The sequence below is a fragment of the Grampus griseus genome (genome assembly GCF_964374135.1).
Source record: "Grampus griseus genome assembly, chromosome: 17".
Lineage (NCBI taxonomy): Eukaryota > Metazoa > Chordata > Mammalia > Artiodactyla > Delphinidae > Grampus > Grampus griseus.
Genome location: NC_139011.1, coordinates 45,747,683 through 45,819,771, shown reverse-complemented (window position 1 = coordinate 45,819,771; position 72,089 = coordinate 45,747,683). Strand labels below are relative to the sequence as shown.

Sequence of the window (72,089 nt, the reverse complement as noted above, 5' to 3'; positions counted from 1 at the left end):
ATAATTTCAAATAAATTGTATATAATATATTTTGTATAAAATATATACATTATAAAGTATATGTAGAAATTAAAAAATGAGCAGAAAAAAATTAGAAATCAAAATTCTAATAGAAGAAATAGAACTTTCCCAAGGGACTTGGAAGACCCACTCTGGAGACAACTGTTATAACCCACATAAAATCAGAGTTCCAATTTTTTTTTCATATTTTCATTTTTTCATAAATTCTGCACATGGGACTGTATATTTCTTACTTGAAGAAATAAAATATTATGTGGGGAACATTCTTAATTTCAGGCACACTTTCACAGAAAATTAATCAAGTGTTCTTACTATTTTGATTACAAAAGAAAAATTCCAACCACAAGAATCACTGAGGTCACCATGTACTCTTGAATGGATTCAGTGTGTTATGTTGCCACAGGAATTTCAAACTTGTAAAGTTGTATGACGCTCTCGAAGCCTTATGTTTCTTACTGCAAGGAACAGAGAACAGATAGATTTTAGTACTAAAAATTAAACCTAAGGACCTCAATAAGAGAAAAATAAAGAAGGTAAGTGGGAAAAAAAATATGCGGTAAAAAGGACCATCATTTAAGGCCCTCCAGAGGCTTCCTAGTTTAAAATAACTCAGTACTGTCTTTTCTGGACTGAGGACCTGCATTTGAACACACCACTGAAAACCCTGGTGTGGTGGCCAGACCATGGGTTCTTGGGTCAGCCTGGTTTTGATCCAGCTCTGTGTGAAATTAGGCAAGATACTTAACCTTTCTAAGCCTTTGTTTCCTTATCTATAACATGGGTATGAGTGACACCTACCTACTAGGATTGCTGGATGGATTAAATGAAATAATAATGTATGTGAGGTGTTTAACACAGTGCCTGGGCTGTAGTAAGCACTCAATAAATACCAGCATAATTGTTCAAAGAAATAGAAGTATACAGTGAACATAGCATCACCTTTTCTGACAAAAAGCCCAGGGTTAACATAAAATATAAACACTTTTTAAGCTTTTGTTCTTACAGAATTTTGATTTTCTAATTATCACAGTGTACTTTCAAATGTCTGAATCAATGCCATTTCATTTAGATTAAAAACTAGAAATAGCAGGCTATCAAACTTGCTTTCTGCAAAGCAGCAGGTAGAGTGCTGAGGGCCCAGGATGTGGAAGAGATAAACATAATTAAGTGGGAAGGGCAATGATTAAGGCAGTCTTAGCTTATGCTAGGACAGGTCTTGCTAGTAGAAGGGCAAATGAGGTGATAATTTCAGTTCCTAAATACTAGAGCAAGAAGCTGTGAGACGGTTGTTAGGAGAGAAATGAAAAATAGTCTCAAGGAGAAAGAGGGCTGGAAAGTACAACATACACACATGCTTCTTTCCTAAATATTTGCCTGTGTACCTTATCACATGCCACATGCCATGCTAGGCATTTTCACAAACTGTCTTTATCTGCCTATTTTATAGATGAAACCCTAAGGTTCAGAGATTATAAATTGCTTGCCCAAGATTATACAAAGCAAATAGAATTACAGTCAGTGGTGGCATATGTTGTTTGTAGTGATGATTATCGTAATATGGGTCAGGGACATTAGAGAGACCAGGCTCAAAGGAGCTGAGCTATGGAGAAAGAGTCTGCTCCCAGATTTTTAAGCAGCAGTTTTAGGATCTTCCACTTGACTGAAAATAGCCAAATTTGCATTGAAAAGTCATTGAAGTCAAGAGATAAAAACCCTAAGAGACTTCATGTGGGTGATTTGTTGCTACAGAAGCAACTTGCTTGGTACTTGATGGTTACAGGCTGAACAGTTCTTGCTTTTTGTCCAGGAAATGTAAAACTGAAGGAATGCAGATTTGCCAGGCAGGGAAATAACTCATTAAGCTCATAATATGATAAAAAGAAACAGGTTGTGAGAGAAAATTTTTATATAGAGTTTTTTCTGAACAGTCTTATTTAGGCTTATATCATTGTTTAATAATAAAGTTTTACGCCTCGTTGTCATCTATTTTGCTTACTGATTGCACAATTTACAGTCACTTTGGGACAGGGGTCCTGAGGCTGATTACTAAAAAGCTGTGAAAACTTTTATCCTTATCCACAGTTAAAGCACCCAAGCATTTCAGCTACCTTTCAGAAATATTTTCAGATTCTATAGACACTAAAAAACTCTGCTTCTGTGATGCTGTGGAAATAGATTGGGTATCTAAAACCTGCACTGTAGAGACTATTTCTCACCTACTAAGATTGTGCCTATAATTAGTAGATACTATCACCAAGATAGTGGAATTTAGGCTCATCTGTTGGGGCCTATGTAGTACAGGAACCCTAGGAATCAGTGACTAAAAAGTCTGGATTTAGCTTTTGTTATTAAAAAAAAAATCTTAAGCCAGACACAATAGGAGAAATCTTGTCTGATTCCACTTACATGAAGAACCTAGAACAGACAAACTCAGAGAGACAGAAAGTTTGGTAGTTATCAGAGTCTGGGAGGAGAGGAGAGATGGGGAGTTATTGTTTAATGGATACAGAGTTCCAGTTTGGGAAGAAGAAAAAATTCTGGAGATGGATATTTGTAATGGTGGTACAATGATGTGAATGTACTTTATGCCACTTAGCTGCATATGGTTAAAATGGTATGTTTTATGCATATTTTATTTACCATAATAAAAAATTCGTAAGCCACAGCAATAATGCCAATAATACCTACCAATATTGACTAGTGCACTGGACAATGTGCTAAATGCTTTTCATGCACTCTCTTAGTTAACCCTTAAGGTAAGTACCAGAGAGAATGAGACACAAAAGCTTAATTCATATGTCTAGGCTTCACACAAATAGTAAATGGTATAGCAGGCTTTGAACCTGGGCCTATTTACAAAGCCCATGATATACATACAACATTATATATATGGGACTTTAGAGAACTTTTTAAAGTTTATATAAAACTTTTATATTAGATTTATATTTTCATATCATACCAAAGGCAAGATTTATATAAATAAAAACATCAAAGCTCAGTGTTCTAACACTAACAAGTGGCTTTATTCTCAGGTGATGCTTTTTCAACTCTCCTTCATCTACAGAACTTTAAACACACAACAGAGGCAATCTCAGGGAAGAGCATCCATCCTTGTTTCTGAACAGTACAGTGTAATTTTGACAATAAGATGGAGGAGGGGGAGAGTGAATTTATTCTTTCCCCTTCTGTTCCCTACTGTTGTTTCAGATCACAGTGCCACTAGATGGCCTCTTTTTTGATTTCAAGAATGGACTTGTTACTTTTTGATTTTGCCCTCATATCATACTCTGCTCTCAAAACTGTCCCCCCTCTGGCCTGGGTAATCCATCAGGGGCCCAACCTCCCCTAGTTTCACAAAGGTAGGCAAATGACTCCAGCAGAGACAGAATCGTTTTGAAGGAGTGAGTGTTGACTTCCTGCCACTTCAAAAGAACCTGCCTGAAGATGAGGCCGGTACTTAGAAAAACCATAGCTAAGAAATGGAGAAAGTTGTCTTGACGCTACTTTAAAATATCTGGCTTTTATTTATTTATTTATGGCTGCATTGGGTCTTCATTCCTGCTCGCGGGCTTTCTCTAGTTGCAGCAAGCGGGGGCTACTCTTCGTTGCTGTGTGTGGGCTTCTCATTGAAGTGGCTTTTCTTGTGGAGCATGGGCTCTAGGCATGTGGGCTTCAGTAGTTGCAGCACACGGGCTCAGTAGTTGTGGCATACGGGGTTAGTTGTTCTGCGGCTTTTGGGATCTTCCTGGACCAGGGATCAAACCTGTGTCCCCTGCATTGGCAGGTGGATTCTTAACCACTGCACCACCAGGGAAGTCCCAAAACATCTGGCTTTTGTTCCAGATGATTGTGTGCCTGGCACACAATAAGCACTGGATTATATTTTCCTTGAAATAACATATTGTCTGACCAACTTATGAGAACTCCAAGATCTTCATTTCTGAAATGTGACCCTGAACGCAATCTCTTCTCATTCCACTTCTCCCATTCATTCATTCATTCTCTGAATATTTATTATGTATCAGGTGAGACAACACAAACAGAAGTCATAATCTGTGGTGAATGTAGCATCAGAAACATTTAGAGTATTATAGGCGCACAGAGGAAGCACCTCTGCCTCTGTGGGAAGAGTATTCCAGGCTGAGGATGGAAGGTGCAAGCTCTCAGGGGGCTATGCTTGGTGGGTTCAAGGACACCACGGAGGCCAGTGTGGCCTGTCTCCTTTGTTTCCACCTTTCTCCCCCTGTGAAGATGGTTATCCATGCAATGTGCCCTTTAGTTTATCTTTTTCCTTTTTTCCTTGGAGAGAAGATCTCTTTCACTCCTAAGGCTATGAATAGATGACTTCCAACACAAACCGTCAGTCCTAATCTCTCCACACAACTCCAAGCAAGCATTTTCATTTGCTTTCATGAAACCTCCACTTGGATTTCCTCCTCATTCCTTCAGATCTACATGTTCTCCAAAGAATTCATCATCCTCTCCACCCCAAACACACCCAACCAGCTCCTCTTCTTGGTAATACTTTCCTTGACAATGGCCCATTATTACTGAATCAGTGAGGCTTACAACTTTGGAGTCACCTTTCCTTCCCCTTCCCTGGTATCTCACGTGTAATCACATACTTAAACCAGATGGCAAACTGTCCAAATTCCAAGGATGGCCCCCACCAAAGTTCTAAGCCAGAACAAACATGTGTAATTGGGCAATCATTCTCTGGCTATTGCAACCAATAGGAAATTATTTTTTTCCCTTTTTGACTCACCTGCAACATTTATCTTTACCTGAAAACTTTTATGGAGGTAAAATCTGGAAAACCACAAACCACACTTCCAGATGAGCTTCCATGGTTAATGCGTTCTGAACAAATCATTTTAAACACAGTGAAAACACTTGAGTGCAAGTGTTTATGCATCACTACACGTTGACTTAAGACAGTTGGGATTGCCAGTTGGGTTTCCCTGTGCTGTTTCTAACGGTCCCAGGGATTCTAAACTATTCTGTCTTAATTTTATCCTGGCATTGAAGTGATGTGAAGTCTCAAAATTCACTTCAGTGCTGTGCAAGGGCTTCTAAACAGCTCAAGCTTTCCTCATTAAGACAGCACTCCTATTCTCTCCATTATTTTTTAACTTTTTATTTTATATTGGAGTATAGTTCATTAACAATGTTGTGATAGTTTCAGGTGTACAGCAAAGTGATTCAGTTATACATATATCAGTTCTTTTTCAAATCCTTTTCCTATTTAGGTTGTTACATAATATTGAGCAGATTTCCCTGTGTTATACAGTAGACGCTTGTTGGTTATCCATTTTAAATATAGCAATGTGTACATGTCAATCCCACTTTTCCTAACTATCCCTTCCCCCAATCCTTCCCCTCTGGTAACCATAAGTCATTCTCTAAGTCTGGACATATATCCAGAGAAAAACATGGTCTGAAAGGATACATGCATCCCAGTGTTCATTGCACCACTGTTTACAACAGCCAAGACATGGAAGCAACCTAAATGTCCATCGACAGAGGAATGGATAAAGAAAATGTGGTACATAAATACAATGGAATATTACTCAGCCTTAAAAAGAAATGAAACTGAGTTATTTGTAGTAAGGTGGATGGACCTAGAGTCTGTCATACAGAGTGAAGTAAATCAGAGAAAGAGAAATATCGTATGATGCCACTTATGTGCAGAATCTAAAAAGAAATGATACAAATGAACTTATTTACAAAATAGAAACAGACTCTCCATATATTTTTTTTAACTTTCAAGCATCACTTCTTCAGAAAGCATTCCTGGCAGCTGGGCCGGTCAAGGTGACGGTCAGTGGTGGGTCAAGGTGAACAGTGGCTGAGGTGTGGGAAGTGGCATGGAGTCGAGCCTGGGACTGTGGAAGCGTGGGGGGACCACAGTAGAAATCCTCAGGGGCAAGAAAGAAAGCCTGGACCTCGAAGTCCCTGAGCAACTCTTCTCCTTGGATTTGGGGAGCCTGCCCCCCATCTTAAAAAAAAAAAGAAAGGAAGAAAGCATTCCCTTATTTATCAATACTTTATTCACCCTCATGTGCTTTGTGTTACTCCAGCATTCAAGCCAAAATATTTGCCAATTCTGATTGAGAAGTAGGCAGTCCATATGAACAGTAAAAAATAATTTATCAAGAATAATTAAAATTCCATTTTAATGATTTCAAGAAATCATGGTGGTTGTTTGGCTTGATGAAACCCAGCACTGGAGCCTCCCCAGCTCTTTGGTGGGGCTAATGGCGGACTCTGGGAGGGCTCACACCAAGGAGTAGTTCCCAGAGCTTCTGCTGCCAGTGTCCTTGTCCCTGTGGTAAGCCACAGCCAACCCCCACCTCTGCAGGAGACCCTCCAATACTAGCAGCTCAAGCTTTTAAAATCAACATCTTCCCTGAATCCAAAATTATTGCTCAGATTGGTGACTCCATCTCACTGACTTGCAGCACAACAGACTGCGAGTCCCCATCGTTCTCCTGGAGAACTCAGACAGACAGTCTGCTGAACGGGAAGGTGAGAAATGAGGGGACAGAATCCACGCTGACCATGGATCCTGTTAGTCTGGGGAATGAACACTATTACTTGTGCACAGTGATTTGTGAGTCCCAGAAACTGGAAGAAGGAATCCCAGTGGAGATCTACTCTTTCCCTAAGGACCCAGAGATTCATTTGAGTGGCTCCCTGGAAGTTGGGAAGCCAGTCACAGTCACGTGTTTGGTCCCTGCTGTTTACCCATTTGAAAAGCTGGAGATAGAATTACTGAAGGGCAACCGTACAGTGAAGACACAGAACTTTCTGGAGCCTTCAGAAATGAAGTCCCAGGAAACAAAGAGTTTGGAAGTAACCTTCACTCCTGTTTATGAGGATATTGGGAAAGCTCTTGTTTGTCAAGCTACAGTACACATTAATGAAATTGATTCTCAACCCCAAGTACGGGGGACTACAAAAAAACTGCAAGTCTACGTCTCACCCAAGGACACAGTTATATCTGTGAATCCCTCCACAAGCCTGCAAGAAGCTGACTCCATGACAATGACATGTACCAGTGAAGGTCTACCAGCTCCACAGATTTTTCTGGAGCAAGAAATTAGACAATGGGAATCTACAGCTCCTTTCTGAGAATGCAACTCTCACTTTAATTGCTATGAGGATGGAAGATTCTGGAATTTATGTGTGTGAAGGAGTTAACCTGGTTGGGAAAGACAGAAAAGAGGTGAAATTAATTGTTCAAGAGAAAATGTTTACTGTAGAGATCTCTCCTGGATCCCAGATTGCTGCTCAGATTGGCGACTCAGTTGTGTTGACCTGTGATGTCATGTGTTGCGAGTCCCTATCTTTCTCTTGGAGAACCCAGATAGACAGCCCTCTGAATGGGAAGGTGAGGAGCAAGGGGTCCAAGTCCACGTTGATCCTGAGCCCTGTGAGATTTGAGAACGAACATTTTTACCTATGCACCGTGACATGTGGACATAAGAAACTGGAAAAGGTAATCCAGGTGGAGCTCTACTCCTTCCCTAGAGATCCAGAAATTGAGATGAGTGGTCTGTTAGTGAGTGGAAACCTGGTCACTGTAAGCTGCAAGGTTCCTGTTGTGTATCCTTTTGACCGGCTGGAGATTGAATTACTTAAAGGGGAGAGTATTATGAAAAATAAAATCTTTTTGGAAGATGTAAGTAAGAAATCCCTAGAGACCAAGAGATTGGAAATGATCTTCATCCCCACCACTGAAGATACTGGAAAAGTTCTTGTTTGTCTGACTAAGTTACCTATTGATGAAATGGAATTTGAACATAAACAAAGGCAGAGTACACAGGTACTATATGTTAATGTTGCTCCTGGTGATACAACCCTCTTGGTCAGCCCCTCCTCCATCCTGGAGGAAGGTAGGTCTGTGAATATGACATGCTCTAGCGATGGCCTTCCAGCTTCGAAAATCCTGTGGAGCAGGCTGCTAAGTAATGGGGATCTATAGCCTCTTTCTGAGAATATCACTCTCACCTTAACGTCTACAAAAATAGGAGATTCTGGTATTTATGTCTGTGAAGGCATTAAACAGATTGGAATAAGCAGAAAAGAAGTCAAATTAATTATCCAAGTTGCTCCAAAAGATATACAACTTAACAGCTTTTCCTTCTGAGAATGTCAAGGAAGGAGACACTGTCATTATCTCCTGTACATGTGGAAATGTTCCCCAAACTTTGATAATCCTGAAGAAAAAAGCAGAGTCAGGCTACATAGTGCCTAAGTCTACAGATGGTGCATATACCCTCCACAGGGCCCAGTTAGAGGATGCGGGAGTATATGAATGTGAATCTAAAAATGAAGTTGGCTTTCAATTAACAAGCATAACACTCGATGTTAAAGGAAGAGAAAGTAACAAGAACTATTTTTCTCCTGAACTTCTCATGCTCTATTGTGCATCCTCCTTAATAATACCTGCCATTGGAATGATTATTTACTTTGCTAGAAAAGCTAACATGAAAGGGTCATACAGTCTTGTAGAAGCAAGGAAATCAAAAGTGTAGCTAATGTTTGAAATGCTCAGAGACACGATGTTCAAATCCTCAGTACTGCTCATCATTCCATGAGGAAAACAACAAGCTAGGAGTCCAGACTTCCTTGAATGTAGTAAACTCTTGGAAAGAAATGGCTGCCTATGCCCCTTGTTGTGAGCCAGAAGCCAAAGAAAAATTTTGGCCTAAAAAATAGGCACTACCTTTGAGATGTGATAACTGGAGTAGTTTCTTGATGTGTATATGCAATAACATGACTTGTATATATGTAAAATAAAACTATGTCAGAGCAAGATTGCTTGGAATATCAGCACACTATAGTCACATTTCTAAAATTATTAAAATGTTGCTTGGACTGACTGTTATAACTTAATTCCTGTTAATATTGATTGGCAGCTGAACCATGTCATCTTTGTACTATATTATTTCCTTTAACAAAATTTTATTCCTATAAAGTTCATAGACAACAATTCCATGTTTTGTAAAGATGCTAGAGTTTTATATTGTTATAGGCAAATGATAAACCAAGAGGGCACTGGGTTGACTTTCAGGTACTGAACACTTCAATCTATGGTATAATGGTTGATTGGATTTCTCTGGATGGTACTGACATGGTACGGAGACGTTTTATGATATTGTTTTTTCATCAGACTCTTGTGTAACTTTCCCAATGAGGTCTAAAAATGCAACTTCTTTTGATTTTCTTTTGTAAATGTTTAGGTTTTTTTGTATAGTAAAGTGATAATTTCTGGAATTGAAAAAAAAAGAATTCATGGTAACTCTAGTCAGGATAAATGTTGCCAGTTAAGAATTAATATGAAGCATAACAAAATATCAGTGGAGGAAATTATTAGCAAAGCAACATAAAGTAGAATTATATAAGGTATATAAATTATCCCTTGTCAGAAGATTGCTGACTCTGAAAATTTAATGTCAGTTACAAATTAGGAACACAGTTAATATATTTATCTCTAAATGTTTTCCTTGCTCTAGGGCAGCATGCTTGTCAAACTTTTTCACACTATGGCACATGTAGAAAATCATCTTTGTGTAGTGCACTGGTGTAAGTAAATGAAGCTGCTCACAGACATGGGAACAGACCAGGGTTCTGGGCTCCAGGTCCTGTCCATCAATCCCAAGTGCTGAGAGGGCCCATATCTGAACATATTTGTTACCCATTCATGATTGAGAAGTTCTAGTCTTGAAAATGGGAAGGCAGCATAGCATAGTGGTCCTAAACTCAGCTCTGAAATCAAACTGTGTTCTCAAGCCCTTCTTAGCCATGAGAGCTCTCTGACTTTCATTTTCCTCACCTGTAAAGGGGGCTAATCAATTCTACTGCACAGAGTTAGATCATCCCTGAAAGTGATTGGAATTATGTCTGATACACAGTAGGAGCTCAAAAAAAGTTAGCTGTTACCTTGTACTCAAACTTTGGTACTATCCGAATATGAGTAAGCCAGATCATATGGAGTAAAGAGGTACACAAACTTCCCATAAGATGAATGGGTCACTAGAGCTAGTGCTACATTATAACCATCAAAATCTTCATGCTCTGCCCTCGAGAGCCATGTCACATCTAAACTAGATTGTGGCTTACATTTTCCCAAAGAATAATTCTAGATATAGAGTAGAATTCAATGGGCAAACATGATCTAATTTACAGTATTTTAAACACAGAGTCCCATTTCAGAAATGAAACTATTTTCTACATTAAAGAAAATATCATTTAAATTACTTATTGTGACCATTAAGAACCTAAGATAATATGGGTTTTGCATAAGTATTATTATCTGAAAACTTTATAAAATTGAATGTGAATTTCATGAAGTCAAGAAGTAATTTTACTTACCTTGAAAAGAGCCAAAATATGTGAATCAAACTGAATAGTTGTTAATATGAAAGGAGAGTTAATACTTAAATATTAAATAGAATTTAATTCTCAGAAATTCTATCTCATTCATGTAATTAGCATCTCATTTAGCCAATTCTTATGTTCCGTGGCAGAAGGGCAAATTTAATGGGTATTTTTTTCCCGCTAAAACATATAATTAATATCTGAAATCTGTTGAGAGTTATTTTGAGTTCTCTATATTTTCACCTATGGAGAATTTGCTACAAGGAATCTCTGTACAAAATTACACAATAATTTTGTATGGGATAGTATTTTATACTCTCAAGAAGCATAAAAAAGAAGAAAATCCAAGATGAACACATTCACTGTTGTGGCCTCTCCCGTTGCGGAGCACAGGCTCCGGACGCGCAGGCTCAGCAGCCATGGCTCATGGGCCTAGCCGCTCCCCGGCATGTGGGATCTTCCCGGACCGGGGCACGAACCCGTGCCCCCTGCATCGGCAGGCGGACTCTCAACCACTGCGCCGCCAGGGAAGCCCCAAAATGAACACATTTTCAACCTTGATTTATAATGGCGCAGGGGTCAAAAGAAAGATACATTTATTGTTATTATTTCTAGTGACAAGAATAAGTCTGTGTATCTGAAGTAAGGGATTTCACATGCAAATGTGCTCTGGCTCACAGACATTTCAGGGACTACTTTTTATTTGTTTTGGTTTGGTTTTGGTGTGTTAATATTGGGTAGATTGTCTATATACCTTCACAGTTACATGTATAATGATGACAATAAGCTGATCATATATACAACACTTTTGCCTGAAAGCATAAATGCTTTGCTGTAATTTTAATCACCACTTAAATGCAACAAGCCACAGTAATCATAATATGGTAGTTTTAAGTTTAGAAAAATAGTTTCTTTTTAACTGAGTAATGTTAAGATAATTATGTAATTTTCTTTCTCTGATTAATGTATATGTACATATATTTATAAAGTATAGTTTTAAAATTGAAAAACGGTAACAGCACTTTTAGAGTGGAACAAATATCAGAGGAAAAAATGGTAAATAGCTTTTTATTACAAAAGTAGACAGACAGGGCTTCCCTGGTGGCGCAGTGGTTGAGAGTCCGCCTGCCGATGCAGGGAACACGGGTTCGTGCCCCAGTCCGGGAGGGTCCCACATGCCGCGGAGCGGCTAGGCCCGTAAGCCATGGCCGCTGAGCCTGCGCGTCCAGAGCCTGTGCTCCGCAACTGGAGAGGCCACAACAGTGAGAGGCCCGCGTACCGCAAAAAAAAAAAAAAAAAAAAAGTAGACAGACAATATTTAAATGATTAACATAATCTATATAAATTATTACTATGTTTCACTTATATACACTCAGAAATCATTTCGATAAACATAATAGCTTTGATTATTTGCAACCCATTGAGTTAATGTGGATTTCTGGTTCCATAAAGAATGCTTACAGTTTTAAAACACTATATTAGGTGATATTTTCAGGGTAATTGATTTCTTTCCCCTTCATTTCTAAATATCTGTGTCTGTATGTCTAAAATAAATTCCCCCTTTTAAGAAATAAATTTCATTTTTTTGTAGATGCCTCAGATATTTTAGAACTTGGGAAATAACACCGAGTAAAATGTTAATACACCTTACTGTTGTAGCATTTTATTAAATTAGGTATTGATAATCATGATTTCAGAGCTTTTGGACACAGTCAAAAAGAAAAAAAAATTTAAAAAATTATAAATATAGAAATAACTTGGTTATTATTTGTATTAGAGATAATAATACCAATTTTTATTTGTTGCTCTGGTGCTTAGCACTGTAGGACATAGGCGATAAAGTGAAGCATTGAAATAATTATGATGCCAGAACACTTGGTGATGATTTTTAATTGTGAGCAGATGAATTTTTGATGTTACAATAATGCTTATCTGTTATTTGAAAATAACCAGGAAATAAATGTTTGAGTCATGGCTCTGACCTTTACTAGTTCTATGACCTTGGGCAAATTAACGTCTCAGTGCTTGGTTTGCTCATATATACAATGGAGATAATGGCAGCACTTACTTCGTAGCGTTGTGTAAGAATTAGTAAATTAAAACAGAAAAATACTTAGAACCTTGCCTGAGTAATAGGCATTCAATGTTAGTGATTTTAGTTGTTTTTCATGAAAGTGTATATTTCCCTGCTGTGTTACATATGTTGGATGTTTGTGTGTGTGTTTTTTAAGCTTTGGCGGTTTAACAAAATAGTATCACCATCATCTTCATTTATATTTTCTTCATTACTAGATTGAATTCTTTTCAAATTATTTACAGTCTGCGTGAATCTCCAGAGAATTATTCTGAGTGAAATAGAGCCATTACAAAAAGATTACATATTATATGGCTTCATTTATATAACTTTTTTTTAAAACTTTTTAAACTTTTTAATTTGTTTCAAAGTTAAACCCAAGACACACTGACTTCACAGGAAATCCAATGAGAAATGTTTTTCTAGGCTGAACACCTGTTTCCCCTTAGTCTCCCCACAAAAAACATTGCATATTAATTACTTTCATTTTACAATCACTGCTAAATAAACATTTTTAATATAATAATAAGTCAGTAAGGGAACTGAACCAGATTCAGGATTGAAATAATGCAGTTTTCCATGAAGATATCAAAGCCATATTTTTCACCTCAACTTCCAACATTTCACGTAGGTTAAGGACGTCCCTCAAGCACCTCTAAGCCCTCCTTCCCCCAGCTTCTAACTCATGGCATTCTGCATGGCAGGCCTCCTGAGAGTCTAGGGCATAAGAGTTTTGGGGGGTTCAGAAAGCGGGCTGTGGACCCCCTGCCTGAGGCTTTGGTTTGAGCCCTGGATCCGGCCTTACTTGTGTTTCCCCACAAGGATGGCGTCTCAGTCTTTCCTGAAGTTGGGCACCATGAAGAATGCTATGAGTTATATAACATTTTTGAAACACTGCAGGGATCAAACACTGTATGTTTGATCCCTGGTCAGGAAAGATGATCTCACATGGCGTGTGGCACGGCCAAAAAAAGGAAATGACAAAATTATAGTAATGAAGACCAGATTAATGGTTGCCAGGATTAAGTAGGGGGTGGGGACAGGAGAGAAGTGGGTGTTGCTATGAAAAAGGAAAATGAGGGATCCTTGTGGTGATAGAACTGTAGTATATCTTGACTGTAGCAATAGTTGTGATATCCCCAGTTTTGATACTGTACTATACTTACGCAAGATGCTACCACTGGGAGATACTGGGTAAAATTTCTGTGGTATCTATTATTTTCTTATATATATAAAAAAAAGCCCCAAAACTCCCTACACAGAAAACCCCAGGACCAGATGGCTTCACTGGCAAACGTCACCATTTTTTTCCCCTGAGACATGTCTTTAGTTGTAAACAAATCTGTTCTGACTTGCCTATTTTCATTTTCTTTTTAAAATTATTATTGCTAATTAATACTGTTTGTAATTCTTTTAAAGAATTTAAATTAGATTTATTTAAACTAAAATAACAAAACAAAAACAATTCACCCACCCATGGCCTCTTGCAACCACCAGTCTGTTCTCTGTATCTATGAGCATTCTTTTTTAAGATTCCACATATAAGAGAGATCATATGGTATTTGTCTTTCCCTGCCTGACTTATTTCACTTAGCATAATGCTGTCAAGATCCATCCATGTTGTTGCAAATGGCAACGTTGCATTATTTTTATGGCTGAATAATATTCCATTGTAGATATATACCACAATTTCTTTACCTAGTCATCATCAATGGACACTTAGGCTCTTTCCATATCTTGGTTATAGTAAATAATGCTGCAGTGAACATGGACATGTATATATCTTTTTAAGGTAGTGATTTTTTTCCCCTTTGGATAAATACCCAGAAGTGGAATTGCAAGATCATATGCTAGTTTGGTTTTTAATTACTTGAGGGACCTCCATACCATTTCTCATAGTGGTTTCACCAGTTTACATTCCCACCACAGTACACAAGAGTTCCCTTTTCTTCACATCCTTGCCAACACTTGTTATTTCTTATTTTTTTGATAATAGCCATTCTGAAATGTGTGAGGTGGTATCTCATTGTGGTTTTGATTTGCAGTTCCTTGATGATTAATGATGACAAGTATCTTTCATGTACCTTTTGGCCATCTGTATGTCTTTTTTGGAAAAATGTCTATTCAGGTGTTCTTCCCATTTTTTAAATTGGATTGTTTTTTGCTGTTGAGTTGTGTGAGTTCTTTGTATATTTTGGATATTAGCCCCTTATCAGATATATGATTTGCAATTATTTTCTCCCATTCAGTAGTTTTACGTTTCATTTTGTTGATATTTTCCTTTGCTGTGCAGAAACCTTTTAGTTTGGTGTATTCCCAATTGTTTATTTTTGCTTTTTTGCTTTACTTTTGGTGTCAGATACAAAAAAATCATTGCCAAGACCCATGTCAAGGAGCTTACTGACTATGTTTTCTTCTAGGAGTTTTATTGTTTCAGGGCTCATGTTCAAGCCTTTAATCCATTTTGAGTTAATTTTTGTGTATTGTGTAAGATAGCTGTCCAGTTTCATTCTTTTGCATGTGGCTGTCCAATTTTCCCAACACTATCTATTGAAGAGACTTCTCCTTTCCCAATGTGTATTCTTGGTTCTTTTGTTGTAAAGCCTCTATAGTCTGTTCCATTGATCTATGCGTCTGTTTTTATTCCAAAAATTATATTGTTTTAATTACTATAACTTCAAAATATAGTTTGAAATCTGAAAGTGTGATGCTTTCAGCTTTATTCTTTCTCAAAATTGTTTTGGCTCTTTGAGGTTTTTGTGGTTCCATATAAGTTTTAGGATTGTTTGTTCTCTTTCTATGAAAAATACCACTGGAATTTTGATAAGAATTACACTGAATCTGTATATTGTTTTGGATAGTATGGATACTTTAACAAAACTAATTTCTCTAGCCTATGAACATGGAATATCTTTGCATTTATTTGTGTCTTCTTCAATTTCTTTCATTAATGTCTTTTAGTTTTTAATATACAGGTCTTTCACCTCCTTGATTAACTTTGCTCCTAGGTATTTTGTTCTTTTTGATGCAATTGTAAATGGGATTATTAATTTCTCTTTATGATAGCTCATACACTAATAAGCATACACAGCATATTTTTGTATATTGGTTTTGTATCCTGAAACTTTACTGAATTTCTTTATTAGTTCTAATAGTGTTTTGATGGAGTCTTTAGGGTTTTCTGTATATAATATCATGTCATCTGCAAGTTTTTTCTTACTTTCCAATTTGAATTCCTTTTATTTCTTTTTCTTGCCTAATTCCTCTGGCTAGGACTTTCAATGCTATGTTAAATAAAAGTGGTGAGAGTGGACATCTTGTCTTGTTCCTAATCTTAGAGGAAAAGCTTTCAGCTTTTATTATATTGAGGTATGCTTCCTCTATACATGCTTTGTTGAGAGTTTTTATCATACATGGGTGTTGAATTTTGTCAAATTCTTTTTCTGCATCTATTGAGATGATCATATCATTTTTATCCTTCACTTTACTAATGGTGTAAAGTGGTGTATCACGCTGATTGATTTGCAGCTGTTGAACTATTCTTGCATCTGGGGAATAATCCCATTTGATCATGGTGTATGATCCACTTAATGTGTTGTTAAATTTGATTTGCTGATATTTTGTTGAGAAGTTTTGCATCTATATTCATTAGGAATGGCTTGTAATTTTCTTTTTGTGTGTGTGTGTGTGTGTATGGCAAACTCATCTGGTTTTGGCATCAGGTTATACTGGCCTTGTAAAATGTGTTTGGAAGAATTACCCACTATTCTATTTTTTGGAAGAGTTTGAGGAGAATTGGTATTAATTCTTCTTTGAATATTTGGTGAAATTTCACCAGGAAGCCATACGGTTCTTGACTTTTGTTTGTTGGGAAGTTTTTGATTACTGATTCAATCTCCTTATTAGTTACTGGTCAGTTTAGATTTTCTATTTCATCATAATTTGGTTTTGGTAGGTTGTATGTTTCTAGGGATTTATCCATTTTTTTCTAGGTTGTCCAGTTTTTTGGCATATAATTGTTCATATTGGTCTCATGATCCTCTGTACTTCTGTGGTATCAGTTATAATATCTCCTTTTTCAATTTTGATTTTTATTTATTTGAATCTTTTCTTTTATTGTTGTTGACTCTAGCTAAATGTTTGTCAATTTTGTTAACTTTTTTCCAAGAACCATCTCTTAGTTTTACTGGTCTTTACTATTGTCTTTTTAGTCTCTTTCATTTATTTCTGCACTAATCTCTGTTATTTTCTTCCTTCTAACTTTGGGCTTTGTTTGTTCTTCTTTTTCTACTTCCTTAAGCTGTAAAGTTAAGTTGTTTGAGATTTTCCTTGTTTCTTGAGGTAGGTGTTTATCTCTATGAACATCCCTCTTCAATCTGCTTTTACTGCATCCCATAAATTTTTGTATGTTACACTTCCACTTTCATTTGTCTCAAAGTATTTTTTGATTTCTCTTTTGACTTCTTCTTTGACCTATTTGTTATTCCATAGCATGTTTATTCTCCAGTTTTCTTTGTGTAATTAATTTCTCATTTCTACCATTGGTTAGAAAAAATGCTTGATATGATTTCAATCCCCTTATATTTATTAAGACTTGTTTTGTGGCCTAACACACAATGTATCTTAGGAAATGTTCTGTGTACACTTGAGAAGAAGGTGTATCCATTGCTTTTGGATGGTACCTTTTGTAAATATCTGTTAAGCCCAACTGGTCTAACATGTCATTTAAGGCAGATGGTTCCTTATTGATTTTTTTTTTTTGTCTCAGTGATCTATCATTTGGCATAGTGGGGTATTAAAGTCTCCTACTATTATTGTATTGCTGTCTATTTCTCCCTTTGGGTGTGTTAATATTTATATATTGAGATGCTCCTATGTTGGGTGCATAAATATTTTAAATGTTATATCCTCTGGTTGGATTAGCCCCTTTATCATGCCCCTTTTTGTCTATTATTATTTTTGTCTCTTAGTCTTTGTTCTAAAGTCTATTTTGTCTGATATAAGTATAAATACTCCAGCTTTCTTTTGGTTTCCATTTGCAATGAATATCTTTTTCCATCCCTTCACTTTCAGTTTGTGTATATCCTTACAGCTAAAGGGTGTCTCTTGTAGGCAGCTTGTAGATAGGTCTTGTTTTTTTAATCTATTCAGCCACCCTATGTCTTCTGATTGGAGAATTTAGTCCATTTATATTTAAAGTAATTATTGATAGGTATGTGCTTATTGCTATTTTGTTCATTGTTTTCTTGCTGTTTTTGTAGTTCCTCTCTGTTCCTTTCTTCCTCTCTTGCTCTCTTCCTTTGTGATTTAATGAGTTTCTGTAGTGGTATGCTTATATTCCTGTGTCTTTACCTTTTGTGTACTTCCTGTAGGCTTTTAATTTGTGGTTACCATGAGGCTTACATATAACAACTTATATCTATATCAGTCTTTTATAGATATCTATAAAACTCTAAGAAAAATAAAATGAAAATAAATTGGGAAAAATACTTCCTATACAAATATCAAAGGGTTAATCAATTAATCAAAAAATTACCCCATTTTTATGAGATATCAAAATTTCTAAGGTATTGATAAAAGATTTAAGAAAATAAACATTGAATTACTGAAAGTAAAGAAAGAAACTAATTTCTAAACCTTAATGGCTGTACTTGTTACACTGAGCTCTACAATATCCCTCAGTGAATTTATGAAAGTATTCAGAAAGTTTCTATTAAATTCACAAAAAAATTAAATGTTCTTGTTTTCAATAATGCAGAAAAAGAAAGAGCCTCAGGTATAGTATAATTATGAGTATTAAATTATATTCCCTAGCATTTATATCACGTATGAGAAGTGAAAAGTTATTTACAGTCAACATTTTTGGGGGGGCCACATCACACGGCTTGCGGGATCTTAGTTCCCTGACCAGGGATTGAACCCAGGCCCTCAGCAGTAAAAGTGTGGAGTCCTAACCACTGGACCACCAGGGAATTCACTAGAGTCAACATTTTTGAATATTTATTAAATACAGTGAAGTAAGCAAGTCATATTCCATCTACACAAGGTCATATTAATTTTAGTATTCAGTAAGTCAACAAATGTTTGTAATGTATCTACTTGATATCAAGCACTATTCTAGGTGTTGGCAATACAGTGATGAACAAAACAGGGAATAAGACAAGTGCCTCTGAGAGAATGAGGGTGTTGAAATAAAATAATTAAATATACATTAGTACCTATGACTAAGACTCCATGAAACATCTGGTTTATGTATTTCTGCTTCAGCTGAGCCCTAATCAGTGTCCCTGGTCTATTCTAGGAAAGGGAAGAAAAGCAGTTGTGTACAGGCTAGTGATAAGGAAGAGAGACTTTCTCCAGCTGGCCCCTTCTTTTACTCTGTGCAATGGCAAATACCATTCAAGTAACTCAATATGCTACTACTACTGATTTTACTATTAAAATTTTGGAGGGTTAGAGCCAAGAACTCTAGCTATGCTTGTTCATAAACATGAGAAGGACAGAAAACACGAACTGAGGGAAATGTCAGGGCCAAACTCCATTTAGTGAAGTCTTTCACAGGTGAATGGCAGAGCTGAGATAGAACTCTTTCTATTAAATTTACAGATTAAGTAAGATTCTTCAAGTCTTTCAACATCAGCATTCTAAATATCTCTCTTAATACAATTTTGTAAGGGTGTACAAAGTACATACCCTATGGACACTGGACCAGATATCTTCCTTAGAGTCACTATGAATATCTGTGACATCTTCCTAGAAATCCCGCTGCCAAAATGTCATCAGGATCATCCATTTTATCCTGCTTCTAGGAAGAACTGTTTTTTTGTTTGTTTGTTTGTTTGTTTGTTTGTTTTTTGTGGTACGCAGGCCTGTCACTGTTGTGGCCTCTCTCGTTGTGGAGCACAGGCTCCGGACGCGCAGGCTCAGCGGCCATGGCTCACGGGACTAGCCGCTCCGCGGCATGTGGGATCTTCCCGGACCGGGGCACGAACCCGCGTCCCCTGCATCGGCAGATGGACTCTCAACCACTGCGCCACCAGGGAAGCCCGGAAGAACTGTTTTAATGGTTACTTAGTTTTGTTTTTCTTTCCCATTCACCAGTTACTGGGGTACCCAGAAAGCCCACGACTTACCTTTAAAAATAAAAATGCCAGCTATTTTTATTGAATTTGTGTAATAGCAAATGTAAAATATATAAAATCAATCCACATATGTTTTGTATCTTTCAGAGACAGAGTTAAAATTTTGTGAAAGAATACTTAAGTAGTCTCAAGCTAATTGTATTTCTTAAGAAAGCTCTCATTTACAATCCCCTTTGATGATTATACTGATAGTGAATTGAAAGTGAGAGTAGTTTTCTCTCTCTTATATATGTAATAAGGCAAATAGTTACCTGTTTGTTAATGCTAGGAAGCTTCTAAATGAGCCCCAGGAGAAACAATAATTCCCAAGTTCTTATAAGGAATGAGCGTATTACTGCATGTGCAAATTTAAAACCAGATTTAGAGCTCATCTGTTTTCAGCTACTATTGCAATGGAGGATAATGCTGGAAGGAAGGAATGGTCAGTCCACATAGCCTGAGGCGCTATGTGGAGAGAGGGAGCTATGTGGATAGAGAGAGCTATGTGGAGAGAGAGAGGAGCTGACAAACCTAGCACTCTGGCATGCCTTCCTCTTGGATAAATATGCAGATCCTATCTACTTTGCATTTTAGAAGTATGGGACAGATGAGCAATTATTTAAATAGATTCCATCAGAATTGGTCTACTTAGCTGCTTTCCTCCTTTAACTGATATGTAAATGTTGGAGATCATCCAGGTTTAATTTATGGACTTTCTTTCTTCAATGTCTACTCTTTCTCTGCAGGTGATCTCATTCATCTCAATGGCTTTTATATGCTAATAACTCCTAAATTTACATCTCTGCCCCAAACTTCTACTCTAAGTTCTAGACCCATATAACCAATTGCCTACTAATACTAGGATTCTTAATTATAACATGTCTAAAACAGAACTCATGAATTTCTTCTCAAACCTGTTAACCCCTCCATCTTATTTGCTACACTGAATGGCTAGCCTCCACTCAGTTGCTAAAGCCAGAAACAAAAATCTATTTTTAATAACCTCTTTTGGAATTCCCTGGTGGTCCAGTGGTTAGGACTCGATGCTTTCACTGCCGTGGGACTGGGTTCAGTCCCTGGTTGGGGAACTAAGATCTCACAAGCTGCCTGGTGTGGTCAAAAAAAAAAAAAAAAAAAAAAAAACCACCAACAACAAAAAGTCTTTTTTTAACCCCCCCATACCCAATTTATTAATGAGTCACTAATTCTATCACTTAAATCTACCTTGAATCTATTGTTGCTTCTGCCAAATCTGCTGGCCCAGTCTTTCTCATCTGGGCACCTGTGAAAGTCTGGAGACTTTACTTCTTGGCCTCTTCTAATCCATACTCCACATACCACCAGATTTACTTTTTGAAAAATGAGAATTCCAAATTTACAGGAAATTTTCAGGTATAGGGCAAAGACAAAGGTCTTCCTGAACTCAGTTTCAGATATGATGATGCATTCATAGTCCCTAAATTCTTCAGTATCTCCTCTCCTGCCATCAAGACGTTTTTACCATCTAATACAAAGAACCAGTTCAAGTTTTCCGATTATCTTATTATTATTATTATTATTTGCGGTACGCGGGCCTCTCACTGCTGTGGCCTCTCCTGTTGTGGAGCACAGGCTCCGGGTGCGCAGGCTCAGCGGCCATGGCTCACGGGCCCAACCACTCCGTGGCATGTGGGATCCTCCCAGACCGGGGCACGAACCCGTGTCCCCTGCATTGGCATGTGGACTCTCAACCACTGCACCACCAGGGAAGTTCCGATTATCTTGATAATGACTTTGTGACTAAGAGATTCAATCCAGGATCACATGTCACATTCTAGTTATATTGTCTCTAGACTTTTTTAACCTGGAACAGTTTTTCAGTCTTTTATTTTCATACTTTTGAGGATTACAGGTCAATTATTTTGTACAAGATGCCTCAGTGTGGGTTTGTCTAATAAAGAGATTCAGATTATGCATTTTTGGCATAAATATCACAGAAGTGATGTTTTTTCCCCCCTCATTGCCTCATATTGGATTGTCTTCCAAGAAAAAGATGCCAAGTTGAATTAAACACAAAAGAGACTTATTGGGAGAAATGCCTGTGAAGAATAAAGGGGAAGAAGCAGGAATTGGCAGAGAGAGGGTCTTTAGACCAATATTTGGGACAAACACCTGAGAAAGGTGAGAAGGAGGTAAGAACTCACACTCCAGTGCAGTTCTGAGAAAACCTCAAGACAGACTGATGGGGTGTCCCCAAAAAAATGTTTCCTGTTAGAGGAATCCCACATCAGGCAGGAATGGACAGGCTTAAATATCCCCACCATGCTCAGTGATTGGCTGGGAGTAGACTAGGAGAAGTGGACCTCAGCATTCATAGGGATAGTGGCTGGAAGTGTCAGCAGCTTTTCTCTCCAAGGTATGTTCTCTCAGCAGGGCATTTCCATGGCCACCATATATGTGGTATACAATTTTGATGATACCATTTCTGGTGATATGCACTTGGTTAAAGGTGGTACCAGCCAGATTTCTCCACCACAAGTCTGGTAGTTGCTGAATGGTGATTTTTTATGTCCACAATATCTTCTAGATTTATTAGTTGGCATTCTGCTATAAAGTAGAGCTTTCTCTTTTCCCATTTCTTTACTAATTTTTTTCAGTGTTGACTCATATACTCCTATTTCATTAATGGGCTATGACTTGTTTTTATCTTTATTTATGCTGGTGCTCAAATTGTTCCAGAATTGGCCAGCAGGAGTCCTTTCAGGCCAGCTCCTGGTTTTTTTGTTTTGTTTGTTTTCTTGCTTTGAGGTGTCCTATCATTCTTCGAGCACTTCCTTCTCTTCACCACAAAAAAACACCTCCAGGACCACATTGTCCTGCTCTGTTCACAAAAAGAGCAAGACCAAAGGAGGGACAAAGTGGGGTGGGAACAAGGCCGGGTTATGGTCAGGCTGGGTGAGAAAGTGTCTGAGAAGGAAGAACACAGCTGCCCTTGCCTGGTGAAAAAAAAAAAAAAGCTAGGATTAGCCATTTGTCCCAGCTAGGATTAACCATTTGTCCAAGGAGCACTGGTTCCTTTTAGCAGAGAATGGCATTTTGAAACCAAGATCTGGGTACTAGGTGTTCTCATTATTATTGGAGTGCCATTGCTCCCAGACCATCTCAGTGAACAGAGATAGAAAAAAAAAAATCTATATGCATATACAACATATGTGTACACATACATACTTATATATAAATATATATTTACATATCTCTATTTCTGTTTAGAAAATCAAGACTGAAATTCTAATCCAATGCCAAAAAGTTCATTCTAACATTCCTGCTTTCCATATTTGTAGCTCCTTCCTAAACATGACTTCCATTATACACAGTGTGTTTATTTATTCCTCATGTATAAAACCAATCTCATGACCTCATTAGGTCACCACTAGACTTTGTGCTCCTTCCTTGAGCAACCCCAGGCTTTCCTCTGGGACACTGTTGCACTCCATCTCAAAATATTTTATAAACACCAGGTCTTTGAAACAAGTTATTATCATCATTGGAATAAACAGTCCGATCAAGAAGTGAAAGAGTGGCATGGACTTATATATACTACCGATGTAAAATAGATAGCTAGTGGGAAGCAGCCACATAGCACAGGGAGATCAGCTCAGTTCTTTGTGACCACCTAGAGGGGTGCGCTAGGGAGGGTGGGAGGGAGACACAAGAGGGGGGAGGTATGGGGATATATGTATATGTATAGCTGATTCACTTTGTTATAAAGCAGAAATGAACACACCATTGTAAAGCAATTATGCTCCAATAAAGATGTTAAAAAAAGGAATCTGTACCTTTAAAACAAACAAACAAACAAACAAAAAACCAAAATTGAATTTAGTGAAATAGTATATAAACTTAAGGAAGAAATACAAAATACGAGGGGAAAATAACAGAGAAAGAAAATGACAGATAAGCTGAGAAACATTAAAGATATTTATTTAATCCTTTAACAGTTAATTATATAGCACCTACCATGTGGCAGGTGCTGTTTTAAGAGCAGGACATGCACTAGTGAAAAGAAAAGATACAGACACAAATTTTTGAATAATAGAAGTGCTAAGTAAAGAATTCACACACACAAAACCCCCCAGAATCACTAATAAGGGGTACAACTGTAAACTGAAGATGCTTTTCAATATATTAAGAAATATGATTTGAGTTGGGGAGGAAGTAAAGAAGAAAACCAACAAACAGAAACCAAGATCAAACATGTCCTGGGAAATTTTCAATGTCATTCAAGGATGAATCACTGACTTTAACTATAAAGCTATAAAACTTTTAGAAAAAATAACACAGAAGAAATGATTGATACATCCAACATCCTGGATGTGTATCTCCAGAGAATTATACTGGTGAAAAAAGCCAGTCCCCAAAGTTTACATCCTTTATGATTCCATTTTCATAACATTCTTGAAATGACAAAATTATAGAAATGAAGAACAGATTATTGGTTACCAGGGATAAAGGAGGAGGTGGGAGGAGGGAAATGAATGTGGCTATAAAAGAACAACATGCTGTGGCTATAAAAGGAAAGAAATTTCCTTTCTTGTGATGGAAATGTTCAGTTTCTTGACTATATCAGTGTCAAAATCCTGGTTGTGATATTGAGCTTTAGTTTTGCAAGATGTTACCATTGGGGGAAATTGGTAAAGAGTACACAAGATCTCTTATTTCTTACAACTGCATGTGAATTGAATTTACAATTATCTCAAAATAAAAAGTTGAATTAAAAACTGAAAGTATGTAGTCAAAGATTAGTCTGTTTAATAGAGCTATCATCTGTGTATAAAAGTACCTAAAAACATTTTTAGACCTGCAATATTTATTACCCAAGTATATGTTTCCTGTAAAGATCTCTAGAAAACTCAAGACAACCTGTGGACAGGGATAAAGAGGTCCCAACAGAGGCAGTTCAATATTTAGAATAAGTATTATGTAGTTTAGAGATGAGTAAAAAACGTTACTATAACTAAAAATTGATGTAATTACTGACAGAACAAGAGTAATTATGAATACTCTAGAAAGGTAAGGGATGTAATATTACTACTTATTATGACTACTGAAACATTAGTTAAAACTAACAACAAAAAGACTTTCCCATTTAACTAATGATGAAGAATGAGGGAACAGAAAACATCACTAAAGAGCATAAAATTATTTTTCTCTCCTTAAAAGGAAACAAAAATGTAGGATGCTTGATTAGTTATAAATTGATAATTGCAGTATCATGACTGTGAATTGCTTTAACTCATTTATAAAGTGTTAAAAGTACGATATTTACTTTCAAACGTTATTAAAATATTAATGTAAATAGAGTAACACCATAATGGAAAAAGGAAAAGGGAGAAGTATAAATTTTTAAATTATAAAGTAAAATGACAAAACATAAAAGTGGCAAAAATTAATCAATCAAAATAAGTAAATCTCAGATAAAAATAAAAATAATTTGAAATAGTATATTCTTTAAAATAGATAACAAAGTAGAAAAAATTTTAAATGCAGCCTAGAAATTAATTTAGAAAATAATGATTTCTTTACAATTTGGTTTCCAAACAAAACCACAGACGGTCTTTTTGTTTTGAACTTCAAAATGAGAGAGTTTGATTCTAAAGGTTATGTCATTTCTAAAATATATTTTATAGAGAAAAAAAATTAAGGATTGCGATAGTATATATAGTATGTCTCCATTTTTGTCAGTGAGATAAATGCATACAAACATATTTAGATGCATATTTATAGAGAAAAATATCCAAAAATCTTTGCACTAAATTGTTAGTTGTGAATTATATATACCTGTTAAAAAGATAAGATTTCATTAAAATAACTAAAAATACTAAATAGACCTAAGACAAATCATACAACATTAAATAAAATGGAATGTAAAACATAATGAACACACATTTCTGCATTAAACAATATGTATAGGATAATAGTTGAAAAAATTAAACATTTTAGGGAGGTGGAATTAGGCTTGAATTATTTTTAAAAATTTAAAATTTATCCTTGTTCATTAATTCTGAGGGTAATTCCTTTTTTTCCACTTTAAATCTTTAATTCACCTTAATTTTTTCAAAAGATAGCTTGTTTTCACAATGCTATTTATTGATATCACCTTCTTTACATAATATATTCTTATGTATACATGGGTCTGATTCTACACTTTCTCTTCTGTTCCATTAATCTAACTATTTCTTCTGATTTCAATGACTTTACATATGAAATTTTTGCACAGAAAGTCCTCTTTTGTTACCTTTTTTTTAAACTTTCCTGGACATTTTCACACTTTTATTATTGCAGATGATCCGTGCATCAGTTTATTAAAATAAAAATCAAGAACAATGCTTTGGAATAATTATTGTAAGAAGACCTACTTGACAGGATAATTTGAGAGAATTCAATGTGTGATTTAACAATGCGATGAACTGCCTCTTTCATGTTACAAGAATAGTACAGTCCCGCTCACTCATTCCCAGCTAACAGAACAGCTAAAAGTTTAAATATATTATAATCTCTGTAAGAAAAATAGTACAACATTCTATTTATTTTTTTTATTTTATTTATTTGAATGATGATATGAAAGAGTAAGTCAAAATGAGAGAGGTGTTTCTAATTTGATTATAAAATTTAAAAATGCTTTATCAATTTTGACTTTGACTTCAAGTTAAATCAACACGAAGAGTTTTCAGCTCATGTGTCAGGAGTAACAAGGCAAGAAATTCAGTGTACTTATGTGATACTAAATGGTAGTAAAAGCTGCATCTAAATAGGCTAATTCTTAACTGATGAGCCAAGAGTAACTCTGGTACCCAACAGAGACATAATTTTCAATTATTTGGTCTCTTATATCTCAGTGAGACAATTAGGGCCTCCCTTTCGCCCATGGAGCCTATATACAGTGTCCCCTGCAGAAATGGTAATTAACTCTGTCACTGAAAAAATGGGGAGCAGTGAGGGAAGGAATTCACATTTCTTAAATGTCTGTTATGGGATAAGTGCTTTGCATTTAACTTTTTTGGGGGGGATACAGTACAAAAATTGAATCAGAAGCCAACTACTGTTCACTTTCCTCTCTGCAGAGTTAACTCATTTAAATAATTCAGAACTTTAGGTTAGATGATTTGTCAAAGTAGTTTCTATAAAATTTCAACTTTTCTGTAGTATTACAACTAAAATTGTTTCTTTCAATCAGTTTGAATAAATCCTATTTTAGTTCTAATTTTGTCTATCAAATCAATAAGTACAAAAAGTCCATAAGCTAAGTCTGATAATAAGCTCAGTTGATATCTACTCCTGAGTGTTTAGTGCACATATTTAACCTTGAAAGCATTTTATAACCATATGCATACTTAGAACTTTCACTATCATTTCTTAAGCTTGAGACTAATGCTGGAGCCGAAATGATCTTATAACTGAACTGATGCCCTACTTCTACATCCAGGAGATATGATAACGCTTGCAACTGCTACCTAGGAATACTTTTCCTTTTCCTTTCAATTACTTTTTGTAAATTTCTCTGTATTTTGAAAATAGATTTTGCTTCTTTTGCTTCATGGGAATTATATCTATTTTTACATATAACAAACTTTTTTCTGAGTGACACTGTCTAACCTAAGTGCCCTAAAATTCATTTTTCTTGATCTCAATGATAAATATTTAAAACTAAGAGATTGGAATACATATTTTTCCATTTGCCTCAAACTATTTTGATAATTATTTGTTATTATTATAGATGCAATTTTCTAGGGCTTGATATTTTCAGAGTGAGTTTAAAATTCAGCGTTAATCAAATTATATCAAGTTTAAGTGGATATGTAATAAAACTTTCACTTAATCAGGGTGATGGTCCCTGGGCTTTGTGGTGCTTCTGAAGCTTCCCATGTCACCAAGGCAACACAGGCTGGATGCTTTTGTGTCACTGCTTATGTAGGCTTCCCATCTGCCAAAGAGTGCACTAGTATAGAAGGCACAGAATGGGAGAATAAGATGCTCCGTTGCTAACTTTCTCTGATCCTGTGTCCTCCTCTTTCAACATGAGAATGCAGAACTAGATGAATCTTCATTCTTTTCAGCTTTAAAACACCTTTTTCCAAAATTGAACAAACTAATTTAAAAATAAATTTCCCTGGAGTATGAATGTTGAGAGTAGAAGAGAATGCAGTAAACGCAGTATGAGTTTCCTCTAAGCCATGCAGTTCTTAGGATGTGCTTCATCCTGTAAACATTTTGAAATTTTTATTTCAGAGATGGAAGAAAAGGAAAATTAAGGAAACATCCTAAGATTAATTGGAATTGGAACTATATTTAACTGCAGATACAAATTAGATACTTACTCTAGAGAGCCATGATTCTGCTCAAGAAGTAGATGAAAAATAAGATGAAATTGAGATGGAAATGGTCCTTAGGTACAGAATCATAGCCTCCACACTGTATACATGTGTAGATATTTTTTGACTTGCACAAAATTATATAGCAAATTGGTGACAGTCAGAAATAAAGTGCATATGTCTCTTAACCCCCAGGTCAATGATCTATTTAATTCTCTAGTAACAGTATCTTCTGATATAAGCTAATGGTATCTCATATCAATAAATTATAACATATAATCAATAAGCTATATAAATTATAGATTGTTCATTTTTCTCAGTATTTAAACAGTCTTCAGTCACTCCCATCTTAAGAGAAAAATCTTTTCTCAGTGGTTTCAACCTTCAGTGGGTATCAAGGTACCTGGAGCTCTTAAAAAATAGTCAATGCCTAGGCCCTACCTGCAGAGATTATGAAAATAGGTGAGTAAGGGCAAAGCATGGATATTTTTTGAAAGGTGTCCAGGTGACTCAATGTGAGAGAACCACAGTCCTACCTCCTCCTTTATCTTTCCCCACTCCCCAGCTACTGCTTTCTCCTCTTTAATTCATAGCCTTTTAAAAACTTTAAATGACATAATTAATGTAGAAACTATACAAGCAATGCAAATTTTAGAGTAGGTAAAGAAATGCAAATCTTTTTGAAAAGCAGGTCCTTTTCTAATTAATTTCAACGTTAATTGTAATTTTCTATGCTCCCACTGCCAAGTTTATTGAGAGTGGTCTACATTTGCAGTCTTCATTTACACTTTAACACACTTGCACATGGCTTGCACACCCCCTACTTGCTTGTAATTACTGCCACCAAGTTACCAATGACTGCCTAATTGTCAAACCCAATGAATACTTTCAAGTTTTTAACTTATTTGGGCCTCTCTGTAGTATTTAACAGCCTCCTATTTCTCAAAACTTTTTCCTTCCATTGCCTATGACACTCCCTCCTGGTTGCTATTCTCTCTGGCTGCTCTCTATCAGTCTCCTAGTCACCATCGTATTCACTTGGTACCAAATCCACACCAAAAGCCTCAAATACCATCTATGTGTGTTGATAAGTTCCAAACCTCTATTCCCAGCCCATATCTCTGGACCCACATATCCACTTAATCAGAGAGATCATATCCTCTTGATCTCCATGCCTCATAGACATTTCAAACTCACCATCTCCCACATCTCCAAACTGCTCATAAATATGTCACCATTCACAGAACCTGAGGAGCCATCACAGCTTCTCCCCTTTTTTTGGCACCCTCATCCTATACTCACCAAATTTATTTTCTATACCTCTCAAATGTAACACTTTCTCTTTTTTAATTTTTTATTGTTATGTCTTATTTGTGGCCTTCATCATTTCTCCCCTGGTCTTCAGAGTGAGTAGTAGTCTCGACTCTTCAATTCCTCCAATATTCTTAGTGTCATATAAAATGCAGACTCAATTGCCACTTTGATATCTCCTCATCCATGAACATAAAATCCTAACTTCTTACTTTTTAATATTCTACATAAATCTATTCATGTGATATATATGTGGGTATATAACACACACACGTACACACACATCATATATGTAATTCTCTAGCCTTAATTCAATATTCCCACTTGCACTCTATATTCTAGCTGTATTTAATTATTTGCCATGCTCTTGTGCTTTTGTCTTTAGAATGCTCTTCTTCCTCTTCCCTTGGACAATCTGCACTTATCCTTTCAAACTCAATTCAGTTATCACTAACTGTGGAATACTTTCCTACCCTGGTTCATTTCCCTCCCCCCCCCCCCAGTTCCCTTTGTCCTTGTTGCAACTCTTGATTCTAATTTAACCTTCTGCCTCTATGGTATAAACATTTATCGTGGATCTGATCACATTTTATTGTAATTGTTCCTTTATTCTTCTACCTTTCCCACTAAATGAGAGTTCCTCTAGTATTATTCCTATCTCTCTAACTCCAAAGCCTAGCAGAATGTCTGATATCTAGCTAATTTTTTTTCAGTATTTTCTGAAAAAATGACTGACAATAAATGTTCAGAAAATTCGAATCTTGATAAAAGGGTAATATTGGCATCACAAACCACAATAAGGCGATAAACTTAAAGTCAACTGTTTATGAAGGAAATAACTTAGGTTCATAAGATATCAATTCAAATACGTCTAAGTTATATGTTGGCTTAAAAAATTAAAAGAGCTGCTGGTAGAGAAAGCAGTCCACTGGGGAAAACTTACTAGACTGAAAACTCCTTCATTTTCCAACAAACAAACAAGCAAACAAAACCAACCCTCAAATAGCATAAAGTAGGATAAATTACAGTTTTCTTTGGTGAAACTTGTTTTCTTATTAGCATTTAGAAAGTGGCTAGCCTCACAGACATGAATAGAGTCTATGAGGTGTAAAGGAAGAGGAGAGACATAAATATACTGATGCACCAATTCAAACTATGTACACAATAAGGAAAGGAACAAAATTCCTATCTGCACAACTTTCACCTTTTACCTAAAAAGACTAAGACACATAACAATGTGTCTTAGTCTTTTTTAGTCACAGATCCCTTTGAGAACCATGTACTTTACAGCCCCTATCTGCAAAAAAACAATAAGCTAAATCTTCTTTAGAAAACTTCCCCAACCTTTACCTAAATACAATGATCTAAGTACTCCTTTCACTAATTACTCAATTTGTGCTATAATTTTTCACTGATATTTTACCCTGTACATATTATATAGTAGTTATTTTGTGTATATGTTCTCTCTCCAACTTCACTGTGTGCTCTGTAAACACAGGAGCCAGGTAAAAGTTTTAATACTCTCCCCTATTCTGTTCCATAAATGATCAACTCAATGTAGTCTGCCAAATATACACTCAAATAGTCAAAGTGCTTCTCAACTCCTAAAAGGTTGGTTTTGGGTAATAATACCTAACGCTTATTATATTCTTACTACCTACCAGGTATTCTCTCAGCACTTAACCCATTTTAATCTCTTTAATTCTCACAATTACCCCACGAGGTAGGCTATCAACCAGGTGAGGAAACTGAAGCACAGAGAGAAGTTAAGTAACTTCTTAGTGTTTCAAGGTCATGTAGCCAGGAAGCAGTGGTATTGGGATTTGACCACTGGCAGTTGGCCTTAAGAGAGCCAACTTCAATATTGTACTATATGACCTCGAGTACTTGAACAGAATATCTATCAATTGGGATGGTTTAATAAGAGGATGACTTCTACCATGCCAAAGAAAGGAATATAGGTTCACTTTACCTATTTTAAAAAAATTAGTGCAATTTTCCCCTCTTTCCTTTTGGCTGTATTACCTTCATTCTCTCTCCTCTTCATTTCTTCTCTATTAGTCCCCCACACCTGCTCTCCACCACCATCAAAATAACCCATCTTAAGCTAGTAGGTTTCTTTTCACATTTTTCTCGCTACTCATTTAATCCGATATGGAGAGATGCACCTATTCACATGCACACAAATTCATGTATAGAAAGTCACATACAGAAACTCATGCACAGGAAAGTGAGATAGGACTTTTTCTCAAAAATGTGGTATTTTTACGTAGTTTTCTGCATCTCATTTATTTCACAAAACAATACTTCCTGGAAATCCCTCTAATTTACTGGCATAAATCTGGTTCTTCCTTTCTAAGGAAGTGGCTAGTCAATCTCCCATGGTATGGATGGTACATTATTTATTTAGCCATTCCCCTATTATGAACTGTGTTCACTTTGTCTCCAGTTGTTTGGCACTAAGAACAATGCTGCAATTAATATGGGGCATCAGAAATGCCAGAGGTGGAATGTGAAGTAGGCTCGCTGCGAATTCCTTCGAGGAAGTTTGCAGGAAGCTTCTCTATATATGGTCTTCCTGAATTCTCTCCTCTTCGAGCAGCAAGGAATATTAAGGTCATTCAGCTCCTTCTCAGCCTTTTAGAGGTCAGGGAGAGCTGACATATTTTTGTGCGACCGATATCAAACTTCCATTCGGAAACCCACAGGATTTCAAAGCTGAAGTCTCCCCAAGATCTGCAGCTTTCCAGCCTTTCTTACCAGCATTTGGCAGCCCATGCAGGAGAAACCCCTGCTCTGGTTTTCTATACCAAGACCCCCACAAACTCATAATAGAGTTGATCCTAGCAGCCAAGTGGAGGGAAGCAAAGACACTCTCAGGTTCAATGTTACCAGAATCTGTTCCAAGTCCATTTAATAATTTAATGCACTGCTATGAAACCTACCTAGAATGCTGATTCCAAGCAAAGCTGTCCTATTATACATTTAAAGTAGAAATATGATGACATAAAACCAGTTAGTTAACTTAATAGCAGAATAATGAACTGAAAAACCTTAGTGGAAAACTACTCAGTTCCCTGTCCTCCCAGCTGTGGTCAACTTGAGTGCAGGATTGTAAGAAATGAGCATGAAACAGGCCATGCATCAAAACATTTCTACTGAAAATGGCTTTATAACTAACAAAGACAGAATCAAAGAATTCACTCTTATGATGGTTATGAGTTTTATGCATCCTCGGATAAATATACTTACATTAAAACATAATTGTATACCTACTTCAAGAATTTTATAATTTTCAAATTACTCTTTTTTTCTGGTTCAATATATATTCTACTCACTCTTTTCTATTCAGCTTCGTGCATATTTTATGATTTTTAAGGCTTTCAATCAACAGGTTATCCCACAGAATATTAGTCACTGTTAAGACAGTAGTATCAGTTAGTAATTACTTAATTCAGATAATCAGGTTTGTTGAAACATGACAGAATGATTAAATATAAATTTACCACCTACATATATCCTGTTTTAACACTATCACACATATAATGCTTTCCCTAAAAATGTTCAATATTTAACTCATAATATTTAACTCATAATACTGTATGTTTTCCCCACACTCTTGAGTGCTGACAGGCACCCTCAGCCAAGGAGAGTGAGCATGGCAGAAAGTACTGTACAATCTTGGGTAATGAACACACTGCTAACACATTTATCCAGTGAGTGTTCCACTGCACCACCCCAGCTGAAGGCAGTCTGCAACATGTGGTGTCCCGTCTTTGGCCTATTTTATGCTCTAGCAAGCAATTTTGACCTAAAATGTCTAGGAAACGTATACATGCAACAGGATGGGATCTGCTACAAATAAACAAGAACAAGTGTCTTTCTCAGTATTAAGACGAAAGTTTTATGGCAGCTGGAATGGGGCCTCAAGGAAACAGTCATAGAAACAGGGTAGAGGTCAACAGGAAATTAGATTTACCAAAGTCCTGTAACATTATGAAAGGCATCATAAGCATTACTGCAGCCTGAGATACATGACTAACAATTGTTTGACTGGCAGGTAGCATTTCATGATTTGGGGATATCAGAAAAAAAAACACAGAAGATCGAGTGTCAGTGTAAGACATCAGAACCATTTCTCCACAGGGCCTCTGCTATAACCATAACCACCCCCATCTAAGGTCAATTACCAGCATTCCCATTTTTAGGAGCATGTCCTCCTTTGTTCTTGAATTGCTCCCTCCCCTGGCATAATCTTTTATTTTCTCAGGCACACAAGTGATCTGGCATACCAATTATCAAAAGATTTTACTGATTTACCTTTAGAATTATCTATTTTAAATCTTCAGCTACCTGAGAAAATAGTTTGCAGCAATCACTTTGCAATTCAGAAGTACCAAGTTATTATTTAGTTGTTGAATTATTTAACAGTTTTCATTCAACATATGTGAGGTTATTGGAACTCCTTAGCTTTAAATATCCTGTGGAACAAGTGATTCCACTCCCTTCTTTTAAGCTTTTTAGGTTAAAGACATGACCTTTAAAAAAATTATATCCTGAACAGTTTATTATAACAGAAATTAGCAATGTCCAATTTAAAAACCAGATAGTGTTATTCAGACCACCATTCTGGTACACTGAGTGGCCTGTGTCTGAAACAAAATTCCATCATTGAAGTCATCAACCTAGGTCAGTATCATTGCTCCTGAGGTCCTCATTAAAGCTCTCTTATTCTCTGCAAATGCTGACTGCTTTTGAACAGCATGGATTTACCATGCATCTCAGGATTTACCTGCATCAACCTGGCACATACCTAGCAACTTTCAGCATTCTAAAGAAAGTCCCACAAATATTGACGTATGTAAGCCATAGCACCTTTCCTAAGAACAGTTCCAATCAGCATTGCACATTAACAAACACATACTGGTATATGCTTGTAGCTCCACCACCTAGCTCAGTTAGAGCAATGGTAAATAAGAGTAGATACTGAACTTAATAGCTTCTCAGGGAGGGAAATGTTTTATAGTCATAGGCTTGATCCTATCAGGGGAAAGTCTTCTTAAAAGGTTTGCAGTTGGTTACAAAGTGCTTAAAAGGAGAGTATGGTTGGTTCTGAACAAACCCACAAAGTCACTTCTGAACATAAACTCAAAATACACATTCTAATGACAGAGATTTGGTTCTATTATTTTCACAAACCAAAGTACAGATTTCAAGTTATTTCACAAATCAGATGATCAAATGAAAATGGACATGAAAACATTTAGTAAATTATTATGTTTTTAAAAAGAGGTGCTGCTGTTTAAAAATAATTTACATGACAGAACTTGGCAAAGAGTAAACAAAATCATTAGTAATAACCCAGAAAATGTGGAAAACTAAGAAAAAGGCCCAACGAATTAAAAATAGAACATATCTTTCATCAGATTTGAGATAAGGTATATTGTGTGCTTTTAAAAATATGCATAAAGCAACTTTATACTGCACTTAAATGATCTGAGAAATCCAAAACATTTTCTCTTATAAATATATACTCTACGACTGGATGTAATATTTGGGCAACATAAAAGGATCCTGTAGAAATTTGTTGCTGCCAGAAATCTGGGATACAGAGTTAAAGATGGAGTGAATAAGGCATGGTAATGCTTTGTACAATTTATAGACAGCTCATATAAAAAACCAGCTATCAAATAGCATGGCTATAAGGGAAAATAGTTTATGTGGAGGCTAGAGATGATGAACAAAAGGAAAACTGCAGCTTTAGATTAGTATTTTAGAAATAGTAAATCCATACTATTTTAAGTAAAAATGGATGATTTTATTATATAAAATTATGTTGGCAGAATACAGAAAATTACTTCTCTTTTACCTTTACATATTTATTTTAAGTACTAAGCAAAATGCAACAGTTGGAAGAACTCATGACGAACTACCAAAAGGTATTCATTTGGCAAAATTATTCAAGTTACAAAATGCTAATTAAATAAATGCACTTCAAAATACATGAAGTGTAATACAAGTGTATGAAAGTAGTGATCTTAAATTATTGATTTCTTTACCAAAAACTAAACACAAACAAGAAGCACAAGAGAAATACTGTCAAGTTAGACAGAAAAGAATAAATCAAACATATTGTTTATTGGGATAATTAAACTAAATAATTTTTAAAGATAACCAAACAAGTAATTAGGATTCAAAAAAGAATAATAATATTCCAATACTATATATTTTTTCTACCAATAAAAGAAGGAAGGATTTGTAGGCCAATTGAATGCTATAGACTAGACCCAGGTGCCTATAAGATAATTTGCACTGAGTTCTTCTTGGTATGTACATATGAACTTCACTGTTACTCAAAGGTGAGCAAACTTAGGCATTATGAAGGACAGGAAAACAATTATACCTGCAACAGGGCAAAAAATTTACACATTAAAGTGGTCAAATGCATCTTTAGCATAAAACTAAAATAATATGCTTACAAATAATTCTTTTGCACTTTAGTAAATCAGGGCAAAGATTTTACCCTAATGAAAAGGCATATGGGAGGTCTCTGATAAGGTGACATCTTCATAGCTAAAAAAGAGATACCTATTAGAAAATTTGCATTCATATCTATAATCTCCATTGTAAAAAAAATGAATCATTAAGTTCACAATTAAGCTATTTAAAAAATATAAGGTGATAAATGAATAACATGTCATATGAATCATATTGCCAAATCATTATATTCTATACACATAAGTGCTATTAATAAATACACTCAATTCATTCTACAGGAGAAAGAATTGCGAGACTTAATTTCACATTTCAGAATTCCTGAGTCTTAGAGAAAAATAAGTACCAGAAACCAAACAAAATAAGCCTACTCTACAGTATGGCAAATAATACAAATCTGGGCATTAAGTTAACATTACTTATAGTTTTAAAGATGAAGACTATGGGAAAAATATATATGTACTTCAATGGAATTATAAACATGATTTTAAAGCTTAGTGTTTTAGAAAGGCGTTTTGATCAAACAAGGCCACCTGAGTGACATCTTTAATGATGGTAAGCCCACCACTTTAAAGGAATAACATCTTTATTTCAAAGCCTAATTATGAATATAAAAAGAAAAAGAAGTTTATTTTAATAAAATGTTTTAGTAAGACTGCAATAGGACAGCCCTTTGATGGAAGACCTAAGGAGGGTAAAACCAATGTAATGAAATTAGAACTCAAGTTCTAATTTGAGCCACCACCCATTTAAATAATTTCCCTTTTGCTTTGCATATTACACAGTGAAACTAAAAAAGGTATCTTAAGAGCACTTCAGTCCCACAATGTAGGATTTAAGCTTGTGTGTATCGGTATAATTGATCCTTACAAAAATACATTCAAACAAAAGTTCACGTCTATTTTCTAACTAGCAAGGAAAAGGAAAGCAAAGTGGTCCCACCTAAAACAATTAGAAAAAAAAAAAAAAAAACACACCGTTTATCCTTTCTGGAAAGACTACCAAAGCAAAGAATGTCCAATAATATTATACATTTAAAATTGCATACTTTTACTCATCTTTATAAGTAGGAAAGATGCTTACAACTATTCATAGACTTTATAAATAAAGACACTAAGCAAAAAAATATTTGGATTATTTCTCTATTCATAAGTACCCATAAAGAAAACGATGAAGAAAAACTAAAGTGCAGACCTATAGGCCATTATGGGTATAATAAATGATAAAGAGTTGCAGCCAAAATTGCATCTACATTTACACTTACTTATCCAGAAAATTATTCTTGCTTTTTAAAAAATGTGCAATTTAAAAACTAGTCAGTTTCTGTTTTGTTTTGTTTTTTTGTGCTGTAATACAATTAGAACTTGCATCTGCCCACTAGCGAGGGGACTGCTAGACCTTGGACCACACACTAGGCTCTGACAATCATACATTTCATTAGATCATACAATATTGATTCCACCTCCAGAAAATGTTAGGGTCCTCTTGTTGCAGAATGAAGAGCCACTGATATTTGGTTGATTGCCTTTAACCAGAGAGGTTTTCAGTTCCATTTCGCAAGCTACAATAGCTGCATTCAATTCCACTTGAGCTCGATGAACTACATAAAACATGAGGCCTATACTTATAATAATCTGTGAATAAAAATAAAATATTACAGTTAACAATATTTTACATGGAAAAAGGGGAGAAATATATCCAATAAATATTTGTCTTAGAAATGTTACAAACAGGATGCTTGTCAAATACCGTTAGGTAAAATTTTTAAATAGTTTACACACAGTTGTCATTTATTCTTCCTTTGGCTGCCGGGTGTGGAGGGCCAAAATCTACAGGGTAACCATTATATGGTATCCGGTTAACACAAGGCAACTATACATCCCTTTTAGTCCATATTAAATGATGTTTGTTTGATACAAGTCAAGCTTCTCTCTTTGTACCAAAAAGTTTCCTTCAAGGAATAAAAAAAATTTCTACAATAGAGGTAAAGCTGGCTAAACTTTATTAATGTAATAATGTAGTATTATTTCTGTGCAGAACTATAAATGTCCATAGGTATTTTTAAGCCCACTTAGAGAGAAGCACTACCATTTGCAAATGACCTACCTGGTGCAGCCAAAATTTAAAATATTAAGAAACACTTTTAAAAAATGAAATGCCGGACTTCCCTGGTGGCGCAGTGGTTAAGAATCCACCTGCCAATGCAGGGGACACATGTTCAAGCCCTGGTCCAGGAAGATCCCATTTGCCATGGCGCAACTAAGCCTGTGTGCCCCAACTACGGAGCCTGTTCTCTAGAGCCCACGAGCCACAGCTACTGAGTCCACGTGCCACAACTACTGAAGCCTGTGCGCCTAGAGCCTGTGCTCCACAACAAGAGAAGCCACCATATGAGAAGCCCACGCACCGTAACGAAGAGTAGACCCTGCTTGCCACAACTAGAGAAAGCCCGCGCACAGTAATGAAGACCCAACACAGCCCAAAATAAATAAATTAATTTAAACAATTAAAAAAAATAAAATGCCAATAAGCTTCAAAAGAAATTAACTAGAGATTGTGAACACGAAACTGTCTATACTTTTCAAAACAAAAACAAAGGAACACGGTGAGGGGAAAAACGCCAGTCAAAGGGATAACTAGAAAAAGCTTTAAACTGAAAATCAGGTTCTAGTCTTGGTTTAGCCACTCACTAGTGCTGTGATTTCAGGTAAGTCCCTTTAAACCACATGGGCTTCTCCCACTGTCCAAAAGTTGTGGTCCCTCTGTGCTTAAACATTCTACATACAATTCAGCACAATGAATGTCTAAGCAGTCTACATCTTTTAAATGGTATTTATTCCAAAGTTCATTTTAAAGCAGTTCTTTAGAGTTCGGAGCAAATATTCTCAGTAGATATTGTTTAATGTCCCAGCAAGCTTTCAAAGGCTGCTCTAAGCATAGTGATCCTTAAATATAACACTGTTTCAATTAAGCCTACCTATAATTTTATGGGAGAAATATTCTAAATACAAGCGTTGAGGAGGTAGGGGGAAGGGCAGGATACTGGGAGTAAGGTAGGTTGAGTAGATGGGGGAACCTGGAACTTGCACAAGGGAATCTGTACATGAAGCGAATACCCATTACTTAATACAAGTCTAATCAAATTAGTTATTTTATTCTATTTTTTATGTTATAGGAAACAAAGATATTTATTTTATTCATCCTTATTTAAAACATTTTCTTTTTTTAAATATTTTAATTTTATTGGAGTATAGTTGATTTACAATGTTGTGTTAGTTTTAGATGTATAGCAAAGTGATTCAGTTACAAATACACGTACATTCATTCTTTTTTAGAGTCTTTTCTCATATAGGCTACCACAGAATATTGAGTAGAGTTTCCTATGCTATACAGTAGGTCCTTGTTGGTTATCTATCTTATATATAGTAGTGTACGTATGTTCACCCCAAGCTCCTGATTTATCCCTCCCTTGCCAGTTTCCCTTTTGTAACCATAAGTTTTTTTTTTTTTTTTTTTTTTTTTGCGGTACGCAGGCCTCTCACCGTTGTGGCCTCTCCCGCTGCGGAGCACAGGCTCCGGACACGCAGGCTCAGCGGCCATGGCTCACGGGCCCAGCCGCCCCACGGCATGTGGGATCCTCTCGGACCGGGGCACGAACCCGCGTCCCCTGCATCGGCAGGCGGACTTTCAACCACTGCGCCACCAGGGAAGCCCCATACATTTGTTTTGGATGTCTGTAAGTCTGTTTCTGTTTTGTAAATAAGTTCATTTGTATCTTTTTTAAAAATCAGATTCCACATATGAGTGATATCACGATATTTGTCTTTCTCTGTCTGACTTACCTCACTTAGTATGATAATCTCTAGGTCCATCCATGTTGCTGCAAATGGCATTATTTCATTCTTTTTTATGGCTGAGTAGTTATTTCATTGTATACCACATTGTTATTTCATTGTACCGATCCTCCCGGACTGGGGCACGAACCCCTGCCCCCTGTATCGACAGGCGGACTCCCAACCACTGTGCCACCAGAGAAGCCCCAAATTAGTTATTTTAAATGTAGGCCTTTAAATCTTGTCTTTGTTCTCTAACATATGAGCTCTCTTAAAAACACAAGACATACTTATTGAACACCCTAAGTTTGATACTATGTGGATGGTGATACAATGTAAAGAGATGAAAAAAATGTTAACTAATTGGGGGAGGGTGTGGATGAGATGCTAAGTTCTGCTTAGGACATGCTGAATTTGAGGTGCCTATTAGATATCCAAAGCAATTCAGTGAATGGGTCTAAAGGTATGGAAAGAAGGCTCAGCTGAAGATGTGTATTAGGGAGTCCTTGCAATAAACATAATAGCAGCAACCACAGTAACTTGATTTACCAAGAAGAAAAGTTTTCAGAGTGAGACTAAAAAGCTCTGGCTAGAATCTTGAGGAAGACCAAGTTAGGGGTGAAAAGAGAAGGAGGTGCTGATAAATGAGCCAGGCAAACAGCAAAAAAGATCAGGTGAGTGTTATCAAAGAAGCTAAGAGAAGAAGGTGTTTTTAAAAGGCATAGTCAACAGAATCTTAGGTTGTTAAGATGAGAACTGGAAAGTGTATCTGATTTAGAGAAGATTAGTGATGAAAGCTTGAGGGAAGAATTTGGTGAGGCCACAGAAAATAAGTTTAGAACCACTGAAAAAGTCTTTTGGGTTCCCAGCAAGGGTGAATGGGCTACATCTTTACATGGATTTTCCCCCCAGATGCCTTTCTGGAGCCCAGGGCCTGGCAATGTGTACTGACTCTTCCCAACAGCCCAGTGAAGTAAACAAAACAAAAACACAAAAAACTTTTTTAAAAGTTTCCCTATTAAAATGAATCAAAAAAAAAAAAAAAAAGAACAAAAAGAAAAACAAAAAAACAAAAGAATCAAACCCAAGTAGAAAGACAAGTTTTAAAGGGGAAAGCCTACAGAAAGTGATTTCTTCCGCTGTTAACTGAAAAGCAAGCCGAGAGTATGAGCAGAACATAAGAGGGTTAGTACATTTCTTAGTTGGAAATTGAGCGGTTTCCCATTTGAAGACTTTTGATTTTTCTGTTAAGCAAGAGAGGTAATCTGTTGAGAATGAAGAAGGAAGCCAGGAGAGGAGGAAAAAACTGTGAGGAGGGTGAGGATAAGTTTGAAATAGTCATTGAGGAAAATAGGGGAATGGGAAGACAAAGGAAACAGAATATAGGGCAGTGTTGAGAAACCAGCTGAAGGTTTGCAACCATGAATTAAATATCACCAACTTGCTTGGTTGTATGACTTCCCCAAAAGAGCAGGTGCTAAAGCAGATCAAAACTTGCATTAATCCAGGATTGGGGTTTTGGCTGATGAGTACACACAAAAATATATGGAAAAGATTAACTGAACTGACAAACCATGGAATCTAAGTTGGATTTCAGTACAGTAAATACTTGTGCCTTCCTCTGAACATCTGTTTGGTATTTCTTTGATTTTACAGACACTGTGGACTCTATTTAGGTGGCTACAGTGGGAGGCAAATTTGTGGCTCATTTCTAGTGAATATGAGGAACCTCATGTTATTTACTCTGCTAACTTTAACCTATGCTTCATCCTTTTTTCCTATGCTAATTTTCTCCTTCAAGATGACTTCTTTGTCTTCTCTTTTTATTCTCCTGTATATCGTTTGTAAGCTAAATTAAATCCTCCCTGAAACAAATTACAAGTAACATCATCAATATATCCAATCAAGGCATAAACATGCCTTCAGTTTTTTGTTGTTGTGGTGGTTGTTTTTTGTAAATGTCTGGGCTAAGAAACATTTACCTTTTTCCCCCTGTTTTGTATCCTAAGCTTAAATAATTTGCCAATTCAAGCAAAGGGGTAAGAAATCGCTTAGAAAAAAGAACATCCTATATTTTAAGAAGCACCACTGACAAATGCATGAACTAGTTTGTTCTATTACAATTCCATTGATTATAGTTGAGTGATTTACTAAGATGCATAGAAATATAAAGTATCAAATAGTGAATATCTTCTGAAAACTACTAATAATGAGGAATTCTAATTACAATGTCAAGAAAAAAAGATGTTTCAAATTGTTTTCAGGAAACTTGAAAAACATAAAATATGCTTAAATATACTAAAAAAATCAATCTGAGAATGTAGTGTACATCAGAATCTTAGAGTACCTTGGGATGATTATAAACATAAATTATTAACATAGATACTATGTAACACATAGAAAGTTTAGTATGTGATTGGCATGCTACATTAATAAAAATAAACCAACTGTAACAAAAACTCTAAACCTATAGCAGGTTATCTTAAAAAAATGTAGCTCTGAAGAAAAAATAGTAAAGAAAAATAAAAACTGACTTCCTGAATATCAAAACTATTACAAAATTTTTGTTAAAGCAAGCCCTTTCACTGACAAGCTTTATTTATAGTTTAATGTAAATATTCCTGGGCTTACTTTGTTTACTAAACTTGTACTGCATAAGCACAAAGAAAATTAACTCTGGCTTTATTTATCGTAGTATTTTTAATACAATATAGTACCTCAATAAATTGAGAATACCACTAACAGTAAATTGCAATGTGACACCATATATTCAATAACAGTATAAATTAAAACTTACAAGTCAAGGGACCAGTAAGTTAAGTCAGCTATCTCACTAGTATTATCTGCTCAGTAGACCGTTGGTTATAAGTGTGGTCTCTAGAACCAACTGCCTTTGTTCAAATCCTGATCCTACCCCTTGCAGCTCAGACATTAGACAAATTATTATCCAATGGTGTGCTAGTAAACTAGCTCTTAAGGATCAGAGGTGGGAAGCTTGACTTAGAGCACTTGCCATTTTCCATAACTGTAGATACCCCCGTCATGACCAATTTCAAGCTACCAGTGTGACATCACTGAATGTACAATTGGCTCGAGATAATAGATAATAAAATTATATGCCTACTAAGGTTTTGGAAGGCATTAAATGAGCTTAAATATATGGCATATAAAGCATTCAATAAATGTTAGTGATCATCATCATCTTACTAAATCATCAAAAATTATGGTGATTTTATATTTTGGTAAATCTCAGGAATGAAATGTATCACAAGCAAATGAATTTTTAACTCTTCCTGCATATAATTTAAGGCACTGAATAAGTCTGCCTACATAGCAGGATTTTCCTCTTTTATTAACCTCTTATATTGAATTGTATGTACCCCAAACTATGCTATAATCTGCATGGTAGTAATAATTTATTATACAAATATTATTTGAACTTATAATGGAATACTTCTATACTTTTTATAAAGCAATACTTTCTAAAAAATTTTTGTTCACATCAAATTGTACTAGAAATAAATTTACATTGCCAGTATAATAATCTAAAAAATACAAATAGAAGAGTTCAATACCTTCAAAATTTGAAGGTAAAGTAACTAAGATAAAAACCCAACCCCACCAAATCTCATTATCTTTAGAAATGTAGTATTAACACTTCATACAAACTCAAAACAGTATTTGATTTAGTCATGACTTTGAAAATAATCACTGCAAAAAGAAACCTATTTTTGTCATTCCTTTTTTTTGTGTTTAAGAGAATTTTCAATATGTGTCAATTCAGTTCTATATATTTCCATATATCCACACAATTAAAAATGTAAGTGTTGTCAAAATATGAAGTAGTACTGAAAGAACAAGAAAAGGTGTAAAAAGGAAAAAATCTTCTTAAATTATTTTCAGTGAAATTTCTTAGATTTGAATCAGTAATGTCATACAAAAAGGAAACAAAAAAAGACAAGCCTTGGCCTTAAACTCACCTGTAAACAAAAAACAAAATATCCACTAACACTTTGTTCTGCAATGACATCTTCCATGGTCCTCAGGGTGGTACCCAAATAAGAATTCAGGAGCTGGGTAGGAAGCAGTCCAACCGAAGATGCCATCAGATAGTTGGGTAAGGAGAGATCAGTAATCTAGAAGAGCAGATTAAATGGAATGATTCATTACAACATAAAATTTCAACTTTACATAAAACTGTGGTACAAGTCTTGCTAGCAGTTTTCCCTTGGAGTAGAGGAAGCTGAACTACTTTTCAAAGCATTCTGGTTTTTAAAAATGATTATAAAGGGAATACATACAGAATGTAAAAGATGAAATAAAAGTTTAAAGAAAAATTTTAATATTCTATTATTCTGCCATTGAAAGCTAACATTTGTGACTATTGTTTTTTCCTTACACGTAAATAAAATGTGCACACACAGATCACTCTGTAAAAACAGTTTTTTAAGTCTTCCTCATGTCATTTAAATATTCTTCATAAGCATACTTAAATGGCAATGTGGTCACTGGGCTTTGAAGCCAGGTAACTCTAGAATGACATTTAAGGGCGGAGTCTTTGAATATCAGTTTTTTCATTTGTAAAATGAGGATAATAACCACGACCTTACATGGTTGTTGTTAGGATGAGAAATATTTGTAAATATCTTAACAAATGCTAGCACATGACTGACACTCAAAAAGGTAGAAATTATTATTATTATACAATTACACTATTGGGTTGGCGAAAAGGTTCATTCAGTTTTTTTCCATAAGATGGCTCTAGTAGCACTTAGGTGTCTTTAACTTCATTCGAAACAATTTTGTTAGATTGTATTGTGACAGCTGTCATATCGGTGTGCATTTAAACAATAACTTATCAAAACTGAATTTTTGTGTAGCCATTTTAATATTAAAGATGGAAGAAAAAAAGCAAGATTTTCTGCATATTATGCTTTATTATTTCAGGAAAGGTAAAAACGCAGCTGAAACGCAAAAAAAGATTTATGCAGTTTATGGAGAAGGTGCTATGACCGAACAGTGGTTTGTAAAGTTCCGCGCTGGAGATTTCTTGCTGAACGATGCTCCACTGTCAGGTAGACCAGGTAAGTTGATAGTGATCAAATCGAGACATTAATTGAGAACAATCAACGTTAAACCACATGGGAGATAGCCAGCATACTCAAAATATCCAAATCAAGCATTGAAAATCATTTGCACCAGTTTGGTTATGTTAATCGCATTGATGTTTAGGTTCCTTGTAAGTTAAGCGGGGCGGGGGTGGGGGGGGGTGGGGGGAACCCTTCTTGATGGTATTTTCGCATGCGATTCTCTACTTAAACGTAACAAAAACATTCTGCTTTTAAAACAAATTGTGATGGGCAATGAAAAGTGGATACTGTACAATAATATGGAATGGAAGCGATCGTGAAGCAAGCGAAACCACACCAAAGGCTGGTCTTCATCCAAAGAAGGTCATGCTGTGCATATGGTGGGATTGGAAGGGAGTCCTCTGTTATGAGCTCCTTCTGGAAAACCAAACGATTAATTCCAACGAGTACTGCTCCCAAGTAGACCAACTGAAAGCAGCTCTCGATGAAAAGCGTCCGGAATTGGTCAACAGAAAACGCATAATCTTCCATCAGGATAATGCAAGACTGCATGTTTCTTTGATGACCAGGCAAAAACTGTTACAGCTTGGCTGGGAAGTGCTGATTCATCCACCATATTTACCAGACACTGTACCTTCAGATTTCCATTTATTTATGTCTTTAAAAAATTCTCTTAATAGGGTTTCCCTGGTGGCGCAGTGGTTGAGAGTCCGCCTGCCGATGCAGGGGACGCGGGTTCGTGCCCCGGTCCGGGAAGATCCCACATGCCGCGGAGCTGCTGAGCCTGTGAGCCATGGCCGCTGAGCCTGCGCGTCTGGAGCCTGTGCTCCGCAACGGGAGAGGCCACAACAGTGAGACGCCCGCGTACCACAAAAAAAAAAAAAAAAAAAAAAAAATATATATATATATATATATATATATATATATATATATATATATATATATATATATATATATTTTTTTTTTTTCCTCTTAATGGAAAAAAGTTCAATTTCCTGGAAGGATGTAAAAGGCACCTGGAACAGTTCTTTGCTCAAAAAAAGTTTTGGAAAGATGGAATTATGAAGTTGCCTGAAAATGGCAGAAGGTAGTGGAACAAAACAGTGAATGCATTGGTCAACAAAGTTCTCAGTGAAAATGAAAAATGTATACTTTATTGTTACTTAAAAGCCAAAGGAACTTTTTGGCCAACCCAATAACACTGCGTGGATGTAGCACAATTTAACCATTCTTTTGCTGTAGAACATCTAAAATTGTTTCCTTAGTTACTTCTTTGTGTATATGTGATTACGTATTTTTTTTTGCTATTATAAATTTTTTAAACCTATATGAAAACCTTTCTACATTAACCTCTGTGGGAGAACAGTGTCTAAAATATCCCCAATAAATCCATCTCATAGTATTCATGCCCTTGTGTGATCCTCTCCCCTAGAGTGTGGGCTGGACCTAGTGCTTTCTTCTAGCAAACAGACTGCACAGCATAAGGATGAGATGTTAGTTCCAAGATTGGGTTACAAAAAAAACAGGACTTCCATCTCTCCCTCAAGAAGGTAAGTTACCATGTTGTAAGCAGCTCTATGGAGAGGTCCTTGCTGTACCAAGGAACTGATGCCTTCAGCCAACAGCTAGCAAATACCTGAGACCTGCCAACAGCCACCAGAGTAAGCCTGGTAGCAGATTCTCCCCCAGTGGAGCCATAAGATGGCTGCACCTCTGGTCAACATCTTTTTTTTTTTTTTTTTTCTGGTCAACATCTTGATTGTAGTACTGAGAGAGAACCTGAATTAGAGGCACCTAGCTATGCTGTACAGGAATTCCCGACCCACAGAAACTGTGAGATAATAAATGTTTATTAAGCCATTCAGTTTTGGAGTGATTGTTACACAGCAAGAAATGACTAATATGCAACTCCATTATTTTAGGAAAGATCATTCGGAATGGAATTACTGGATCAAACAGTAAAAACTGTTTTCCCAGAAGGTTCACAGTTTTACATACCTATCGGTAAGTAATGTATAGGTGTGTCCATTTCATCATACTCTTACCAACTTTAAGTTTTAAATTTCAATCTTTCTTATTTGATAGGGGTAAAAATAATGTTTGATCATTGTTTAATCTGTACTATTTTAATTTATATTTACATTAGTTTTAAATATACATTTGCACATCTTTATGGCTTTATTTGTTCACATTTGCTCATTTTTATTGAAATGTTAAGTGTTTTCTTATTTATTCATGATATTTATTCTTTTTATAGTAAGGGCAACTTTTTGTCCATTATATGTGGTAAATATTTTCCTTTAAAGTGTCTCTTTAATTTTATGTTTTGACATTCAAATGTTTCTAAATTTATACATATATTATTTATATATATTATTAATTGTTTCCTCTGATTTTCCATTGCTTTTAGCTTAAGAATGTCTTTTCAGAACCCATTGTTAATTTCTTCCTATATTTCTTTTATTATATTTTCCTTTTAATATTTACCACTTATTCCTTCTGCAATTTATTTGAATTAAAGGTGAGGATTCCTTATTCCTCCCTTTCCCCAGTAGCCAATTTTCCTAGCATTATTTATTGAATAATCAATAACTTCTCCAGCAACTTATGATGTTTACTTTATTATAAATGAAGTTACTGTATATAAAGGGCTCTATTTGGGACTCTAATACTGTCCACTGATATCTTAAACCTTGTGTTGAAATCAAATTATTGTAAAGACTATCAATTTAATATCTCATAAGGAATTTCCCATCCTTCAAACCCCTATTACTCTTCTTTCTAAAATTTGTATAACCTTCTTACCTATTCATTTTTACAGATACATTTTAGGATCACTCTGTCACTCAAAAAAATTAGTAAATATTAAACTAGGATTAAGGTAAATTTATAAATTAATCTGGACAGAGATGCAATCTCCAGAATATTCAGTCCTCTTATCAAGAAATGTTTTTATAATTACTTAAAAATCCTCCACATTTCTTACTAAAGTTTGGTGGTTTTATTCACATGTATCAGTTATTTCTTATTAGTTTATTTCTAAGCATTCTGTGTTATAGTTGTTGTTGCTACTGCCATTAATTTTGAGAATAACTTTTCCACATCCTTAACTGGGTATTACTGTTATATAAGAAAGCTAGTGGCTATTTTATTAAATTTCACTTTCATTAATTTTTAGAGTCTGGTATTTTAATCAGCTACAGGTTACTCTATAACTACAATCTAACCTAATAATAATGTAAATCATGTTTTCAATAAAGATACATTTATCTCTACTCATAGATGATTAATTGGAGATACACCACTGCTGGTTTAGAAAGAATTACTGCAGTGACTGCTTGTTAAAGATTCACCTAAACAATTACTGACTCAAAGACTGCTCCATGCAAGATGCTCTGGTAGGTGCCTGCAAGAGAGGCAGTACGACACAACTTTTACCTTGAAGAATTTACACACTGACAAGTACACACACTACTTCAGAAACAGGCAGAAAGGGAGCCTTGAGAAGAACTACACAGAAAGTATTAAAGAGTAAACAGGGATTAAAATCTCTGTAGGAGTGGGGGGGGGCCAAAGCGCAATATTGTGGAATAAGAGGAATTTGAAATGAACTCCACAAGCTAATATGGGTTTGGCAGGCAAAGATAGGTGGGATGAGGAAGTTAAGGTGTTCCAAGAAGAGAATGAATAAGGACAATGTGGTAGGGAACATACAGGATGTATTAGTAAAGTTAGCAGTACAGTTTGGATTATTTATAGGGCAAGGGAATCCTGTAAAATAAAGACAGGGCAAGTATTTGGGGTGATACTTGTTATGGGCCTTGGGTGAAAGGCGAATGAGTTTGTACTCAGTAGAAAAGCTCTGGGGAGTCTAATGACATGAATGACATGAATGGGGCTAAGTATTAGGAAGGTTCCTCTATCAGTCTGGAGCACTTACAGGAATGGAAAACTTGCTTTAGAATTAAACATGTCAAATATATAAAATAAGTAAATATGACAAAAATGAATCATAAAAATTATTACACTGCAGTTAATAATAACATTATATGTTAGGGAAGTTATTTTTAAAATAAATATTTAAGTTCCAAAATATCAGAATGCAAAGCTTCAGTTCATAATCTTTAAATGTAATGAAGTTTCTCCAAAGAGAACACATAATTGACATTCATGGATGACGTCAATAATATCCAAACGGCTATTTTAAGAACAGATATCATAAATCTGAAACAACCCTGCCACTTAACTCTTTAACAAGACCCTTGTCCAAAGCATAAATCAAAGTTTATCAAACGTTTCATGACCGAACCTCATCCTACAGAAAAAGCAAGTGTTATTATTTAAATACGGTTCTTTTCTGAAAAGCTGCATAGCTAAATAAAGCAAAGAAACTAATTTCAGGTAATCATTGTAAACTGTTTTGCTGGCGTGTCAAATAATTTAACCAATAGAACAAAACAATAATACACACACATACAGTTTTTCAACTATTACTAAGTGTATTAAAGATAAACAGTTTCTAAATTATTCTAATATGGCATTTCCTATAAGCCATGATCCTATTCAGAATCTGCACCTAGTTTCAGTCTTTGACAAACAAAGCTAATTTAGAATACCTGTTCCCACAAAGAGACCCATCCAACCTTCTTTCCCTGGTAAGCCTTTACCCACCGACTTTTAAAAAAACATGTCTCCCAATCCAAAAATGGGCAGAAGATCTAAATAGACATTTCTCCAAAGAAGATATACAGATTGCCAACAAACACATGAAAGAATGCTCAACATCATTAATCATTAGAGAAATGCAAATCAAAACTACAATGAGGGCTTCCCTGGTGGCGCAGTGGTTGAGAGTCCGCCTGCCGATGCAGGGGACACGGGTTCGTGCCCTGCTCTGGGAAGATCCCACATGCCGCGGAGCGGCTAGGCCCATGAGCCATGGCCGCTGAGCCCGCGCGTCCGGAGCCTGTGCTCCGCAGCAGGAGAGGCCACAAGAGTGAGAGGCCCGTGTACTGCAAAAAAAAAACAACAAAAAAACAAAAAAACTACAATGAGATATCATCTCACACCGGTCAGAATGGCCATCATCAAAAAATCTAGAAACAATAAATGCTGGAGAGGGTGTGGAGAAAAGGGAACCCTCTTGCACTGTTGGTGGGAATGTAAATTGATACAGCCACTATGGAGAACAGTATGGAGTTTCCTTAAAAAACTACAAATAGAACTACCATATGACCCAGCAATCCCACTACTGGGCATATACCCTGAGAAAACCATAATTCAAAAAGAATCATGTACCACAATGTTCATTGCAGCTGTATTTACAATAGCCAGGACATGGAAGCAACCTAAGTGTCCATCAACAGATGAATGGATAAAGAAGATGTGGCACATATATACAATGGAATATTACTCAGCCATAAAAAGAAACAAAATTGAGTTATTTGTAGTGAGGTGGATGGACCTGGAGTCTGTCATACAGAGTGAAGTAAATCAGAAGGAGAAAAACAAATACCGTATGCTAACACATATATATGGAATCTAAGAAAAAAAATGTCATGAAGAGCCTAGGGGTAGGACGGGAATAAAGACACAGACCTACTAGAGCATGGTCTTGAGGATATGGGGAGGGGGAAGGGTAAACTGTGATGAAGTGAGAGAGTGGCATGGACATATATACACTACCAAACATAGGGTGGATAGCTAGTGGGAAGCAGCCACATAGCACAGGGATATCAGCTTGGTGCTTTGTGACCGCCTGGAGGGGTGGGATAGGGAGGGCGGGAGGGAGGGAGATGGAAGAGGGAAGAGATATGGGAACATAGGTATATGTATAACTGATTCACTTTGTTGTAAAGCAGAAACTAACACACCTTTGTAAAGCAATTTTACTCCAATAAAGATTTTAAAACAAAACAAAACAAAACATGACTCCTTGTCCTACTTTCCAAAAAGACATTAAATGTGAGCCTAGAGTATTCCCACTGGAATTCCTGACTACAGTACCCTGGGATCTTGGCTCAGGACTGTTTTCCTACTCCAAAGACTCCTAGAAATCTCAGCCTAGGATGTCAGTGTTATCCTGCTGGTTAGATTCTGTGATCAGAAATACTCCAGTGAGTGTTCCAGGGATGGTGAATGCTACCTGATAGCCATCTTCCCATGCTTTTAAAACTCTAGAAGCACCATGAAAGTATACACATTCTTATTCTCAGAGGTACTGTGATTTACTTGGAGATGTAACTCACTTGTCTGGGTCAGTAGGGGTTACTGTAGAATATTACTTTACCATATACCAGATAGATCCTGAAAACAAAGACGTGCCCATCTGAAGGAAAAAAAAGAGAAACAAACACTTAATTCTGAATAGCAAGAGCTGATTCTTCTCTGAACACATATTTTTGAAGCTGACAATAAGAGAACTCTGTCTTTAGATGGATCACTCAGATGCTCACTGAACCTGAGGCCTGCTGTCCTTTCAGGCACGGCACAAAGCACAGCTCCCCTGGCAATCCTGCCTCCAGCCCCTCTGCTTTCTCTATTTATGGCTGTTTACACAATGGCTTTACGGGCTTTAATTTAACACACTAAGAAACTTTATCATTTTTACAAAGAATATCTTGACACAGATCGAGTGAAGAATATAAAGGTGATCTGTGTATGGAAGAACTCAAATTTTATCCATAGCTTTGTGAATCTCTATTAGTTTTGGCAAATTACACCTTCCTGTATAGGTGTGTTTCTTAGTTTATATAAAAGCAATGCTGCTTATTGACAAAGTTACTATTAAAGTAAATTCCAATTAAAATATATATTTAGTAATATTATACAGAAAAAAATCATGAATCCCTATAATAATTTTTAAGGAATGGTCAAAAGAAGTTAAAATGACTACATTTGCTCTTTTCATCTAAATATTATTGATAAATTATATATTTTATAATATATATCCTAAATATTGATACTTACTATCAATATTTCAGAAACAGAGAGGGAGAAATAGTCAACAAATGGCAAGTAGTTTTCATTTCCAGAAATATGAAATTTTAAAAACTGGTTAAAGGAAAAACATTAACTGCCCATTCCCTTCCCTCCCCAAAATACCTCTTTCAGGGTTCCCAATCTCAGTTGCCCTAGCTAAACACTTCAGAAGTCAGTCACACCACTCATTCTTCCCTCATTCTCACATCCAATCATCTACCCTTTCTTATGGATTCTACCTTTTACATATGTTAGAAATCTACCCATTGTCTGTGCCTATTCCTATTCAGTCTCCCCCTCTCTAGTCTTGATACTCTAGACCTACCCTCCACTCACAATCTATGCTAAATTTTGCAGAAATCTTTTAAAAATGCAAATCCGATCCTGCTTAAACTCCTTCCTACTGCCATCAGAATGAAGGTCAGGTTCTTCAACATGCAAACTGCTTCATGACCTGGCCTCTGAATGTCTCATGCTTCATATCACACTATGTTCCAGACACATCAAAATTCTCTTGTTCTTAGAACATTCCTTGCTCTCTTCTTTTTGGGCCTTTATACATTGTTCCTTCTGGCAAGAACACTTAGACCCTTCCTCCCACTCCTTTTATTTGGGCAAAGTCCCAAACTATCTTTCACTACTCAGTCATCAATTTCTCTAGGACACCTATCCCAAGGTCCCAAGTCTGCATTAAGAACTGCTCTCAAGTTCTCTGACAGACACTATTACTTGCCAAGTCCCTTCACACTAGAGAGTAACGGAAGGTTTCACCATCTGTTTGCCCTTTACCCCTTCCTCCGACTATAAGTTTGTAAAGGAAGGGACCCATCTGTCTTGGTCCTCATTGTGTCTCTAGTCTTTAGTATGATGCCTACTATATATCAGATACTAAATATATGTTGATTGGATGTAGACTGTACCAACATTAAAATTGTTTTGTTTATAAATGTGGAGACTTATAATAGTTGCCAGTTTATAAACAGGCTAGGAGGCAAAGTCCACTTGTAATTGGCTGTTCAGAAACTAAACATGCTTTCCCCCTTCCCCTCAGAGAAATAATGTATTAAATGGAAATTAATTCATTATCAGCAAAATATTAGCCTTGATATATCCAGAATGTTTTCTCCACTAGACTGCAAGCACCCTGAAGGATCTGGGATGGCTTTATTCATTGCTATTGTATCTCTAGCATCTAGAACAGCAGTGGGCACAGAGTAGTACCTATCAGTTACTTGTTGAGTGAATACTGAATGAACACTAAAAGCATTTCCAGTAACCTCTGAGGTCAACCTGTTATCAAGGTTAAGACCCTCTGTTCAGGCAGCAACCCTCAATGTACTGAGAAAAGTCTTGCTACCGGAAAAAAAAAACCCAACAAGGCAAGGGCTCTGAGAGACCCCACAATAACAGGTAGAGAGAGCATCAGTGTAGAGGCTTCTACTGACAGAGATAGGACAATAAATCTGTCTACAATGCAGAAACCATCTTCATATATACAGATTTTTTCATTAGTTTACTATCCCTAAATTAGGAACTGCTTTTAAAGGTTCCTAAATATTTTAGGGGTCAGTGATCCATTTGAGAATCTGATTAATACACACATTGAACCTCCTCCCCGGGGGGGGGGAAATATATATATATCTTACTGCATATAATTTCTGGAACATAAGTTAAAAAGATCTTCTTTATAGAGTTATGACAAACGATAGGTTTATTACTTCTACTCATTCAACAAAAATTTATCAAATGCCTTCTACACGTAAGGCCCAGGTCTAAGCAAGGATAAAGATACAAAGATAGAAAACCACAGCTGACTGTGTGGTCATTTTAAGTCATTTTGTAGTATACTTAATGACCAAAATGTTCATTACATTCAGTAAAAAGTTACAAAAATCATTTATAACATTCACCCACAATGTTATATAATGAAAACACATGCATTAACAAACGCAAAGACTAGAAAAACAAACACTGAAATGTTACTGATTTTTCTTCTTTGTACTTACTATACTTTTCAAAGTTTTTACAATGAATACTTATTTCATAGAAAAAGCAAATACTGTTAAAATAAGTTTTAATAAGACTCTCTGTCTCTAAAGAAATTTTTTTTTATCTAGGAAGGGGTAATAAGATATACTGTATTCATTACTGTGATACAACACGCTAGAGATACAGATTTGTGAATTCTAACCCCATATATGATACATGAAAACCACAGAAGCTGGTGAGATAACTGAAGAGGCACAAACAGGAGAACACAGTTTTGAGGAAGCAATAGCCAGCTATACTCAGTGGTACTGTGAGGTCTAAGGATGTGGGCTAAGGTGGCATGACATTTTTCAACGTGGTCATCATGTCTCAACCTTTAAGACTTGATGACTCCAAGCTCCTTCAAAACACAGACTGTGCCTCTGTCCTTCTATTCCACCTGAACTGTACCACTGGCAATGAATCAGTATCCTTTAATAGTAAGAAGAAATAATCATTAGATATACTGGTACAGTGACAAGTATCATGACCCATCATCTGTGTATGAATGAATGATTATATCTGTAACACAGAATCAGAATGTTAGAAGATGAGAAAACATTTTTATAAAACATACTATCACCAAACTGTTAAATAAAAAGTAATGCTAGTTACTCAGAACATTTGTCTTTTTAAGAGCAAACTCTGAGACCTGGTCTAACCTCTCTCATTTTACAAATAACAAAAACTGGAGGCCAGATCATTAAATGACTTCACCAAAGTCACACAGGAGCTGAGACAGAACCTAAGGTCCCCAAAGAGTCCATGAGGCTAAGATTTTACCATTTGTCTGGTCTTTCAGTCACTAGCTAATAAAATACTTTTATTTAATTATAATAAATTTCAGTTCGATTGTGAACTAAATTACTAGAAGTAATGTATCTTTTTCTTGATTACTCAAGGCAAACTCTAGGAAAATACACTACAGTTACATTTGCTTCAACTTTGTCTTTAATCTTATTTTGCTGTCATTATTTTAGTCAGTACACCAGTTTCACAGCTCCCTGCCCCTCCCAAAACAAACAAAGAACTTTTCTGTTGCTGCTTCTAACCTATTGTGGGCTAATAAAAATAGTCAAAGTAACTAACAGTTAGGTAACATAAAATTCTTTAAAGTGGTTCCACTGAGAAGTGAGCCAGGATGATGGGTCAGGCCTTGCACTTTTAAATTTACTCATTGCTTTTCTTTTCTTTCTTTTTTTTTTCTTTTTATCCACATATGGTCTTTTTTATAAAAAGGGTTTTGCTAAATACAAAGGTAAAAATATATATATGAGAGCTTAACGGCCTCCTCCTACAGTTGCAGGGGCTCAGGCCTGGTGGCTGTGACTGCTGTAGCTCTAAGGCAAACTTTTTCTGCAAAGTGCCAGGTAGGAAATATCTTAGGTTTTGCAGGCCATAGGGTCTTTGTCACAACTACTTAACTCTGCTGTTTTATCTTAAAAAGAGCCACAAATTGTACATACATGAATGAGCATGGCTGTATTCCAATAACACTATTTACGGATGTTAAAATTCCAATTTCATGTAATTCTCACATGCACAAAACATTATTCTTCTGATATTTTTTCAAATCATTTTCCTGGGATGATGTCTAATTCAACTGTGTAGAACCTTGCCCAGTGCCTGACACATGGGAGGCCCTAGGGCAAGTGCTCTGCAACTATCAATAGAATAAGGAGATCTCTGAGCAACCCAGCTCTGCTCAGATCAACAATAGAATTTAGGTAAGTTCATGACTCTACAATTTACTAACTGTATGTTTCTGGGATAGTTATTTCATCACTCTGCCTCAACTACCTTAGCTTAAGATGAGGATTAGGGTTTATATGAGTCTTAAATAAGTAATGTGTACATGTTAGAAGAACAGTGCCTGGCAGTTATTAAGTACAATATAAATAATGGTTAAATTACAAACAAACCAAAAAAACTTTGAGTATCAATGTCCTTTTTCTGGAACGCAGAGGATAGACAGAAAGAAATAGTAAGTAATGAGCAAGCTATATATTTTACCACAGCTTTGTAGCAGGTATTAGTAAACACATTTTACAACAGAAAGTATGGCTCAAAAGAGTAGCTCAAGACGTCAGAGTAAATGTTAGAACTAAATCTAATTTCAAGTGTGTGATATTTTGTCCTCTATATAACTGCCTATAAGTCACTAATAACTCCTCAGAGGAGTGTTGTGATGATTAAAGAATATCATGTATGTAAACTTGCTCTGCATACTGTAAAGTGGTATACAACATATGAAAAAGAGGAGCTTCCATACTATGTTTTATGTTTTTATTTGAGGTTTCAAAGATTTAACCATGATGGAAAGAAAATTTCCCATGTGGAATTGTTTGAGAAGTTTTTCTATAACCGAAGTGAAAACAGAGAATGATTTTTAGGATCTCCTATGGAACAACAGCAACAACAAAATCAAACCCCTTTGGAAGCTGCAAGCACCAATATGAATACTGTTACCCATAACAACCAATTATCGTGTAATATATTTGGATTAAAGTTGACATTTCACAGGTGGTAACTTTAAACTGTAGAAGTTCAGATGTCTCCAAGGGGGCATCTTATAGGAAACCTTACAAGAATGCTTTAATGCTTACTCAATACAGCATGGGATGTTATTCTTATGAATGTTTACAGTTTTCAACTTTATCAACAAAAAGGAAATTCTGAGGCTACAGACAAGATTTGCTATGTCTGAATCAGAAATAATCATGTCTACCTCTTAGAATGAGGATGAAATAGTTAACACATCAAAGGGCACTTAGTAATTGTGGAATGATAAGAGAGAGGCTATAGAGGTAAGATGAGCACTGGGAATTTATCCTGAGGGGAAAAGAAAACCCACTTGAGAGTTTCCCTGCAGGGAGTATCAAGATTGGATATGCATTCTAGAAAGATCTTTCTGGAGAGAGAAAAAATTAGAAAACCTTGTTTAAGAAGCAAGGAGACCAGATGGGAGCCTGAGATGCCTGAACCAGGGTAGTGGCAGTGGACTGAACTGAAGGGCCTGGGAGGCAGAATCCATAAGTCAAGTGCCAGAGTCATGAAGACTGCTACCAAACACTTCAGTTCTCTCTCCTTCCTGGCACACACACTAACCCTTTGAAGTTAGCTGTGGCCATGTAACTTGTTCAGGCCAGTAAAAAGTGAGATTACTTCCAGGTGAAAGCTTTAAAAACCAGTGCGCAATTCACCATGTCACATAAACCAAGTGAAAAATGGTGGCTCTGTCATCCTGGATCCCAAAGTAAAAACGACATAAAGCAGAGACTCCCCACCCCTTCCCCAAACCAAGTTGAACCTGGATCTGTGTCAAGTAAGTAAACAAACCTTTGATTTTTTTCTTTTTTATACTTAAAGAACATATATTTATGAGAAGTCATGGGAAAAATATGGCATCATATGCAATATAGTGTCTATTTAATCAAAAAAATTTTTTTAATTGTATTATAAATGCTGGAAGCATATATTATAGTCCCCCAAATCATAAAAGCTGAATTCAAAATATAAATTAAATTTATCTCCTTTTCATCATAAACAATAATTCAAGCTGCATTTTTAACAAACCTTTGCTTTTTAATCCACTGAGGTTTGGGGGTTGTTACTGTAGCATAACTTAGCCTATCCTGACTGAAGCAGTAAGAAACAGTCATCCTAGATACGTGCCCAGATAAGAACAGTATCTAGAAACACACACAGACTGCACGTCTAGAAATCTGTCTTAATGTACAATAATACCTACGGATACAAGACTACATCAAAAACACTGGTCGGGGGAGAGGGGTTAACTATTTCCCAACAGAAACAATGAGTGCATTTTTAAAAGTGGAAAAAATTTAAATATGTCCTTTGGAAATTATATTTCTTATAATCTAAGAATTGATACAATGAAGTGTTATGTACTTATTTTCCATTTCAAGCTTTTCAAAAGTGAGTGTCAGTTTGCTTATCCCTTTCTAGCACACATGGGAGAAGGAAAGAAATAAAGAATAGATAGGAAGCAAGGGAGAGCACCTTTCCTTCTTCTATACATTCACCTTTTACAATCAGCTCCTGCCTCTAAAATATAAAAACCACTAAGAATAATAATTGCTAATAATTTTTGAGAATTGAGTATGTGCCAGGCAAATACTCAATGCCTTCACTGCATTAGCTTATTTAAGCCTCATAACTCAGCACAGACTAATCAAGGACTGTCTATTTCCAAAGCCTGTGCCCCTCATGACCACTATACTTCACTTCCTCTTTGAAGTAGGCCCAGATAAATTTCTTTAATCATGGGCATTGATTAAAGATCAATCAATCGTGGACACTGAAGATGAGTTTTAACTGAAATAGCGGGGAAATGGGATAATTTAAAAGATAGGTAGGGGGCTTCCCTGGTGGCGCAGTGGTTGGGAGTCCGCCTGCCGATGCGGGCGACGCGGGTTCGTGCCCCGGTCCGGCAGGATCCCACATGCCGCGGAGCGGCTGGGCCCGTGGGCCATGGCCGCTGGGCCTGCGCGTCTGGAGCCTATGCCCCGCGGCAGGGGAGGCCGCAGCAGTGAGAGGCCCACGTACCGCAAAAAAAAAAAAAAAAAAAAAAGATAAGTAGGGAAGAAAAAAACAAAAGAAATATGCCTGGAAAGGGGGCAGCTGTGGGTAGCCTGAGGGGTAGGATGGCAGAGAGGTTAGAGGCAGAATGAAGTTCTAGAAGGCAGAAGGGAAAGTCAGGCTAAAACAAAAATCAGCCTAAACTAAGCTTTCTTTTCACTCACATACCCTGGGTGAATTCAGTAAACAGTTTTGGTTGAAAGAGCTACTAAGCAGACAGTCAATAATAGAAATGAACAAGATATAATAGACTATATCCAATGGCTCCACAAACCCCCTGCTTATGGCCAAGAGTGAGAATTACACACAGTACCATGCACTTTTTCAGCTGGTCTGGGGTTTATAACTCAGCTCCACCACTTGGTAGGTCGGTGATCCTGAACAAGTTCCTGCATGCTTGAGCCTCCATTTCTTCCTCAGTAAAACTGTACCAATAATACCTATTTTAAGAGGCCAGTTTTCTTTTTTTCCTTCTTTTCTCTTGACCCCACAAGGCCAACTGAGAATTGCCCCTTGTCAAGTTTGGTTTCAATTACATAATTACCTTAAATTATTTCCAAGTACGAAGTATAACTTCTTAATCACATGTTTAATATGTTTAAGAGATTACTTTTAAAAAAACCTAACTTATTTTTAATTAAGAAATATATAGAGTCCACATTATATACCCGGGACTATACTAGGTATTAAATATACAATGAAGAAACAGAGTTATGGGTTGAGACCCTATCTTCAAACCATAGTGCAAAGTTTGACTCTACCTAGGTGACCCTGGGTAATAACAACAGTAATGGTGACAAAAGCCAACATGTGAGTGTTTGTTAATCCAAGGTCAGTAGCAGTATTTATTTTATTAATTGTCTCAATAATCCTATGAAGTAGGTACCGTTACTTTCCCCATTTTGCAAATAAGAAAATGAACCACAGAGAGGATAAGTAACTTGACCAAGGTCAACAGATTCTATGGGGACAGTAGAATTCCAGAGCACCAGCCCTGTGTTCCAGACTATTAGACAATAGTCTATAAAATATGTATAATCACCTTCTGCAGGGTTAGTTTAGATTAGAAATAATATGTGGGAAAGAGCCTAGGATAGTAGGCACATGTAGGTGGACAAGAAAATGCACACGGAAATTATACTAGAGAGGAAGCAAACTAAAGGTATGAAACTATTCAGGTTCCTTAGTTCCCACTCTCTTTCAAAGTCTTAGGATACTTGACCTATTATTATCCAAGGTTGGGTCAAAGTTCATGTTTATAGGAGGTTGTGTAAAGGTAAAAGTTTAAGGAAGCGAACATACCAAACTGCCTGTAAACACCAAACTGTATCTGTACAGAAAACTCCTTATCTATATCCATGCCTCCCCAAGCTTCAATCTACAGTCATTACTGCTGTTGGTTAGAATCAACATGAGATTTGCAAAAGGCATTTAAAAAGAAAAGAAGAAAAAAGAGAAAAATCTTAACTTCATCACAGAGAGGTAGGTTGGTTAGAATTATTCTTAACATAAAACAAATGAGAAAGTTTCTAGAGACTACCAATTTATTTTTGAGACAAAAGAATGTGTCAGAATAACATAAAATACATTGATTCCTATGGATTTGAGTGCTAAATTTCTTTCTTCACACAGTTTTCTTTAGGTCTAGCTGAAGAGTTGAGTTCCTGGGAATCTCTATATGAACTCTTTGAACTTTAGAATCATTGAATTTGAGGAACTCAGTAACCACTTCAACCCCTTCACCTTAGAAAAGTGGAAAGCAAGGGCAGATAGTGTTAATAATTTGTTCCAAAGACACTAAGTTTGTAAATACTGGATTCCTTTCTTCCAATGGGATGGTTTCCTCACTTCGCAGTGTTTCTCTTCCTCAGTCAGTTACAATGTGATGTACATTAACTAGAAATACCTAAACTGAATAAGCAGAACATATGAATACAAGGCAAAAAGAGTACAGGAGGTGTGTAAAAAGACAAATATATTCTCACTGGGAGAAAGGTTATCTGTCCTATTTTGTTTTATCCTACTACCTAGTGATTTCAAAATGAAGTTCCTCCAAAATAAGATAAAAAGGAGGCTTCCCCCCCATTACACTGTAAAAGCACATTACTTGATGAAAAAAAAAGCCTATTAAAAATTTTAGGAAACTCCAAAATATGGAGTCTGTAACTACCCTCTACACTGTTTACCCAAACACTTCCTTTAGCCCCATGTTGTTAAAAACTTGAGTCAAAACACTGGATGCATTTACGCAGGTTAGAGAGAAAGCTAGGCATGTGAAGTCTTTACCCCCTGACTGTTGCCAAAGCTGCTACAGAAATCAGATGACAAATGTTTAAAATGGATATTTCCACTCATCTCCCCTCATAGTTAAAAGGGCTCTTCATTTCTTTTTATATCTTTATTGGAGTATAATTGCTTTACAATGTTGTGTTAGTTTCTGCTGTACAACAAAGTGAATCAGCTATATGTATACGTATATCCCCATATTCCCTCCCTCTTGAGCCTCCCTCCCACCCTCTCTAGGGCTCTTCATTTTTAATCAAACTCATACGCCAAAAAAGGAGTAGCTCTTTCTCTACCAAATCTCCTATTGAGTGCCGGACTTAGATTTGCCTTGTTTGAGATTTCTCAGGGTACGACGGAAAGTAATTTTAATTCCTGTTGTTAATGTCACTTCTCTGCTGGCATTTATCTGTTGGAGCGTCCTCCCAGGGCTGTCACAAGATCGCTCAAAAACAGACTTGGAGAGAGATGGACCAGCGGGACACCACTTACCGAGAACACTGCATTCTGAAGCCCAAAAGGTATGGGGGTCAGTCTGGCCAGTGCCACCACTTTCAGGCCACTTCCTCCCTCCACGACGCGAATAACAGCGCTCAGCTTCTCGCTGCTTTGGATCCTGGCGGTCACCCAGGCGGTGAGCAGCCGCTTGCAGACCACATGGGCGATAAAGGTGCCGATGAGGACGCCCACCACCATTAGTCCCATGCCCAGCACGAAGCCGTACAGGTAGCCGGCGGCCACGTTGAGCACGATGTACCCCCAGCCGCAGGGGAACGAGACCACGATGAAGCCCACCACGAAGAGCAGGACCCCCAGCAGCGAGTCAAGGCTCTCCACCCAGAGCAGGAGGTGCTGCAGGTAGCGGCGGACCAGGGCCAGGGAAGCGAAGCACACCGCGGCCAACACGCAGACCAGCACCAGGCTCCGGCACCAACAGGTGCTGCCGAGGCAGCAGCAGCGCCAGTTTCTCACCTCGGCCACGCCGACCACCACGCCGCCGCCGCCGCCGCCGCCGCTCCCGGGGCTGCCCGCCAAGGCCGCGCCCGGCGCCGGCAGCTCAGAGGCCGCAGGCTGACCGTGGTGCCCCAGATAAGCTCCGAGCAAGGCTCCAGAGGCCGCTGCCGCCGCCGCCTCCGCCGCGCTCGCCCCGCCCCCGCGGGGAAGGCGGTCCGCCGAGTCGTCCCCGCCCGCCGCCCGCGGCAGGGCCCAGCGGGGCGGCAGTTCTGCGTGGCCCGGAAGGGTGTCGTGCTGCAGAAGTCGTGGCAGAGTCTGAAGCAAGCTCCCGCTGGGGCTCCACATGCCTCGGCCCCAAACAGGCCCTCAGCCGACCAGTCCCGCCGCCGCCGCCGCCGCCGCCGCGCCCATCAGGCGGCGGCCGTTCATGGCGCCCCGCACGCCTGGCCTTGACTCCCCGCGTTCGCTCAGGTGGCAGTAGAGGGCCTCAGAAAAAGGCAAGGACTCGGAGACGGTGGGATGATGCCGCTGAGTTAGAAAACTCCGGACCCCACACAAGCAGTGCCCTCCCAGTTTCGGCCAGAGGGGGCGGGGCCTTAGGCGCGCGGGGCGGGGCCTGGCGGGAGCTACATTTTGGCCCCGCCACCGTGACGCACAGCCCAGCCGGCTGAGCGGGTAAAGAGAGGGGTTGTGACCGCGTAGGGAGGGCTGGAATGCTGAGGGGAGCGTTTGGGAGGGCAGAAAGATCAGAGAGTATGCGGGCACCGGAGAAGGAGGGGACTGCAATGAGGTGTAGAGTCGGGTGACGCGCGGTGAGCGCGGGGAGCGCCGGGCGCTCCCGGCCTTCCTATTAGGCGTGCGCGTGCCTGCCTGTCAGGGCAAGCTCTCCTTTTCTCGGACCCAGTCGCAGTCCGCCAGCTGCTTGGATCCTTGCCCAATACCTGTTGGTTGTTTCTGCAGTAACCTCTGATCGTTCACATTCACAGCTCCTTTGGGACACTAGAGGAAAAAGTTCTTGATCTACTTTAAGGAGGATTTGCTAATTTTTACCTACCCAGGTAGTGAAGTTCCCGTATAGGTTTCAGGTAGTCGTTTGGTCCTTAAGGAACTGAAGGAATTAGGTACAAAGGCCCAACCTTGACAGAATGCCGCTTCTGACCCCAGAAGTCCTTTACTGAGCGCCAGACACCTGGACTAGGGACTTCTCAAAAAGATTCACCGAAGGACATTTTTAGGATTCGCAGTATCAGATGGCTCCTTCTCAAACTATTTTTTTGCTGGTTTCCTTTCTTCTTTTTGCCCTCTAAGGTTAGTGTTCCCCAGGTCCTCTTTTTTCCTTCTTCCTATTTAGAGCTCGCTAAACCCTCTCATCTGAGCCCATAGCTTTGATCCCACTGCGTCCCCATATGCTGATAAGCCCCAAGTCTGTGTCTCTTTTCCTATCCCTCCCTTGCACTCCTGCCTGTGGACACATCCAGATGGAATTCCTGTAGGCACCTCAAATTCAGCATAGCATGGTAGAAAGATACCAACTTGGGCTCTGGTGCAGAACAGATTTGGTAACTATGTAACTGGTTATGAATCCCTGAATCTCAGTATTTGTTTTTAAATTGCAAAATGAAGACAATAGTACAATTTTACCTCATAAAACTGTTGTGAGGATTAAATAAAATAATAAAGATACTTGGCACTGTGCCTGGAATCAATATGGGAAGGTATCCATAATTTAAAAGTATTGTAGGGCTTCCCTGGTGGCGCAGTGGTTGAGAGTCCGCCTGCCGATTCAGGGGACGCGGGTTCGTGCCCCGGTCCGGGAAGATCCCACATGCCGTAGAGCGGCTGGGCCCGTGAGCCAGGGCCGCTGAGCCTGCGCGTCCGGAGCCTGTGCTCCGCAACAGCAAGAGGCCACAACAGTGAGAGGCCCGCATGCCACACACACGAAAAAAAGTATTGTAGCCCATAGACTTGCTCTTTCTTTTCTAACCTCAGTGGATGATCTTCCACCCACTTATCAGCCAAGTAGCCACCAGGACACTTTGAGTCTTTACCGATTAGGTGCCTGCTTTCTCTTTCATGCCATTCCTCTCAATCCATGTTGGTTTGGCTGAGTCAAAGATGCCTCTCAAAGATGTCAGGCACAAGCTGCTTCCTTCACCTCTTTTTTAACTCCTGTGGTTCACATGGAGGAGCAACTCCCTTATTTAGCTAAAGTTTTACTTTCTCCCTAGAAGCTTCCAACACTACCTTCCCATCACCATCACACCCAGTTTGGTGTCTCCTTTCCGTTCCCACCCCTCTTTTTACATAGTTATTATCATTTGTCCACTGTGTTGAAATTTTTTGTTTACATCAATGTTTCCCTCTTTACACTGAATTTCTTCAAGGTGGGCCCATTACTTATTTAATCTAAGAATCAGTAAGCACTCTTTAAATGTTTGTTGAATGAATAAATTACAGTTTACAAGGGAGGGTATGAAGGCAGGAAAACCAGACAGGAGGCTAACAGAATTGTTTGGGCAAGAATCCATGAGGGACTAAAGTAGGGTAATGGTCATGGAGTTAGTAGAATTGGGATAAATTAGAAGCTATGGGCTTGTCGACTGACTGGATGTTAGAAGAGAGAGAGAAAGAGTCAAAGATAACACCTGGGTTTTCTATTTGAGGTAGTGGATAGATATTGGAGCCACTGACCAAGAGAAAAAATACAGAGTTTGTGAGAAAGATGAAGGGTTCAGTCTTGGTACATGAGACTTGAAATGTCTATGATACAATCCAGTTGTGGCATGTCAGTAGGTGGTTGAAAATATGGATAAAGAGGGAAAACGGGGCATCTCTCCTAGAAATTTTGACATTGGTATATAGACAGCAGTTAAAGTCATGGTTATGGATGAGTGAATGGTGGTGGGTGTGTCAAATATTTCCTGTTGTCTTTCAGGTACATGGTAAGATTGCATTTCCCAGTCTCCTTGTGGTTGGGATGAGCTAAGTGACACATTCTGCCCGTGACTTATGAGCACAGAGTTTAATTGCTGATGCAAGACCTTCCAGAGCTCTTTTTCTCTTTGCCATAGCAATCAACAATGTTCCAGAGAATATGCTCCATTAATCTTGGTCTTGGAAGGTTGAGGCAGAATAGTGTCCCATCCACTTCATAATGGTATTTAAAGTGAATGAGAAGTCAACTTTGGTTCTTTAAAGCAACTGAGATTTGAGGGTGTTTTTGTTCGTTTGTTTTCAGAGCAAATCTTTGTCACTTCTTACTGAATGAATGAGAAGAAGAGCAAAAACTTGGATACACCAGTGTGCTCATTAGACTATTTTCATGCAAGAAAGAGAGATCAAGAAGCCACCTTAATTAAAAGGGTTGGAAGCAGGAGTATTTGTATGGATATATTAGTAGCTATTAGGAATCAAGGCACCTCTAAAGAGAAGCTGTTCTTTTCTTTCCCATTGTATCTCTGTTTTTCTCTACCTCTTTGATCAGTTCTCACACTACTGACAGCTAATTAACCCTCTTCTTATCTTATAATACACATTTCAGAGGAGCACAATTCAGTTGCAAGAGCCCATAGCTCTAAGCCACATCATGGGCTGCCAACCAGCCTGTGGTTGGGCCACTGTTATATCAGGTGCCCATCCTGATCCAAACAGTGCCACCGCTTTGCAAAATACCACTCCTGAACATGGGAGCTCTGGTCAGACTATAATGGGACATTTCCATTTTTGTCCCACCAAAATTTATTTTTCAAAGAATTGTGAGAGTTATATTTTACAAATGTTAATTAGATGTGTCTTAACCTACAAATGCTCCAACCTCCCACCCTCTGCCTAAAACCTTTCCGTTGCTTTAGCAAAAACACCCAACTCCTTGCGCAGCCTACAGGCCCTTTATGATCTGGCCTTTACCTACCATTCCTACCTCATCTCCTGCCACACTTCCCCCAGCCACACTGGCCTCCTGTCTCTCCCTTGGATAAGCCAAACTGGTTTCAACGTCAGGACGTTTGTACTCTGCCTTTGATGATCTCTCTTGTTTGAATACTCTTCCCCTACCTCTTAGAAAGCTTTCTTATTATTCCTTTCTTCTTATTAACCACTTTAAGCTCTTCTGCCATCACCTCATCTATGTTAGTCATATACTCCTTTCCTTCATTGCACCTACCATTTGAAATTGTCTTGTATGATTATTGCTTTACTATCTGTCTTCCCCAAGAGAATGAAAACACCATGAAAATGGGCATCTTTTCTGTCTTGTGATCCCCTGTATTCCTGAGAATAGTCCCTGACACACAAAATAATTTTTTTTTTTTTTGCGGTACGTGGGCCTCTCACTGTTGTGGCCTCTCCAGTTGCGGAGCACAGGCTCCGGACGCGCAGGCTCAGCGGCCATGGCTCACGGGCCTAGCCGCTCCACGGCATGTGGGGTCTTCCCGGACTGGGGCACGAACCCGTGTCCCCTGCATCGGCAGGCGGACTCTCAAGCACTGCGCCACCAGGGAAGCCCCACAAAATACTTTTTAAGTAAATGAAGGAGATGGCAGGTAGTGTGCTCATCTACTGGCTATTTTTTGCTAGTCCTCTATCCAGGTTCATTCTCTACTCTTCCCTGCCTTGCTGTGCATCTCAGGAGGTTGACTTCTAGAGTTTGCATCACCCAATCTTCATTGTGCTCTGGGTTTCCAATTAGGTTTGACCAATGAGTGTCACCAGAAGAAGATTGGAAGATAGTAGAGTGAGAGGTGGTCAGGGTATTTGTCTCTTCCCAACCCAGCTTCACTGTGTTTTTGGTAATAACTGAATTCTTCCATGTCCAAAGTTCCTGTTGAGTGGCCTTTAAGTTTCCAGCTCTTTCCTAGCTCTGGTAATGGTTTCCTGATGCTTCACCATCCCTTGTAAAACTCCCTTGATTAGACTCTTGTTGCCTGCTGGGACCCTGACTGACATAGGTGGACAGGTCAGAGACTGATGAGTTCAACACAACACCTGAGTTCATATAACTTGCCGAAGGCTATACAGAGAAAGTGATGGAATCAGGTTTCAAATTCAAAGTAAGTTCAGGTAATTTGAGGAGATCAGGAGAAACTGTTATACTAGAAATCCAACGAAAAGAGAATGTTAAGAAAGAAGGAAGAGTCAGCAGTGCCCAATGTAGCAAAGGATTCAAGGTGAGAGAAGGACCAATAAGTGCCCCTTAGGTATCTATTTCAAAAGTAGCCACTAGGGCCTTAGGTAAACTACTTTCAATAAAAAGGAAATTCACTCCTGGACATATATCCAGAAAAGATGAAAACTCTAATTCAAAAAGATACATGCACCCCAATGTTCAGAGAAGCACTATTTACAATAGCCAAGCCATGGAAGCAACCTAAATATCCATCAACAGATGAATGGGAAAAGAAGATGTGGTATATGTGTGTATGTGTGTGTGTGTGTGTGTGTGTCTGTGTGTGTGTGTGTGTATATATATATATATAAAATGGAATATTAGCCATAAAAAAGAATGAAATAATGCCATCTGCAGCAACATGGATGGGCCTAGAGATTATAATACCTAGTGAAGTAAGTCAGAGAAAGACAAGTATACCTAGTGAAGTAAGTCAGAGAAAGACAAGTATATGATATCACTTATATGGGAAATGTAAAAAAAAGATACAAATGAACTTCGTTACAAAACAGAAATATACTCACAGACATTGAAAACAAACATATGGTTACCGAAGTAGAAAGGGGGGGAGGAATAAATTAGAAGTTTGGGATTACCATATACATACTACTGTTGATATATATAAAATAGATAAACAACAAGGACATACTGTACAGCACTGGGAACTATATTCAATATCTTGTAATAACCTATAATGGAAAAGAATCTGAAAATATATATATGTGGATATATATACATATATATATATAAACTGAATCACTTTGCTGTACACCTGAAACTAACACATTGTAAATCAACTATACTTTAATAAAATTTTTTAAAGTGATTAAAATGGTAAATTTTATAAGTAATTTACAATAGAAAATTAGAAAAAATAAAAAAAGAGTGAGTTTAAATAGCTCTTTTGATCATCCTGAACAAAAAGGAAGGAAAGAAAGGATGACAGCTAGAAGGTAATGCAGGATGAGGAAGATGGGGATATTATAAGTGAGATGTTCCAGTGTGTTTATAAACTGAGATAAAGAAGGCTGGAGTGAGAAAACAGTTAAGGAACAGAAGGGAGAAAGTAAGTGATGAAGCCAGGCTCTGAAGGAGATTAGAAGGAATGGGATTAAGATCTGGGGAAAGGATTAGATGCAGAGGAGACAATGCTTGAAGTTCAAAGAAGAGATATAGAAATGAATGCAGAGTTGCCAGTGCTTATTTCTAATTGTAATGGAGTCTGTCATTTGAGGGTTTATTTGAATGTATTTGGGGAGATGCTGATAGTTTTTCTTTCTCCTTTGGTAGCCTAGGGCATGATTTCCATGAATTTCCCTCATCACAAATAAGGACTGATTTGTCTTCTCAGCTCTTCAGGTGTCAGTCATACAATGGGTACATTTTTCCGGCCTCCTTGTTGTAGACTTTCCACTGTGCTTGTCATTTAGATACCTTACTTTGTTAGTATCTGTGAGAACAGAGAATGGGGTAGAAGAGGGAATTCAGTCAAACATTGTTAAGTAATCATATTTAAATGCAAAATGGGAAGATGCTATTAAAAACTAATTCAATGGTAAATTACTCTGCAAACTCTGAATTATCTATTTTACAATTATGGATTTCCATGTACTGTAAAATGTTACCTTCACTTAAATTTAAGTAGTGATAAATACAGTTTGATATGTGAATATTGAAGCTAACAGTTAAAATTGGTTTGCTGTGATTTGTTGTTATTCATGCAAATTATTTCTCATGCACAATTAAGCATCTCTTTTTCTTCTGACTTGGGTGGTCTGTGATGTCTTTGCCTTTCTCTTGCTTCTATTTATGTCTTTGATTTGTATGTTTTGGGGGAGATTTTGGGGCTCTGGGATCAAAATTAGAATCTGGCTTATTTTATAATAGGCTTCCAGAAGCCTTTGAATTCTTCATGACAAACTCTGTGTCAAATAAACACACGTCAGGCATCTTTCAATGACTACTGCAGCCAAAGGAAATGGAAGTGTAAGTACTGCATCAAAGGTAGTAACAGGAGAACAGTGCTGTTCTTCAGTAGGCTCTCTAGCTAGCAAGATGGATACTTTGAACACCCTTTTGGAGCACTGTATAAAAGACAAATGCCTTCTCTTTTCAGACCTGCTTAAGATATATAATTTAAATGAGTATATCTGGACCCTGTATGAAGTTGCTATTTCAGTGTTAGCAACTAGTTCTTTCTGAATGACGTGTATTTAACTTATTTGTTCAACAAGAGCATATTGGAGATACATACTTTGATAGATTCCATTGAGAATGTAAAGATGAATTAAAGGCATTTCCTACCTTTGGGGAGTCTAATTGTGGAGAAGAGAAAAATAACTCCACTACAAATCATGTGTGATAGGTGCATCAGAGTGATGCCAAGAGGTTTGGGATGGCAGAGACAAGGAAGATAATTACTGATGGGGTAGTCATTTCCAAAGAGTGCTATTACTTCTGTTCCTGGGTTGTATTTAACTAGAATACTTCCAATTAAAGGCTTCCTTAATTCCCTGAGCTAAATTGTGAATATAATCAATCTTCTACAATGCCTTCTGTCCAGCATTACAGTTATGGTGGGAAATGCAACAGTCTCATCCAGACTCAATCTGCCATCCTTACGCTTACATGCCTGTCCATCCTTTACCAAGTATACATCTTCCTGAGGAGTATCTCCAGCTCCCCTCTCCTCTTTCATTGCTCTTCACTATATATTTGACCCCAAAGAAGTGGATCTTGTCAGAGATGGCAGGTAAGGATTAGTGGAAAGAAGGGAAAAATGCACTCATATCAGCTAAGTAATTGTTTAGTAATTACTACTCACAGTAAGAAAATGAAAAGCAATAGGCTGACTCTACAGATAAAACTTCCAGTTCAGAATAGTCAGAAAGATTTGTCTTTCCCATTTCAAGTAGTTTCAATTCTGTGGAAAATAGTAACTCAGGGTTCAATTAGAAAACTGTTGTTTATTCATGATACTGGATGAAAATGCCAAACCTTGCAGTTGTTATAATTCTGTTACTGTGTAAGTTGATGTACACACAAAGTACTGCTCAGTCTAGCCTCTACACTAATTAATACCATATAGGATATCAGGGAGAAAAATGAGTATAAAATATCACCTTTAAATTTTTGTTAGAAAGTAAGAGAAAGGAAAATTTAGAATATCCTACTGCTAATGAGCCTTGTTTCTCAGTATAGAAAATATGATTAGATACTGATATTGAGACTGATATTGATTAATTCCACAAAATGAATCCTTTATTTTTTAGCCACACATGCACAGAAGTATATCTTCTCCAATATTTATTAAGTACTTATGGCTTTCAACTCTTCTCATAAGTCAAAATTGAAAGACAATATATGATTAGAGAGCATTTAAAAAATTTGAATTTGTATTTTTAAAAAAAATTTATAGTCTATTTTTATTTATAGAGAGTATTTGTTTCATTTATTAGGTATGAGTTAAGGAGGAAAGGCATACTCTGCTGATCTCCAGGCATAAAGTAACCCATCTGGCTGATACTTTTTTACCTCATCTCTTCGTGTCATCCCCTCTCAAATCTGTGCTCTCAGTTGAAGAGGATGAAGAGGGGAATCTCCCCAGAAAGAAGAGGATTCATCTTCAGTTAAGAGAAAGGAGTTAAAAACAAACAAACACAGGAGATGTAGATAGGCTTGTCTGCTAAACCACCCAGTAAGATCTTACTCGATAATTTACTTGGGAAAATCTATAATTCCAGTATTTTAAAGGGCACCTTGAGGGTGAGACTGGGCCTCAAGTATTCATCTTCCAGTGCTACAGCCATAAACAACTGTAACACAGCATGTTACACACAATGACAGCACAGAGGAAGGAATGACTAAGTCTGGGAGTGAAAGTTTTGCAGCAAAGGTGATTATTTGAGCTTTGTGTTAAAGGATGAGTATACACTAATTTATATCCTGCTCATTCCAAAAGGATTCTATGTGCCTTGTAAGAGTTGACCACACAGTGGAAGAGTGGAATTGCATTTTGGACACAGGCAGTACCAAAGCACAGAAGTGTGAAAAAGTACGATATGCTTGGGAAGTGGTGAGATTTGAGGACAGATGCACAGAGCACACTTGTGAGTCTGGAGGAAGCGAGGCAGATATCACCATTCTCTAGTAGTAGCTTTCAAACTTGTGCATGCATCAGTTCCCCTGGAGTACTTTTAAAAGCACAGTTTACTGGGTCCCCCAGAGATTTTGATTCTGAAGGTTTGGGGTGAGGGAGATCAAGAATTTGCATTTTTTACAAATTCCCTGGTGATGTTGATGAGACTGGTCTTGGGACACACCTTAAGAACCACTTTCTAGAGTTTGGATTTTATTCTATAGTCAATTGAGAATACCTGGAATTTTTATAGCTGATAAAGGAGTCAGATTTGAATTTAGAAAGTTTATTGGAAGTTATGAGGAGAATCATGGAAGGATTAGTAGATTATTTCACATGTCTAAGAGACAGAGTAAATGGGCCTCAACATATTTTTGGAAAGATGAAATAGAATGACTTGAGGTGTGATCAAGATTGCTTGGAATGATTGAATATGGGGAATGAAGGAAAGGGAAGGAATCTCAGAATGTTAAAATTATGTTCCATAATGTAAATGAAACATTATAATACTTAGGTATTCAAAGAATCTTATCCTACCAAAATCTTAAAAATGGGGTCCAACAATTCATTCAGAGTTTCAGATCATTTTCTTGCCAGTGTCACAGGTTAGACCTTTACATCTAAAGAAAGTGAGATGGCTTGGCCATGGTCATTCAGCAGTCACACCTTAAAAATGTATGACATGAAGCCCACTCAGGTAAGATCAAGCATTCCTAAGGAAGCTTCCATCTAGGGGTGCTGTTTACCCAGTGTGCCTACTCTGAGTATCAGAACCTTGGCTGCAAGTATCAGTTGTGGTCTGGAAAGACCTTAGTATACTGTTAACTGTAGGAGGTTCCCTCAATACATAGGAATTTATAGATGCAACATGAAGGATAAATTGAGACAGGCTGAAACCACAAAATGGAAAGAAGTATATGTGACTAACTTGATCCTAATTCTATTAAACCCATTGTAACGTGAAGTGAAGTTTTGATTTTAACTTCTAGTTTCTCCTTCTAGCAACTGATCCCTTAGCCAAGTGTAACTAAGGAAATGTCACTGATCTGCTTTCTTTTTCTCTGAACGTTGTTGTTCTTAAAGTTCTGCTGACCCTCTTCTGTTCGTGCTGTTCTTTTCTCTTGCAGGGCTGTTGAAATGGTCAGCTCCTTGTATAAACCATTTTTTACCTTTTTGTTATTAAAAAATTTTTCCATCAGTATAATCTCTGCCAATAGCATTTCTAAGGAGGTTGCTTTCTTCAATCCTCTTTGCTAAATA

The 72,089-nt window shown here is 37.2% G+C and overlaps 2 protein-coding genes across 3 annotated transcripts; one reads left to right on the top strand and one right to left on the bottom strand.

The window, feature by feature from the left end:
• Positions 1-4,167: 4,167 nt before the first annotated feature.
• On the top strand, positions 4,168-8,561 carry LOC309835234 (vascular cell adhesion protein 1-like; the record flags this gene model as incomplete). Its single annotated transcript, XM_082674656.1, is given in 4 exon segments — positions 4,168-4,201; positions 6,383-7,107; positions 7,109-7,919; positions 8,161-8,561. Coding segments are annotated over 4 exon segments (1,971 nt in total).
• A 26,272-nt stretch (positions 8,562-34,833) lies between these two features.
• On the bottom strand, positions 34,834-61,872 carry TMEM64 (transmembrane protein 64; the record flags this gene model as incomplete). Of its 2 annotated transcripts, XM_082675149.1 has the most annotated exons (3): positions 34,834-37,390; positions 43,570-43,725; positions 61,066-61,872. In XM_082675149.1, 3 exons carry the CDS (start codon positions 61,870-61,872, stop codon positions 37,199-37,201), a joined length of 1,155 nt encoding a protein of 384 aa, XP_082531275.1. In that variant the 3' UTR covers positions 34,834-37,198. The 2 variants fall into 2 exon arrangements, with proteins under 2 accessions (XP_082531275.1, XP_082531276.1); XM_082675150.1 differs by lacking the exon at positions 43,570-43,725.
• Between the last annotated feature and the right edge of the window lie 10,217 nt (positions 61,873-72,089).